This window comes from Pleurodeles waltl, chromosome 7 (assembly GCF_031143425.1).
Source record: "Pleurodeles waltl isolate 20211129_DDA chromosome 7, aPleWal1.hap1.20221129, whole genome shotgun sequence".
Taxonomy (NCBI): domain Eukaryota; kingdom Metazoa; phylum Chordata; class Amphibia; order Caudata; family Salamandridae; genus Pleurodeles; species Pleurodeles waltl.
In genome coordinates this window covers 1,384,636,003-1,384,708,091 of record NC_090446.1, presented here as the reverse complement: position 1 = coordinate 1,384,708,091, position 72,089 = coordinate 1,384,636,003, and the positions used below count along the sequence as shown (strand labels likewise).

General features: G+C 46.7%; 1 protein-coding gene across 1 annotated transcript; it reads left to right on the top strand.

Moving 5' to 3' along the window:
• The first annotated feature begins 32,736 nt into the window (after positions 1 to 32,736).
• On the top strand, positions 32,737 to 70,074 carry LOC138246375 (ferritin heavy chain A-like). The gene is made up of 4 exons (XM_069200942.1): positions 32,737 to 32,967; positions 52,968 to 53,114; positions 67,404 to 67,529; positions 69,835 to 70,074. Exons 1-4 carry the CDS (start codon positions 32,866 to 32,868, stop codon positions 69,979 to 69,981), a joined length of 522 nt encoding a protein of 173 aa, XP_069057043.1. The 5' UTR covers positions 32,737 to 32,865; the 3' UTR covers positions 69,982 to 70,074.
• The last annotated feature ends 2,015 nt before the right edge of the window (positions 70,075 to 72,089 follow it).

The following is a 72,089-nucleotide window of genomic DNA, read 5'->3' as shown; positions in this document are numbered from 1 at the left end:
ATGTACGTGAAAACCCACCTTGCGCTAATGACATGCAAGGTAGGCGTTTCCGTGCAAAAAAGGACTCTAAGGCATTTGCACCTTATTTATCCTCTGGCGTAAAAATGATGCAGAGGAGGAGGCAGGCATTAAAACATGGCGCCAAGCCGGATATGCGCCGTTTTTTAAAGCCTGGGTCAGGGCAGGCGTTAGGGGACCTGTGGGCTCATTTCCATGGTGGGAGACCATGGAAGCAGTCCACAGGTGCCCTTCCCTGCACCCAGGGACACCCACTGACACCCTTGCCCACCCCTAGAGGACACCCATGGATAGGGGGACCCATCTACGGTGAGTACAGGTAAGTGAAGGTAAGTATTTATAAAAAAAAATTAAGTGGCATAGGATGGCCTATCTTGGGCCCCCCTACTTGCCACTGTGCCCAATGACCCTGCCCAAGGGACAGAAGTCCCCTGGGTATGGCCACTGGGCAGGGGGGGCATGACTCCTGTCTTTTGTAAGACAGGAGTCATTTCCATGGGGGTTGTGCGTCAGAAGATGACGCTAGTCAGGTTAGTGTCAAAACTTTTGGCGCTAACCTGACTTGGACCATTCTTTGACGCACAACCCCCATTCTTCCCTACGCCTCCGCTCCCCGGTTAGCATCATTAATTTTGACACTAACCAGGCCGTCAAAAAGTATAAATATGGGCCCAGATTCTAAAACTGCTTGCAGATCTGGCATGGGCTGCAGGCACAAGGGCAACCTGTCCCTTGCCTGACCCACCTCCTATGGTCTGGGTGAGCAAGGAATGCTCCTCTCTGCCTGTCCACAGCCTACCCCACTCCTGACACCCTCCCCTCAGAGGGGGGGAGGAACGAAAAAGGAAATGGTCCAGGAGCGGTAAATAGGATTGTGGAAAAGAAGTCCATAATTCCAAGGTCCGCATATTATTCACTATTTCTTGGACAATACCGCATAAAACAGTGGGGATAGCAGCAGGGAACATTATGCTATAGTTGGATTTAGGCGTGGGGATATATAATCTCCAGAAGTAATCAGGGCAATAGTGTTGCCTGTAAACCACCTTATTCCTACAATGGGTTTTACATGCATGTGGCACTTCCTGGTGTTACTTGGCATCGGGTGCAACACATACATAGTATTTATAAAGTCACTTTGCTTCTAGGCCTTGCCAGTTTACGACCTTATCTAGGTGCTACGTGCCACATGCTGCTGTTATACAAGAACCATGCTATAGAGAGTGATCCACTTGCACCTGGGTGCTCTCATTACACCGTGGCCCTTCAGAGCTGAGTAGCGCTGGTATCTAACACTGCCTGCCTCTGGCTGCTACTTCTATGTAGTAGTAGTAGTTTATCTCCAAGTGATACCCTAATGTAGTCTCTATGCCATCACTGCTGTCAGCAGACCTGATGAGTCAACCCCCGCCTGATCACTTCCAGAGCCCTGCCTGCTGCTCTCACTATAAACCTCCCAGTCTCTCCTTTGCTCCCTGGCAGGGACATCTTAAGGATTTTGGGGCCCTGGGCCAAACATACTTTGGGGCCCCTTGCTCAGAACAACTCCTAATTTTCAGCTCATTCACGATGTCAGGGACATTGGTTGGGTCATTGACCAGACTCTTCCTTGGCCATCCTATATCTTGGCACAACCATGGCGCAGGCTTTTGGGCTGACAATTATGAATAATTTAACCCGTTTGAAATGTGGTGTGCATTCTATCGCTTGACATTTATTATTCATGTGTATCCGTCCCTTGGACAGTTTGCACCCTTCCGAAATTACAGAGGAAGCCATGGGAGTAACACCAGCACTGGAGGTTCACTTGTCACTATGTTTCAACGTGTAGAGAATTCCATCAGGAGTCAGTGTTATCATCTTAATACTTGATGAGTACTGTTGCAACAACTTTACAGCCAGCTTGTATTGTTAACGATGCAGTAATCGTATTTATGAGCATTAGATGCTTTCAAGCAGTACTCCGTTTAGTCATTTATTATTTTTAAACATTATGACAATTTTAAATTATGTTTATGGGGCAGTTTTTAGAGTTATTTGTATTGTTTAATGGTGTTTGTTTCTCTACATGCACCCTAGTTCTTGTGATTGAGTATTTTGTCTATTTTGTTTGCACTGGGTTGTTTCACTGGCACGTGGTACGCATTCATTATCAGGCACAATGTAAGCACAGCTGTTCCACCTGCTTGCATGAATGAAAACGTTCTAACCGATGGATGAGAAGCGGTTTAACTGACCTTTGCATGAATTTTGAGTTTTTTAGTTTGTGAGTACGTTTTTTACTATCGGTAGAGTTTCACACATTTAATGTTATGGTGCCAACACGGTTTTGGTTTCACTATTCGTGGTATTTAGCATGTGTAATCTCGGTGTCTAATGCACTGGGTTGCATGTACACATTCATGTTTTTTGATCATTTTCTCATTTTATTACTCCGTATGATGAAAGGTTTTTTTTTTTATAAACACTGTATAAAGATGAGATATACATTATCGTGGTAGACTGCCTCAAGCCTTGGGATTGCTGGTCCTGATGCCATTTCTTGTATTGTAGTTACCCCTGAGGAAGGGCATTTTGCCTGAAATGCGTTGGGTGTAGACGCGGCCACTGATTCGTGGGGAATGGTGGATCGCCAGTCGCCGGGGAGGAAAGCCTGGATTGGCACCTGTTGAACTTATAGTGGGAAACATGGAACATTGGAAACATGGACATTGGATTAAGATTGTGATCTTATTCACTGACTCTACACATTGGCAGTGCATCCTGGTTGGGGGACCAGGCGCGGCTCCTACGCTCTTACAACCATGGAGCAAGCATTCTCCCCCTGGCTGGCCAGCACCAGAGAAACAGAAACACTAGCAGCCTGAACAAGCTTGCTATATGTGGTACAGTGGACCGGTGTCTCACCTTTCGGGCCTGTGCATACAGAGGGTGTTTTTTTGTTTACTGCACTCCAATCCCTGCTCTAACAGAGCTTAGGTGGCGCTAAGCCGTGAACGCACCGGCCAAGCAGTGTGAAATGATGGTGAGGAGACACTTCTTTGTGGTATATTCTGCTTTAATTTATTCAAGATAAGAAATCCATTAAACACCCCAGCCAACAGATGTCTTCTCTCTCCGAGTCTCTTCCAACTGCCAGATGGCCCTTAGTTACCGTCACCAGGTTACGGTGACATACATTCTGCCTAAAGATTCCATGTACACAGAATGCCACACATCTTCCCCCCTTCATTAACAATATACACAGAATGCCACACATCCTTCCCCCTTCATTAACAAAAGAAGAAATGTAGCCAAGCAACAGTCAAGGGCATCCAATTAAAAACGGTAACAGACAACATGAGAGCACAAAATAAAGAGACATATTACTAAACAAAATCATCTAAAATTTTAGGGCGTTTGATAACTCTTGAAGACTTCCTTGGTAAAAAATGATTGTCAACATTATCATGTTTTACTTCTACACCATCTTCCTCAGAATTATTTTCCCCACAAGCAGTTTCCACTTTGACCACTCTCCCAATATTCCAGACTCTGTGATCTTCAGTTCTTACCGCATTTCCTAGAACTTTCTTAACCTTGAGAGGTATAGAAAATTTTGAATGTTCTCTTGAAAGACCAAAGCGAGGATTCTTCACTCTGACAAAATCACCTACTTGAATCACTACTTTTTTCACTGCTTTCCGCTTATCAAATCTGATCTTTCTTTCTGAAACCTTTTTAAATTCTTTCAACCACTTCTGCTTATCATTACATAAAGTTTCAGATTTTGAACCAACCTTATCATTAACCCATGAAGGACACACCAACGTGTTAGGTTTTCTCCTCCTGAATAACTCAAAAGGTGAAAAACCCGTAACAGAATGAGGAGTCAACCGATAAATCTTGATCTTACGTGACACTTCCTCCTTCCAACATTTGCTACACGCTAGAGACATTTGAATAGTTTCCTTTAATACTCTATTCAGCCTCTCCACCATACCATTGGTCTCAGGATGGTAAAGAGAAGTTTTCTTATGTATAATGCCTCTTTCACTCAAGAAGCGTTCCATGTCCTGTGAAACCAATTGTACACCATTATCTGTGAGAATAGAGGAAGGAAACCCTTCTCTGTCAAAAATATCATTGAGAAAGCCTATTACATCCCGTGTTTCCACGGAAGTAGTGATTTTAAATTCAGGCCACCTTGAATACATATCCAATAACACAATTACATATTTATCAGAACCTGAATATCTAATCGGTCCCAAAATATCCAAAGAAATCTCTTCCCATGGTTCTTTCGGAAGCTCCCTCACCTTCATGGGCTGGACTCTACAAGTTAAAGTCTTGTCAGCTTTCAAACATTGTGCACACTCCCTAACACGTCTTTCAATTAACACGTCCATACCTGGCCACCAATACATGAGTCTCAACCTTTCTTTTGTTTTAGAAATGCCAGGATGGCTCTCATGAGCTATAGAGATTAGCTCATCTCTCAACTTCTCCGGAGGAACAAGCCTAGTTCCTCTCAATATGAGATCACCATGAGTTGACAATTCACTTCTAACTCTCCAGAATCCACACAATTGTTGATCATTCTTTTCAGTACCGTCCCATCCACCTCTGATTTTTTTAAGAACTTTCTGTAAAACTTCATCACCGAGTAACTCCACCATCCATTCACTCTCCTTGATTATACCATCCTTGATCATACATACCTCAAAATCATCGCTACCATACATGGAAATATCCTCATTCTCAAAATTGTCACTTACTAACCTTGAGCAACAATCTGCCAGGTTGTTTTCAACTCCGGGTATGTATTGGACCCCAAATGAGACTTCCTGCAAAGCTACTACCCACTTTCTGATTCTACCAGATACAGCATCCAAACCCTTCTTTTCAAAGATCTCTTTTAACGGTTTATGGTCCGTTTTTATCAAAAATTTGCTTCCCCACACAAACTTTCTTAGTTTATTCACCGCCCAGAACACAGCTAACGCTTCCTTTTCAATAACCGAATAGTTTAATTCTGCCCCCTTCAAGGACCTGGATAAAAAAAGTATTGTTCTTTCAACTCCATTACAAGTTTGTATCAAGACAGCCCCAAGGCCCTTGGCGCTAGCATCCGACATTATTACTGTATCATGCCCAGGTTCAAAACTATTTAAACTAGAAGCAAACTTCAAACTTTTTTTCATTAAATTGAACTCCTTTTCACACTCATCACTCCAGTTAAAAGCAACACCCTTTCTCACTAATTCCTTCATACATATTGTTTTGTCAGCAAAATGATCCACAAATTTACTATAAAACTCTGCCATACCAAGAAATTTTACCACCTCGTCTTTTGAAGAAGGACTGGAAAAATTAATTATAGTATCTACCAACTCTTTCTTGGGTTCAATCCCCTTTGAAGAAATTTTGTGACCAAGATAGTCAATTTCATGAAGATTAAATTTGCATTTTTCTGATTTTAAGGTTAAGCCACTCTCTTCCAGTTTATGAAGAACTCGGCGTACTCTTTCATTGTGTTCTTTTCCATCCCTACCATATACAAGAATGTCATCTTGATAAATCTTGATTCCTTGCAATCCTTCTAGCAGCCTCTCCATGGCACGTTGAAATACAGCTGCAGCTGAAGCCAGGCCAAAGGGCATACGGATAAACTTGTAGATACCAAAAGGAGTGATGAATGCTGTTAAATTTTGAGAGTCTTTATGTAAAGTAATTTGGTGGTAGGCAGACGTTAAATCTATAGAAGAGAAGCAATTTGCATTACCTAATAAACATAGCATTTCATTAATGTTGGGCAAAGGGTAATGATCCACCACTATACATTTATTTAGTTCTCTCAAGTCAATGCAAAGCCTAGGTTCGCCATTGGCCTTTACAGCCATGACTACTGGAGCCAACCATTCAGTGGCTTCCACCTCTTCAATAATGCCATTCTTTTTTAGCTTATCTAATTCTGCTTTCATTTTTTCCTTGACCATTAAAGGTACACCTCTTACTTTACTGACCACAGGTGTGACATCTTTCTTCATCTTAATTTTATGCACATAACCTTTCATACACCCGAGTTTGTTTTGAAAAAGATTTGGAAATTCTTGCTCATATGATGGTCTCAGACTGTTAGTCTTGTCACACTCATCATTTTCCACTGAATCAACACACACATCATTTTTCAATCTTACAGATGGATTTTCATTGGGATCAAGATACACTCTTAAATCTTTTTGGTGGAACCAACTAATGAGGGAATCTCCTCTCAAAGAAACATAGACTTTGCCAGCTGTGTGCCTATTTTTGAATTGAATTGAACCGACAAAGTAACCTAATAACTTTATCTGCAGTGCGGCCGCGAAACTAGATCACCGCTGCCGATGTACACTGCAGTTCTGCTCAAAGACGGACGAAGCAGCCAATCAACCGAAGCAGCCCAGCTCCGGCGCTCCTTGCCTGGACACCAAAACTTCCACTCCAGACTCCGACCGAAGTGTCCTTTTAAATCAGGGCTTGCTGCCAGAGATTCTCCGAGCCGGTCAATGAAAATTCAGAAACCAGGTGAGTCGCAGTTCCACAATCTAGCAATAGTGTTGGGGTGTTTACGCTCCAATTGAAGTAAATCCGGGTGAATTCTCCATCCTCGTCGCCAATGAAATGATGGTGAGGAGACACTTCTTTGTGGTATATTCTGCTTTAATTTATTCAAGATAAGAAATCCATTAAACACCCCAGCCAACAGATGTCTTCTCTCTCCGAGTCTCTTCCAACTGCCAGATGGCCCCTAGTTACCGTCACCAGGTTACGGTGACATACATTCTGCCTAAAGATTCCATGTACACAGAATGCCACACAGTGGCTATCCATGGATGGTGTGGTCATGTAGGGAGCATATAATGCCGTTCTGCACAGCACATTGAAACGTGGCATACATGCTAGAATTACAGAAAGGCTAGTAGTCCGATCAATACTCCTAAATACAATCTACGTTGTTACATTGTAGCTAGTTTGTCAGTACCATTGTTTAATGCACTGCCTGTGCTGCGAGTGACAGGTATTTGGGAGGCAGCAGGCTGTGATCTCAAGAAAGATGATGCAGTCAGAGGAACCACACCATGCCAATTGTAATTGCACAGTAAGTGAACGTGCTGAATAAAGGCAAAGGCTGGGCAGCTGGGCTGGACCTATCTGTATTAAAAGGTTAGAATGCTAGATGAATCTACACAGAATCAAATAGGTGTGTTCTTTAACTTTCTCTGTCTTTGGGCAGCAGCTCAAAATAAAATAAGAAAGTAGATAAAACTGGTTATTTTAACTGGTTATAACTATAGAGACTGTAGAACTGATCCAGAAATGTTAATGAGGGGGCACCTTGAAAGGTGGGGACCGTGTGCCAGAGCCCACTTTGCCCGTGCCTTATAACATATTTGCATCCTCGGTCCTCTCTCCATGTTTCTAGGACAACAAAGACACTGAAATGAGCCCTCATTCACTCCATTAATCTTCCCTCTCCCCAGTCCACCTCTTCTATGTCTCCAGGGCTAGCTCTAGGGCTGTGGAACCGGCGCCATCGCACCGGGTGCTGAGTTAGAGTGGGGACGCTGTGTTTGCAGGTATATTATGGTTTTAAAAGCTCCTGCTGCGGGTTCCTTGCCTCCAGCAATTTTCAGACAACAATAAAAATGTCAAAATAACTCTGGAGATTAATGTTCTTTTTGGAGAGAGATCAGAGTTTTCTCTAGTGGAAGTTTTAAGGTAGTGCAGATGGGTAATATGCCTGCTGCAAAGAACGAGTACCATGCAGATCACAAAATGCATAGAATGCAAATAGGTCAGTGCGTTATTGCTTTTATCAGAGAGTCCTTTTGTTACTTGCAGTTTCTAAGTTATCATAATATAGAACAGTAAGCTACTAATTGTAATCAAAGAACTACATGCATACTACAAGGTACAGATTAGAGTATTATGATTTTCACCCAGTCTTTCATTATCCCAATGTTGAAAAAAGGGTTCACTTAGGTAGAAATCAATTCTTATTAGTAAAGAGACCCCCCCCAATGGTGATACATTTTAAAATCTGAGTTTTTGCTTCTCCAGACCAAGCACTCTTAAACTATACAGCCTACACCAGGGTGGATTACATGTGACTCCTACACCGTGTAGTCCTCTGTCTTATGTAACATTTCTTACACACTGATTTACACACCTACGATTGCTTGTCTCTGTGTAATGTGTGTGCAGTGTAAAGTGCTCTGCCATCCTACACTGGTATGCGTGGCGCTATAAAATGAAATAAGTGCATCTGAGGTAGAGTGCTTATGGAGACTGAAGGGGCACTGTTAAAGGGTGGTAGTGAGGGAATCTGTGGCGGAAGTGGTCATTGGGGGTGCCAACAAACATCATCGCACAGGGCGTCACCCACGCTTAGGCCAGCCCTGCATATCGCCCTAATTTTCTTCCCCCGCATAGCTTTCCAAGCCAATTCCTGCACCTGCTTGCCTCTGCCCCATGCATCCCCCTTCAATTTGACCGTATCCTACTCCCCTATGCCCCTGACCTTCCTGATTACTATTCTGTCTCTCCTCCACCCACTGCGAGACACAATACCTTGGAAAACTGGCACCTGCGCCCAATCTTAGCATATATTATGGTGCCAGCCTCCCACCTGACCTCCTCCTAGCTGTGCCTCCTGCTCGCTGCATGCCTTACTCTCACACAACCGCACGTACACCTAGATCTCACCTGGGAACCCTCACACCATTGTCCTACCAGCCTCACACACATTTCTTGGTGTGCCTACCTGTCAGACCCTGCTGCACCTGAGCGCCCTCCTATCCACACTACTTTACCTGATTGTCTACTCGAACCGGCCACAACAAGGTTGGAGCAGGGCACTTGTCCTCACACACACTCCGATTCAGTACCTTTAGGTCACACTAACCACTAGCCCTTCATCCGTGTATTCATGCCACTGCATGCTTTCCAGACAAGGTAGTGGTGGCTTAAAGCCACGCTGGTGGAGTCAGAGGGCTATATAAATGTCTGTGACAAGGACCTTTCATCAGCGCATTAAACGGAAATATAGAAGTGCAGGTACGCACTATTTAGAGTACCTGTTTGCTCCTGAGAAGTGCAGGTATTCTCTGATTAAATGTATTGCAGCAGTGCTTAGAAGCGCAGGTGCTCTCCTCTCCAAATTAAAGATGTGCAGGCACTCAGTACCGGACCGTACCTGCCCATCTAGAGCATAGCCTTTCATGACTGTCTCCTTGGAGGTAGCCACAGGCTACAATGACGTACACAGCAAACACTTTACACTTTGGTCCCTTAAGGGCTCTGGCTTCTCTAAAGGAAAACAAGGAATTGCTCGGATCTCGCCTTGATTTTTCGGTTTCTTACTTTTGAACCTGAATACGTTTGTATTTTTTTAAGCATTTGAAATCTCAATAGTCTTTTAACGACGCTCCACTTATTTCCTTACTTGTGCTTATCTTCAAAGAGGAGCTTTCACTGACGTCAATTAGGAGTAGCGACGGGTAGTATCCTCTACCCCTACCTGTTCTTTGGTGGCCCTGGCATAGTGCTTGCCACCCCTGGTGTCAGGGGTCAAGAGAGAAGTGCGAGGAGAAGAGCATTAGCAGTACTCTCAGAGCCTGTGTACTTCGTGTAACCTTCACGGAGTCTCCATCACCTCAGACGCGGAGTAGCACCTACAAGGGACACGGCTGATCAGAAACCAAAGCTGGGGCAAGGACTCTGCCCTCAGATGCCACCGGGTGATGGCTCATAGCATGTGTGACGTCATTCTGCTCAGTGCTGGAAACTAGGGGAATCGCCCTGGATCCCGCCCCTGGCAGCTATTTCTAGATGGATCTGGGATCTGGTCGACCAAGGGAAACATGCTAAATTTGTCCTGGTGTCATTTTGTAACACCATAACGCATCTCAGCAGCGCCTGCACGTTGTCTTCATTCCATTTGGTGGGGGAGCCTGCAGGAACTGAGGGGGCTTTGTTATTTACACTTCCAGCTGGGCCCAAAATAATATCTATCAGCCCTCAATTTTGTTTGCTTGTAATACTGGATAGGAGGTATCTGGAGCCTACACCTAGATGCCAAAGCAATAGAAGGAGACAAAGACGCACAGCATGCTATCACTTCACAAATACTTACAAGAAACTATGATGTGGAGGGACGTTTTTAACTTTGTTCTACTCCCTGTGTAAGCAATGTGCAAGATGTATCTGTCTGGATGAGTAATTACAAAAACGTTGATGTAAATGGTACCTACTATTTTTTTTTATTTAATTCCTTTATAGTGCTACTCATCGCAGTGTAGGGTGTCAGAGCGCTATATATCACACACAGACGTGTAAATCAATGCAAGGCAATGTTACATAAGACAAAGGAGTCATAACTTATAAGGTGTAAGAATCACATATAAGCCATACTTTATACGTTAAAAGTGGACAGTCAGGAGAAACACAAAGTCAGGATATAAAACCTGATGCAGTGATTGTAGTACTCAGTGCCTAATTTGAGCTGGTGGTTTCCGGTGGTGGGCACTGGCAATTTTTTTTAGGGCTGGCACCTATTTTTCTGCCTCAGGCGTTTACTGTGAGCAAAAGTCACACCTGGGAAATAGGGAGGAAGAGAAAGACGAAAAAGCATCACATAGGAAGAAGGCAGAAAGCTGCAAGGGTGAGCTGAAGGGGCAGGGAGTGGCTGTAAATAGATGAAAGAGGCATGAGATGGCTTTAGGATTACGCATCTCAGTATTCCGTGCTTGCACATTTGATTGCAGCAACCACGAGTTTCAGATGAGAGCTTTGGGCACCAGCACATTTTTATTTACAAATTAACCACTGCCTGTACTAATAAGACTTTATTTCTTCTCAAAGAAACCCTTCTTCACAGTTTTAGAATAACAACAGGTTGAGAAAGAAAACAACAAGGATCTAAACCCATCAGTTTGCATGCAGCCCCTTATGCCGGTAAATAGATCACTGTGCTATATTAGAAGGAATGCAACTTATGAACTGAAAGTAACAGAATGATCTCAGTGTCCAAAGCAATAGCCTATTTACCTGTCTAAATAAAAAATAAATCAGTGCTCTTCATGTTACACTATGTGCTTTGTAGCAGGTATATTAGCCTTGTATGCTACTTTATGAGTCAAAAACTGTGACTGGACAAAACACAGAACTCTTGCAGAACTGTTGACCACTAGAGTTTTCTTACTGGTAGTATAATTGTGGCTCCAGGTTTTGTGGTATTTATTTTTTGTAATTTCTGTCTGTATTTAATAATATTTGTTTTTTGATCATTTTATCTGTATTTATCCAAATTTATTTTATGTGTAGTGTACAAATGAAGGTACTATATATGTATTTCCAAATTTAGTTAACCTATGAATGTATATTCATATTTGATTGTCCAGTGGGTTTTCACTGTTTACAGTAAAATATATTCTTCTGAAAACATTTGTGTTGTAGGACAGTTTCAGTGGATGTACATCTGCAGTTCCTTGTCTCACTAGGAAATATTTTTTTTCTTTTTTAACTTCCCTACCTGTCAATCAGTATGGCCACTGACATAGCACTTGTGATTGACAGCATTCAAATTCATCCAACAGAAGACCTATTTTCTGTATTGTTCAATAATTAAAAATAAATAGACAGAACAAAGACGTTTTTCTGTCTCTATTTATCTGTAAAAATTTGTAAAAACGAAAAACTTGGAGCCTTAATTGCAATCCCCTTAAAATTGCTGGGCACGCAATGATCTCTGCAGCAGGTGTCTTAGCCCTGTTAGCTGTTTTAAAATGCAGCCTCTTTGTGACCAATTAAGAAATCTAGAACAGATTTGTTTTCACATATGTTGTTGTTGCCAATGTATTAGCAGCAGATTTTTAAAAAAGTGTATAAGTTGAATGTCAGACTTTGCTTTTCATGCTTCGCCCCTCGTGACTCCACCCCTTTCCCCTACCACACTGTGACCCTCAATTTATGGGTTCTCAGAGTAATTTTTTTCCAGTTCCAGTAATACTTCTGTTACTCCCCCATTTCAGTGACTCGTCATCCAAGGAGGGTCTGTCCTCGGCAAACGTACCGTCCAAGGGGCATTGCTCCTCCTTTGCGCTGGACTCACTCAACCTCATTTGATCAGATCTTGGCCTAGAGCATCCTTCCCACTGTATTCCAAGAGAGGGCGTGGCACCACGTGACTAGGCTAAGGCCTGGCCATGATACAGACCACTCCCCAGGCTCAGAACTACCAATATGTGACTGTACTTGGTGATACCAAAGGCCAGTCTGTTCCTTGAGACCCAAGGACAGGTAACTTCCCTATAAATGGTTAGGGTATTAATACCTGTTCACAGGCCCGGCTCTAGGATTTGGGATCTGAGAAGGCCATGAAGAAGCATGGGTGGGCCTCAAAGATGAGTGTGTTTGTCCAAAGTTTTTCAGGCGCCTGAGAGCTGTGTCTGGGCATGCTGGGTGGTCCCGAACGGGTGTGAACTGCAAACCGTACCTACTGTAATTGTGTATTTCTACAGGTTTAAATCTATGGGCTAAACTCTTATGTTCTCTCCACCTCACCCTTCTTTCTCTCTGTCTTCTCCTCTTCTTTAATCATGTCATCCTCCTTTCTCTCCACTTCACCCTGTTGTTCCTCTCACCTCACCCTCTACCTCTTTCCACCCTACTCTCATTACCTCATCCTTACTCTCTCCCCTCCTTATCCACCTGTTCCCTGCTATGCCATTTGTTTTCACCATGTCACCCTTATATTCCTCTCACCTTAACCTCTTCCCACCATATCCTACTTTCTCTCTCTCCTGACCTCACCATCCTCTCACTGTGTCCACTTACTCTCACTCCACTTCATTTTTGTACTTCCACCTCACCCTTCTCTCTCCACCTCACCCTATCTGTCTTTCTTGTCCTTCTCTCTTTTCTGAACCCCTATCTCTGTTCCTTGCCCTCCTCTCACACTTGCTCACCCTCTTGTGTTTCCGACTCACCCTCCTTTCCCCCTCACCATCCTCCTTTCTTATCACTATACTCCTCCTGCCTCAGCCTCCTCCCTGTTACCCGCTGCCTCTTTGCTTCACCTCCCCCTTTCTTCACCTCACCCTTCTCTCTCTATCCAACTCACCCCAGACTCACTACCTCACCCTCCTCGGCCAGCCTCACCTTCATTACTGCTGCCTATGGGGTTATGCATTTGTGTATGGAAGGGATTGAAGGGTTTTGGGAGCATATGTGTTTAAATTTAGGCTTGGCACTTCTCTACCTCTGTTCTTCTCTGGTACCGCTTCACATTCTGGCACTGGATTATATAGTGCATACTCACGAGCACACATAAGATCTACAAAGACCCGAGGTTATGAGTATTTTTACTGAATATGAAAGGTAACAAGTGAAGGAGCAATCAAAGGTGACAACCGGAGCAACAAAACCAAACCAGACATCAAATGTGGGCTGTTTTTACCCCTATACCAACAGTACATCTTTTGAGGTTGATGACTGGACTTGAAATTTGATGGCTAGTTTTTCAACCACTATTTTGTTGTCAGTCTTAAAGGGAACAAAGAGGAAATGTCCAGCTCATGTAAGTGCCTCAAAATTGAACTCTCGCTCCTAAATAGTGACTAGCGTGGTTCCCCTTCTTTCCCAGTCGCCTGTATCCCACGAGTCTCTCTCATTCCAGTCACCCCCACTTCACCCATCACCCTCTCTATCCATCAGTCTCTCCTCTTACTTGTTCTACCACTACCCTCCAGTCTTGTCACACTCCTTGTCTGGTTCCTCCCCTGCCACTTATCATTTGCTCATGACCCTCTGATGTGACCACCTTCCTTTTTCATCATCCCCATCCTTCACAAGCATCATCATCTGCCTTCGCTCTTCTGTATTCCTCTTTCTCTGCTCACTTCTTATTGCCCCCGACTTAGAACATGCTTACCCACTCTTGTACTTCCATTACTCATTTTGATCATCTGTACCATTCTCCATCCACCCTACTTCCTCCTGCTTCTTTTTCATTCTCTTTCTTTCCAACTCTGACACCATCTTCTTCATCTACTACACTTTATGACAGAGATATGAGTTTTAGTTGTAAATAGCACCAAAAAGAACAAAGTGCCAACGGTAGTCAAAAGTTGCAGTAGACTGGGTACTAGGTGCAATTTGAGGCCAACCGTGGTGTCAGATATATCAAGTGGATTGGTCCTGGTCAAAGTCTGGAAGTCGAAAAGTTAAAAAATGTTTTTAAGTACCACTTTGGAAGGATAATTTGACATTTTTGGAAGAAAAATCCTCTCTGTGCACGTTTCACTGAAACAGTAGCAGCTGCCATGAAACCGTATTCTGGATGCCTGAAGCAGGTTGGCCACATTGATCCTTTGAAGCTTTTGAGATTTCTTGCTGAAAATTTTCCAAGTCCCAACTCAGAGTGGGAGTTTGTTGTTTTTTCTGAGGTGCTGAAATCTCTGCAAGGGATAAAGCTGTAATTCAATCCAACAATGTGGAACTCCAGTTGGATACTTACCTCGGCGGGTGAAACTGAAGCTCTGAAGGAAAGTTTTCAAAAGTTTCTAAACTCTTCTGGTGCCCACAAAACACAGGAGTACACTTCTAAGGCCCTTAGGCCCCCAGGGGAAGGAACTTAAAGACATTCTGGGGCATAGTTATACTTTGTTTGCTCCGTATTTATATTTTGACGCTGGACCCGTCTAGCATCAAAATATAGGAGTTAACGTCATTTTTGGGATGTGTGAACCCACCTTGTGTCAATGGGATGCAAGGTTGGTGTTCCCGTCCAAAAAATTACTGTAAGCTAGTAGCGTCATATCCACCCCCAATGCAAAAATAGTGCAAGGGTGGGAGGCGGGCCTAAATAATGGCACTAAGCCTGCCTAGCATCATTATTTAACGCCTGGGTGAGACATGGCGTTAAGGTACCTGTGGATCCATTGCCATGGCCAAGGCCCATGGGCCCACAGGTGCCCACCCCAAGCCCCAGAAACACCCCCACCCACACCAGAGGGACACCACAGGATGGGGGACCCCATCCCAGGTAAGTATAGGTAAGTATTTTAAAAACATTATCTAAGTGCCATTGGGGGCCCTGACATGGGGGCCCCCAATGGCACTTAGTGCAGTTTATGCACCAAAAAGTATAAATATGGGCCTCAGGGTGTCAGGCAGAGACCAACTGCAAAATTCAGACCAGGCCCAGTTGCCACTGGTTAGCCGACACTTCAAGGAAAGGCCTTTCGCAACTTGTTGTGCCCCTGTAGCTACACAGAAGGTCAGCCAACTGACTCTTCTTTGCCCTGCATACTAAAGGCAGCAGCTCCAGTCCTTCAAGGCTCCTATAAGGTCCCAGACCGCAGGTCCGGTCCTCTTTTGATCTACAACTGGTCAAGACAGTGTTCTAAGGAGGGTGCTTTGGGGGTGCCACATTTATGGATGACACTAGCTAGTTAGTGAGAGTAACTCATGGGTGGAGTAAAAGTTGCCAGGCCCGACCTACCTACTTTTTCCGTATGTCCCGTTTGCCTTACTACAAAGAGGCCCAAATGGTGGTAGGGCAATTCCAAGAAGGCCAAAATCTTCGGCCACATTAAATTTGGCCTCTGATAGGTGAGGGTTTATAGGAGAGTGTGCTACGGAAATGACTAGTGTCCTCCCACATCTAACACTAAAATCCACTTTGAAGCAGGCCCTGGTCCCACATCAAAATGAAATAGAAGTCTGGAAAGGCAAAGCAGGATCCCTCAGCAACTAGATAGAGGATACATGGGAATTGTGATCTGATCCTGTTTGATCCCTTTCAAAGGCTCAACATGTTTTCATGTGCTTCATACAGGACTTTCAGGCAGGTTTTGACACTTTGCCTATTCAGGGCGATCTGTTTATTAAAGTGGTCCATTGTGTGGCTCCTTGAAGTTATTTCCCACCTCATGAATAAAGGCTAAGTACCACCTGGGAAGCTGCTGGAGACCTAAAGCAAATTATCCTCCAGGAACCTCAGGCAGGGTAAATGTAACTTTCTGAAAGTTATGTTTTCCATAATACTTATTAAAAACCCAACTTTACAACTAATTCTGATTTTTAATAATTATTAATAAATGTGGTTTAATTAGTTTCCTTTCTGGTCCCAAACCCGTGATAGCAGTGTTAATATTTTAATCTGTACTGTGGTTTTCTGTATAGAATAGCCAGGTTTGGCACAGTGTAAGTAGCTTTTGAGGCCTTGTCACTGTAGGGACATGGTGACGTTAATTTTCTATGCGTCCTGCTTTCAAAATACCATGCACCCTAACTTATAGACTACAAGGCCTGCATAGAACTGACTTTTTCATATTTAAAAGGGAGGTCTTTGTCTATCAATTTTTTTTATTTTAACAGGTTGCTCTGTAGGTTTTACAATACAGTAGTCAGGTTCCAATGACAGGCCTGAAGCCTTGTTTTGAAGGCCCACTCTATGTATACACAATAAGTGCTACAGTCCACAAGTGACATTTAACTTCCAGGCCTTGGGTGCATTTTGTAGACCATATAGTAAGAACTTCTAGGTAAATTAAATGTGTCAGTTACGAATAAGCCAATTTAACCATGTTTAAAAGGGAAGCACAGGCTCTCTACTATTGCTTAGTAGGTTTAAGTTGTAAAAAGTTCAAAAACAGCGAAATAGTTTTCAGAAAAAGGCAACAAAATGTTTGGTGACCATGCAGAAAAGGCAGATTTCCTGCACCGTCTCACTCTTTTTTCCAAAAAGGAAAGCCGAGTAGCAAGATTTGAAATTGTGAAGCCACAGACTGTAAGGCCATCTCCGCAGCAAGTGTATTAGCCCAATATATTGTTTTATCAGTTTAAGATCCGAGGAGTAACAGCCACAATATAAAAGGGCCACTGCAACAGGAAGGACCAAATTGTGCAATAGGGTTGACTAAATTAGGTAGTGTAAAGCGGGTTAGTATTTGTTTAATATTTTGTCATTTTTATACATGTTAACATCTGGAATGTCTAGGAACAAATTTCATCTCATTATTACCACTTTAAAACCCAACTCCAGCATTAAGCAACTTAAAGGTGATCAGTAAATTTTTGCGAAGTAACTTTTGATCCATTTAATATGGCTTTTGCTAAAATGTTCAGATTATGCAGCAGATGTCAGATTTTGTGGCAAATATGACAAATCCATAATTACACAACAAATGCTGCATCTGCAGAATCGCATAACTTCAGTGGCCCTGACTATAATCTATTTGTGTTTATTCATGTGACGAAATGAAAGCATTTGTTGGGAGAGAATAAATGCACAGACACTAGTACCCTAAAGTAAGGTATCTGTTCTTTTAATCCCTTCTAATTCTAATAGCCATGTCCACCTTCGGTGAACATCTCTGCAGACTGACCGGAGGCAGGACAGGGGCAGCACATGCTGTCAGTGCTGCTAGGGAATTGCTGCTAGTACTCTTTGTATAACAGGCACTTACAGCACTTACATTACTCGTTCCCATTCTTTATCTCTGTTGTATTAGTGAAACTTTTATCATTTAAGAAGAGTCAAAACTTTGCATGTATTGGTGTTTTTTGCTTAATATAGTGCCATAAGCAGGGTAACTGGAATTATGAGGTTCTGCAGCATACTTAATTATAGATTTGTCACATAATCCATTATCTGATTATTAATTTGCACATTTTACCTAAACAAAATTTTCTTTTTAGCTCAAATCGTTGTGGAAGGCGCTTTGCAAGTCTAGAGTGGTCACCTTTCAGTTTCCTATTGCTGTATTTCCGTGTTAAAGTGTGTGAGAAGGTAGCCTCTTTCTAGCCTTGTTACCCCCACTTTTGGCCTGTTTGTGAGTGTATGTCAGGGTGTTTGTCACTGTTTTCACTGTCTCACTGGGATCCTGATAGCCAGGCCTCAGTGCTCATAGTGAAAACACTATGGTTTCAGTATGTTTGTTATGTGTCACTGGGATCCTGCTGGTCAGGACCCCAGTGCTCATAGGTTTGTGGCCTATATGTATGTGTCACTGGGACCCTGTCACACAGGGCCCCAGTGCTCATAGGTGTGCATGTATATGTTCCCTGTGTGGTGCCTAACTGTCTCACTGAGGCTCTGCTAACCAGAACCTCAGTGGTTATGCTCTCTCATTACTTTCAAATTGTCACTAACAGGCTAGTGACCATTTTTACCAATTTACATTGGCTTACTGGAACACCCTTATAATTCCCTAGTATATGGTACTAAGGTACCCAGGGTATTGGGGTTCCAGGAGATCCCTATGGGCTGCAGCATCTCTTTTGCCACCCATAGGGAGCTCTGACAATTCTTACACAGGCCTGCCACTGCAGCCTGAGTGAAATAACGTCCACGTTATTTCACAGCCATTTTACACTGCACTTAAGTAACTTATAAGTCACCTATATGTCTAACCTTTACCTGGTAAAGGTTAGGTGCAAAGTTACTTAGTGTGAGGGCACCCTGGCACTAGCCAAGGTGCCCCCACATTGTTCAGAGCCAATTCACTGAACTTTGTGAGTGCGGGGACACCATTACACGCGTGCACTACATATAGGTCACTACCTATATGTAGCTTCACCATGGTAACTCCGAATATGGCCATGTAACATGTCTATGATCATGGAATTGCCCCCTCTATGCCATCCTGGCATTGTTGGTACAATTCCATGATCCCAGTGGTCTGTAGCACAGACCCTGGTACTGCCAGACTGCCCTTCCTGGGGTTTCTCTGCAGCTGCTGCTGCTGCCAACCCCTCAGACAGGCATCTGCCCTCCTGGGGTCCAGCCAGGCCTGGCCCAGGATGGCAGAACAAAGAACTTCCTCTGAGAGAGGGTGTGACACCCTCTCCCTTTGGAAAATGGTGTGAAGGCAGGGGAGGAGTAGCCTCCCCCAGCCTCTGGAAATGCTTTGTTGGGCACAGAGGTGCCCAATTCTGCATAAGCCAGTCTACACCGGTTCAGGGACCCCTTAGCCCCTGCTCTGGCGCGAAACTGGACAAAGGAAAGGGGAGTGACCACTCCCCTGACCTGCACCTCCCCTGGGAGGTGTCCAGAGCTCCTCCAGTGTGCTCCAGACCTCTGCCATCTTGGAAACAGAGGTGCTGCTGGCACACTGGACTGCTCTGAGTGGCCAGTGCCACCAGGTGACGTCAGAGACTCCTTGTGATAGGCTCCTTCAGGTGTTAGTAGCCTTTCCTCTCTCCTAGGTAGCCAAACCCTCTTTTCTGGCTATTTAGGGTCTCTGTCTCTGGGGAAACGTCAGATAACGAATGCATGAGCTCAGCCGAGTTCCTCTGCATCTCCCTCTTCACCTTCTGATAAGGAATCGACCGCTGACCGCGCTGGAAGCCTGCAAACCTGCAACATAGTAGCAAAGACGACTACTGCAACTCTGTAACGCTGATCCTGCCGCCTTCTCGACTGTTTTCCTGCTTGTGCATGCTGTGGGGGTAGTCTGCCTCCTCTCTGCACCAGAAGCTCCGAAGAAATCTCCCGTGGGTCGACGGAATCTTCCCCCTGCAACCGCAGGCACCAAAAAGCTGCATCTCCGGTCCCTTGGGTCTCCTCTCAGCACGACGAGCGAGGTCCCTCGAATCCAGCGACACCGTCCAAGTGACCCCCACAGTCCAGTGACTCTTCAGCCCAAGTTTGGTGGAGGTAAGTCCTTGCCTCACCTCGCTGGGCTGCATTGCTGGGAACCGCGACTTTGCAAGCTTCTCCGGCCCCTGTGCACTTCCGGCGGAAATCCTTCGTGCACAGCCAAGCCTGGGTCCACGGCACTCTAACCTGCATTGCACGACTTTCTAAGTTGGTCTCCGGCGACGTGGGACTCCTTTGTGCAACTTCGGCGAGCACCGTTTCACGCATCCTCGTAGTGCCTGTTTCTGGCACTTCTCCGGGTGCTACCTGCTTCAGTGAGGGCTCCTTGTCTTGCTCGACGTCTCCTCTCTCTGCAGGTCCAATTTGCGACCTCCTGGTCCCTCCTGGGCCCCAGCAGCGTCCAAAAACGCCAAACGCACGATTTGCGTGTAGCAAGGCTTGTTGGCGTCCATCCGGCGGGAAAACACTTCTGCACGACTCTCCAAGGCGTGGGGGATCCATCCTCCAAAGGGGAAGTCTCTAGCCCTTGTCGTTCCTGCAGTATTCACAGTTCTTCAGCCTAGTAAGAGCTTCTTTGCACCAACCGCTGGCATTTCTTGGGCATCTGCCCATCTCCGAGCTGCTTGTGACTTTTGGACTTGGTCCCCTTGTTCCACAGGTACCTTCAGACAGGAATCCATCGTTGTTGCATTGCTGATTTGTGTTTTCCTTGCATTCTCCCTCTAACACGACTATTTTGTCCTTAGGGGAACTTTGGTGCACTTTGCACTCACTTTTCAGGGTCTTGGGGTGGGTTATTTTGCTAACTCTCACTATTTTCTAATAGTCCCAGCGACCCTCTACAAGGTCACATAGGTTTGGGGTCCACTCGTGGTTCGCATTCCACTTCTGGAGTATATGGTTTGTGTTGCCCCTATCCCTATGTTTCCCCATTGCATCCTATTGTAACTATACATTGTTTGCACTGTTTTCTAAGACTATACTGCATATTTTTGCTATTGTGTATATATATCTTGTGTATATTTCCTATCCTCTTACTGAGGGTACACTCTAAGATACTTTGGCATATTGTCATAAAAATAAAGTACCTTTATTTTTAGTATAACTGTGTATTGTGTTTTCTTATGATATTGTGCATATGACACTAAGTGGTACTGTAGTAGCTTCACACGTCTCCTAGTTCAGCCTGAGCTGCTTTGCTAAGCTACCATTATCTATCAGCCTAAGCTGCTAGACACCCTATACACTAATAAGGGATAACTGGGCCTGGTGCAAGGTGCAAGTACCCCTTGGTACTCACTACAAGCCAGTCCAGCCTCCTACATTGGTTGTGCAGCGGTGGGATAAGTGCTTTGAGACTACTTACCACTCTTGTCATTGTACTTTTCATAAGAGAAAAATATACAAAACAAGGTCAGTGTATATACACATAGCCAAAAAGTTTTGCATTTCCTCTTTTCACTCTTTTATAAGTGCTGAAAAGTACTTCTAAACTTTCAAAAAGTTCTTAAAAGTTTAAAAAGTTTTTTTCTGTCTTTCCAAAAAGTTCTGAAAACTTTTTTCTCTTTGTCTATCACTTTAACTCTCTCTAAAAATGTCTGGCACAGGCCAAAAAGTTGAACTGTCCAAACTTGCATATGATCACCTTAGCTGGAAAGGAGCAAGGAGTCTCTGCATAGAGAGAGGTTTGAGTGTAGGGAAGAATCCTTCCTTAGAACTGTTAATTAATATGCTTAGAGTACAGGATAAGGCCATAAGTGCCCAATCTGTAGAAAAAGTAGCTAATGGTTCTCAATCTGATCCAGGGACTCCCCCAGGAAAAGGTTCAGGAAAGAAACTTCTCAGCCTGCCCATTACTAGACAGTCTAGCATAGTTGGTACAGAGGTTGAATCACATCATACTGATGATGTGCTCTCACATTATGCTGGTAGCCAAGCTGTTAGGGTGCCCTTGGTAAGGGACAGGTCTCCTTCTGTTCATTCCCATCATACCTCTGTATCTAGAAATGTCCCTCCCACCCACCCTGATGACAGATTGTTAGAAAGGGAGCTCAATAGATTGAGAGTGGAGCAAACCAGACTGAAGCTCAAGAAGCAACAGCTGGATTTGGATAGACAGTCTTTAGAAATAGAGAGGGAAAGACAGAAGATGGGTTTAGATACCCATGGTGGCAGCAGCAGTATTCCCCATAGTCATCCTGCAAAAGAGCATGATTCCAGGAATCTGCATAAGATAGTTCCCCCTTACAAGGAGGGGGATGACATTAACAAGTGGTTTGCTGCACTTGAGAGGGCCTGTGCTGTACAGGATGTCCCTCAAAAGCAGTGGGCTGCTATCCTATGGCTATCATTTACTGGAAAAGGTAGGGATAGGCTCCTTACTGTAAAAGAAAATGATGCTAACAATTTCCAAGTTCTTAAGAATGCACTCCTGGATGGTTATGGCTTAACCACTGAACAGTACAGGATAAAGTTCAGAGAGACCAAAAAGGAGTCTTCACAAGACTGGGTTGATTTCATTGACCAGGCAGTGAAGGCCTTGGAGGGGTGGTTACATGGCAGTAAAGTTACTGATTATGAAAGCCTGTATAACACAATCCTGAGAGAGCATATACTTAATAATTGTGTGTCTGATTTGTTGCACCAGTACCTGGTAGACTCTGATCTGACCTCTCCCCAAGAATTGGGAAAGAAGGCAGACAAATGGGTCAGAACAAGGGTGAACAGAAAAGTTCATACAGGGGGTGACAAAGATGGCAATAAGAAGAAAGATGGTGAAAAATCTCAAGATAAGCATGGGGATAAGGGTAAAACCAAAGATCCCACTTCAAATCTTAAACACTCTTCAGAGGGTGGGGATAAAACAAATTCTTCCTCTTCTTCCCAACCTGCACACATTAAAAAGCCTTGGTGCTTTGTGTGTAAAAACAGAGGCCATAGGCCAGGGGATAAGTCCTGTCCAGGTAAACCCCCTGAGCCTACCACCACTAATACATCAAGCTCTAGTGCCCCTAGCAGTAGTGGTACTAGTGGTGGGACTGCTGGCAACAGTCAAGCAAAGGGTGTAGTTGGGTTCACTTATGGGTCCATAGTGGAAACTGATGTAATCAGTCCCAAGACAGTTTCTGTCACACCTAGTGGCATTGGCCTTGCCACACTGGCTGCTTGTCCCCTTACAATGGATAAGTACAGGCAGACAGTTTCAATAAATGGTGTTGAGGCCTTGGCCTACAGGGACACAGGTGCCAGTTTCACTTTGGTGACTGAAAACCTAGTGCCTCCTGAACAACACATCATTGGACAACAGTATAAGATTATTGATGTCCATAACTCCACCAAGTTTCTTCCCTTAGCTATAATTCAGTTTAGTTGGGGTGGAGTTACTGGCCCTAAGCAGGTGGTGGTATCACCTAGCTTACCTGTAGACTGTCTCTTAGGTAATGACCTAGAGGCCTCAGGTTGGGCTGATGTAGAGTTTTATGCCCATGCAGCCATGCTGGGCATCCCTGAGGAATTGTTCCCTCTCATTTCAAGTGAAATGAAAAAGCAAAGGAGAGAAGGCCTGAAAACTCAGGATCCCTCTCCATCAACAGGTAAAAAGGGTATCACAGTATCCCCTAACCACCCTACCATTCAGGATACTATTCCTGTGGTGGGAGAAACCTCTCCTGGGGTGGCACCTATTCCAAGGGAATCATCAGCTGGCAAAGCTGAACTCCCTGAGGTGGAAGTACCTCTCTGTGGGATAACTAACATTGGTGAGAAAAAGAGCACCATTTTAGTTAACATGGAGCATCCCTCCAACCCTCCCAGAGAAACTTTAGTGCAGAAACTCTGCACTGCCTCACAACACTTAGGACAGCATCCCTGCCCTAGTGTGGAGCTGATAGGACAGCATCCCTGCCCTGCTCCAACTCAAGAGAAACAGCATCCCTGTTCTCTCTTCCAGCCAGATGGACAAAGTTTTTGCCCAGCTATGGCTTTTCTGAGACAGCATCCCTGTCTGGCATTTCCATCACTACAAATAGGTTCAGTGGACAATTCCCACTGCTCTAAACTAAAACTTACTGATAGAAACTCTGAAAATACATCTTCACATTGTTGCTTAGCTAAAAAACTTCAAACAGGGTGGTTTACATCCCCACAGGGAAGTAACCATATAGTGGATGATAAAGGGAGTAACCAGTCTATTGCAGAGCTACTCTCTACTTATCACCACTTAGACAATAAAGTCTCAACTGGCCAAGGTTAGCCTTATTGTCCTTCGTTTGGGGGGGGGTTGTGTGAGAAGGTAGCCTCTTTCTAGCCTTGTTACCCCCACTTTTGGCCTGTTTGTGAGTGTATGTCAGGGTGTTTGTCACTGTTTTCACTGTCTCACTGGGATCCTGATAGCCAGGCCTCAGTGCTCATAGTGAAAACACTATGGTTTCAGTATGTTTGTTATGTGTCACTGGGATCCTGCTGGTCAGGACCCCAGTGCTCATAGGTTTGTGGCCTATATGTATGTGTCACTGGGACCCTGTCACACAGGGCCCCAGTGCTCATAGGTGTGCATGTATATGTTCCCTGTGTGGTGCCTAACTGTCTCACTGAGGCTCTGCTAACCAGAACCTCAGTGGTTATGCTCTCTCATTACTTTCAAATTGTCACTAACAGGCTAGTGACCATTTTTACCAATTTACATTGGCTTACTGGAACACCCTTATAATTCCCTAGTATATGGTACTAAGGTACCCAGGGTATTGGGGTTCCAGGAGATCCCTATGGGCTGCAGCATCTCTTTTGCCACCCATAGGGAGCTCTGACAATTCTTACACAGGCCTGCCACTGCAGCCTGAGTGAAATAACGTCCACGTTATTTCACAGCCATTTTACACTGCACTTAAGTAACTTATAAGTCACCTATATGTCTAACCTTTACCTGGTAAAGGTTAGGTGCAAAGTTACTTAGTGTGAGGGCACCCTGGCACTAGCCAAGGTGCCCCCACATTGTTCAGAGCCAATTCACTGAACTTTGTGAGTGCGGGGACACCATTACACGCGTGCACTACATATAGGTCACTACCTATATGTAGCTTCACCATGGTAACTCCGAATATGGCCATGTAACATGTCTATGATCATGGAATTGCCCCCTCTATGCCATCCTGGCATTGTTGGTACAATTCCATGATCCCAGTGGTCTGTAGCACAGACCCTGGTACTGCCAGACTGCCCTTCCTGGGGTTTCTCTGCAGCTGCTGCTGCTGCCAACCCCTCAGACAGGCATCTGCCCTCCTGGGGTCCAGCCAGGCCTGGCCCAGGATGGCAGAACAAAGAACTTCCTCTGAGAGAGGGTGTGACACCCTCTCCCTTTGGAAAATGGTGTGAAGGCAGGGGAGGAGTAGCCTCCCCCAGCCTCTGGAAATGCTTTGTTGGGCACAGAGGTGCCCAATTCTGCATAAGCCAGTCTACACCGGTTCAGGGACCCCTTAGCCCCTGCTCTGGCGCGAAACTGGACAAAGGAAAGGGGAGTGACCACTCCCCTGACCTGCACCTCCCCTGGGAGGTGTCCAGAGCTCCTCCAGTGTGCTCCAGACCTCTGCCATCTTGGAAACAGAGGTGCTGCTGGCACACTGGACTGCTCTGAGTGGCCAGTGCCACCAGGTGACGTCAGAGACTCCTTGTGATAGGCTCCTTCAGGTGTTAGTAGCCTTTCCTCTCTCCTAGGTAGCCAAACCCTCTTTTCTGGCTATTTAGGGTCTCTGTCTCTGGGGAAACGTCAGATAACGAATGCATGAGCTCAGCCGAGTTCCTCTGCATCTCCCTCTTCACCTTCTGATAAGGAATCGACCGCTGACCGCGCTGGAAGCCTGCAAACCTGCAACATAGTAGCAAAGACGACTACTGCAACTCTGTAACGCTGATCCTGCCGCCTTCTCGACTGTTTTCCTGCTTGTGCATGCTGTGGGGGTAGTCTGCCTCCTCTCTGCACCAGAAGCTCCGAAGAAATCTCCCGTGGGTCGACGGAATCTTCCCCCTGCAACCGCAGGCACCAAAAAGCTGCATCTCCGGTCCCTTGGGTCTCCTCTCAGCACGACGAGCGAGGTCCCTCGAATCCAGCGACACCGTCCAAGTGACCCCCACAGTCCAGTGACTCTTCAGCCCAAGTTTGGTGGAGGTAAGTCCTTGCCTCACCTCGCTGGGCTGCATTGCTGGGAACCGCGACTTTGCAAGCTTCTCCGGCCCCTGTGCACTTCCGGCGGAAATCCTTCGTGCACAGCCAAGCCTGGGTCCACGGCACTCTAACCTGCATTGCACGACTTTCTAAGTTGGTCTCCGGCGACGTGGGACTCCTTTGTGCAACTTCGGCGAGCACCGTTTCACGCATCCTCGTAGTGCCTGTTTCTGGCACTTCTCCGGGTGCTACCTGCTTCAGTGAGGGCTCCTTGTCTTGCTCGACGTCTCCTCTCTCTGCAGGTCCAATTTGCGACCTCCTGGTCCCTCCTGGGCCCCAGCAGCGTCCAAAAACGCCAAACGCACGATTTGCGTGTAGCAAGGCTTGTTGGCGTCCATCCGGCGGGAAAACACTTCTGCACGACTCTCCAAGGCGTGGGGGATCCATCCTCCAAAGGGGAAGTCTCTAGCCCTTGTCGTTCCTGCAGTATTCACAGTTCTTCAGCCTAGTAAGAGCTTCTTTGCACCAACCGCTGGCATTTCTTGGGCATCTGCCCATCTCCGAGCTGCTTGTGACTTTTGGACTTGGTCCCCTTGTTCCACAGGTACCTTCAGACAGGAATCCATCGTTGTTGCATTGCTGATTTGTGTTTTCCTTGCATTCTCCCTCTAACACGACTATTTTGTCCTTAGGGGAACTTTGGTGCACTTTGCACTCACTTTTCAGGGTCTTGGGGTGGGTTATTTTGCTAACTCTCACTATTTTCTAATAGTCCCAGCGACCCTCTACAAGGTCACATAGGTTTGGGGTCCACTCGTGGTTCGCATTCCACTTCTGGAGTATATGGTTTGTGTTGCCCCTATCCCTATGTTTCCCCATTGCATCCTATTGTAACTATACATTGTTTGCACTGTTTTCTAAGACTATACTGCATATTTTTGCTATTGTGTATATATATCTTGTGTATATTTCCTATCCTCTTACTGAGGGTACACTCTAAGATACTTTGGCATATTGTCATAAAAATAAAGTACCTTTATTTTTAGTATAACTGTGTATTGTGTTTTCTTATGATATTGTGCATATGACACTAAGTGGTACTGTAGTAGCTTCACACGTCTCCTAGTTCAGCCTGAGCTGCTTTGCTAAGCTACCATTATCTATCAGCCTAAGCTGCTAGACACCCTATACACTAATAAGGGATAACTGGGCCTGGTGCAAGGTGCAAGTACCCCTTGGTACTCACTACAAGCCAGTCCAGCCTCCTACAAAGTGGTACTAAAGAGATGTAACCTATCCCAGGACGGGGTTAAGGTGTAACAATATTGCAGTAATACGATCACAAAATGCGCCATATTCCGCTGATATTTTCATTCAGGAAGAGAACAGACGACAGCTTACTGCTTGTAAATGGGCCGTGGGTCGGGGCCATCTTGGGAGGGACTGGCCCGCCCTCTACAGCCGGGCCTGCCTGCTCAGCTGCACCGGTTGTTTTTAATTAAGCTATGAATACTGCGCATGAATTAGGCATGAGGCCTGGACGGGCGCAGCTCCCTTCCAGGGCAGGTGGCGTTTGTGCTCCGCCCATCACTTATTAATGGCGGCAGGTGGGATGCACCTCCGGGACGCTCTTCATGTGAGGGGCGCGGTGGGTGAGTGCAGAGGCGGGGGGGGGGGGGGGGGGGGCTGGGCTCAGCCTGCAGTCGTAGTCAGCAAGCGCCATGTGTCGAACGAGGTCGGAAGAAGGAGCAGCGATATTATTGTACCAATCCCCTCCTCCCTCCTGCAGCAGGGCGTGAACTACAAGGAAATATGGAGCTTGCACTCAGGCCTCCATGGATGGGGAAAGTCACTCCTTAAAGGAGAGCCAGATGAGAGGCGGCCTGGGGCAGGGTCAGTCACGTCGGACTTCACTTTGAAAGGTCGGAAGCACTGACAAGGTGGAGATGTGGGGCTCAGCTGCAACTTAAGGACAACAGAAGGAGGCTCTTCATCACAAGCAGTCTAAGGCGTAGTACCAGATACAGATCCAACCCCCTCCCATATAGTCCCAAACAATTGGTTACAGAGTGGAAGCAAAGATACAGCTGGAGACTAAGTGATAAGATTTGATGGTGCAACCAAATTAGACGACTGATCCCTTACTTATCTGCAAGCTAAAGTGTGACTAGGCAGGGGGAGCTGTGTCTGCAGCAGAAGGGTGCAGGGTAAGTGGGTCTTTGGTCTCAGGTGCAAGAAAATGGGTAGAGTGAGAGGGTCTAGGATTCCTAGCTCAGGGAATCAAAGAAGACCGGATGGAGCTGTGGGAAGATGGAAAGATGGAAAGGCTATCTGGCCTCATCTGATGGGAGATGGCTTTCGAGAAGGGGCAGAGTTTGGCCTATAATCCTCTGGTCTGCACTGGCATGGTCCTTCTAGAACAACCCGAAGTGACCCCTTGACAGATTTTACCTGTAGAATCCACAGGAACATTCCCAGCAAGTCTCAATATATTATATGGACGACAGCACAGTTCAGTAACAAAAATAACCTGGACCTAGCAGACCCAAACAACTACAGACCAAACTCAAATGCAACTTTCCTCAGAAACCTAATAGAAAGCGCAGCTTTTTTCTAGATCTCAAATTTCCTTCGAGAGAACATTCTAGTATCTGGCCAAGTAGAGGTACTGAATCTACTCTGATTTCCATCTACGCTGATTTGGAATCCATTGAAGAGAAACAGAGAGAAGCTGTGCTACCATTCTGCGACCTATAAACAGCCTTCAACACTGTGCATCATTAAAGTACTATATAGACAGGCTAAAAGGAAATTAGATGGGAATAGGCATCCCCAACTAGATCTTGCACTACCTACTTTTGGGACAGATCAAGCATTAGCTCTGTACCTCATCACCATATTGCATCAAGGTAGGTGCACCTCATCCATCAATCTTCAAGCCACTCCTTTTCAGTGTACCTCCTGCACCAGTCGTCTCATCACTCATTTTCAATGTATACATTAATTCACCCTGTGACCTTATCAAAATCCTTTCACATTACATGTTAAAATTATGCACATGATGCCCCAAAAAAATGATGACCTTGAAGCTTCAGTACTAAGTAGTGGCTTTGAGCCATGGAATATTGGTTAACAACAGCCACCTTGAGCTCAAGGCATAAAAAACTAAGATTGGAAAAGATTGGCCTGTAGAACTGAGAGCACTTCCAACATCAAAAGAAACTCAGGAAGTTATCAGGGACTTAACCCTCTCTATGCATCCTCAAGTTAACCAAGGAACACATTCTACAATTCATACTGTGTGGACATTGTAACACGATTTCCTACAGAAGACCCAGGCAACTGCTTCCATCGTCTTAGCACAACTGGAGCCTGCCAATGATTCATTGCATCAAGACTCACTTTCAGTTATGCGCCACTTTCATAGGATTCAGAAAGCAACAGCGAGATATCCTGTACATGTAAACCTACAAGAACACATCTCGCTTTTTGAACGTCCTTCACTGACCCCCAGATGCTAGAAGATTAACTTTCAAGGTAATCTGTATTACTCATAAGGCATTCAATGGAACGGGCCAGTTCTCCTACAGAAGAAGATTAAGAGATACTCCCAGTAAAGGACACTGAACTGCAGACTAGCACCCCAAGTAATACCATCCCACAAGTATCAGTAATCGGCAGCATCTTCTTTTCAACCCAAGCTGATAAACAATGGAATTGATGTCAGGCAAGTATACAAGCCACCGATAAACATCTTGAATTTAGCCCTGGCATTCCAGATTAGTAGCAAACTAATCATACCATCCTACATGAAGAAAATCATTGGTAGCCCCTCCACTTCATCATACTGCTAAATTATGGAACTCCCTTCCGACAAGCATATGAGCCACTGTCAAGCAAATAGAGTGCAGGTGGATGGTTGTTCTGCTCTGCTTCAAACTAAGAAGAAAACAATGCAAAGGAATGCAGCACTCCTAGTTTGAGCAATTAATTTATTAAGGCACTTCGCAGATATCAAATAAAAGTACATGAAAACATGAGCACTTAACTTGAATGCAGTAAAACATGTGTAAATGCCAAAATACTCACAACAGTTAACAATGACAAGCATGAAAAGGTGCAATACATCAACAAGGAATGTATGCATTGGAAAAAAAAATATATATATATATATATATATGTGCACAGTGAAGCTAGATAGTTAAGAATGAAAATGCATCACCATGGGGATCCAATCCAACATCATCTTTGCCAACGTCAAGCTGAGCAACCCTGGACAGCAGAGACAGGAGAAGCTTTTTTTTTGGGAAGTGTGTCCACCCCCAAAATGAGCTCCTTCGGCCTCAGTGTCAAGCTTCCCCACCTTATATACCAAAAATAAACCGAAGGGGAAGGTTTTGGCAACCTTCCCCCTCCCTTCGAGTAAGTTATGAAATTCCAGCGCTGGCTGTATTCAGTCTGCGTCGAAAACATGCAAAGGAACGGGCCCTGCCCCGATGCGCTTTCCAGAGACAGAGGAGCAGGGGCAGTTCGTCCCCTAGGGCAGAGGAGCGTTGCCCCCCCCCCCACCAGAGGCGAGAGCTGCAAAATCTTTAAAAGAAAAGGATAATAAACCTTGTTTATTGTCCTTTTCGTTTTAAGGGGCGGAGCCACAGGGGTGAAGAGCAGCGAGGGGGAGTGCTCAGCACTCCCTCTTAGAGCGCATGTACGTTTGGCTAGCCGTCTCAGGCTGCCCAAATATACATGCGCAGTAGGCTCTCTCAAGCCTGGCAACTGTGAGAGAGCCTGCACAGGCTCCCAGTCTGCCTGGGAATGCCCGGGCTGGGCACTCTCAGCCACTCCTGATGCTGCTTTGAGCAGTGTCAGGATTGGCCGCAGGGCAGGCTGGGAGCCTGTGCTTGATTGCCTGGTCTAGAGCGACGACGGACAGAGGAGCGGCCCGTGACGGAGAAGGTAAGTCTTTTTATTTTTTTATATTTCATTTTTATTTACACCCCCCCGCACGCGCACTGCCCCTTCTTATCGGGAGCTGCGACTGCAGAGGAGCAGTATTTTTCCATAATGAAAACATTGAAAACATTCCTGAGCTGAGATGGTTTTATCTTGTCTACTGTCCATATCCCCCATGTTATGTTCCTGCGCAGTGCAACCCGGTGCTGGTGGGAAGAAGCGCAAACGTTCTATGTGGAAAATAAGCCCAGTGATGTGATGGCAAGCACCTGAAGCTAAGCTAAGCACAAAATGGAGTCAGTGGTCAAGATGGAGTCAGTGGTTAAATACAGATAGCATCACAATGGTGAAAACCTGTCTGTCTCCTACCAGAGTCCCCTTGAAATTGACAGGCACAATCAATACTTTCAGAATAGGACACTGAGTTCCAGAGTAGCCCCAAACTAATCACACTAACCTGCTCTCGGTATGAGTACTTCAACGCCTGTACTCTGAGGATCTGGTGTCTGTATGAGTACTTGACGCCTGTACTCTGAGGATCTGGTGTCTGTATGATGAGGACTTGACGCCTGTACTCTGAGGATCTGGTGTCTGTATGAGTACTTGACGCCTGTACTCTTGAGGATCTGGTGTCTGTATGATGAGTACTTGACGCCTGTGCTCTGAGGATCTGGTGTCTGTATGATGAGGACTTGACGCCTGTGCTCTGAGGATCTGGTGTCTGTATGATGAGGAGTTGACGCCTGTGCTCTGAGGATCTGGTGTCTGTATGATGAGGACTTGACGCCTGTACTCTTGAGGATCTGGTGTCTGTATGATGAGGACTTGACGCCTGTACTCTGAGGATCTGGTGTCTGTATGAGTACTTGACGCCTGTACTCTTGAGGATCTGGTGTGTGTATGATGAGGACTTGACGCCTGTGCTCTGAGGATCTGGTGTCTGTATGAGTACTTGACGCCTGTACTCTTGAGGATCTGGTGTGTGTATGATGAGGACTTGACGCCTGTGCTCTGAGGATCTGGTGTCTGTATGAGTACTTGACGCCTGTACTCTTGAGGATCTGGTGTGTGTATGATGAGGACTTGACGCCTGTGCTCTGAGGATCTGGTGTCTGTATGAGTACTTGACGCCTGTACTCTGAGGATCTGGTGTCTGTATGATGAGGACTTGACGCCTGTGCTCTGAGGATCTGGTGTCTGTACTGCAGATATGGTTCCCGTGTATTGTGTCTGTATAGTTAGGGCGTGAGGTACCTACACGGTGAGGACTCTTACATAGAAGCACAGGCTTCTCGCTAGGTACTGCCATCTGCTCTCCTTTAGCGTATTGGATTATTACAATGTTTGTATAGCGCTTTGCAGCACTTGTGTGGTTTCGCAGCACTATGTTGGTCAGGTTAGGAGAGGCTTCCCAGCTTGCTATGCATGGTCGGTAGACGGTGTGTCTATAGTGTACCCTACGGAGGAAGCACTGGGCGTCGTGTGTGAGCTGGGGGTGCCCCTGTTGTGTTGCCACGGACTGGGTACAGCGCTCGCACCTGCCAGCGATGACAGCACATAAGGAGGGTGGTGCTGATGGACTCGGCCGTTGGGGCATTTGGCGTCAGTTTACAGGGTCAGCCGTGGGACGGGCCCGGTTGGGTCGTAGGGCCAGTGCCTGGAACATCTAGGCATGGCCATACGTACGAGCTGCAGTACCTTAACCGCGGATTCTACCAGCAGCCAACTCAATGGTGCACACGTCATTGCCCTTAGATGATGAACGGCAGAGTCGGCCGTTCTGGGACTCGAACCTGTGACGTTTGCAGTCGGCACTGGACCCGCTCAGCCGTCTGCCGAGGAAGAAGCAAGAACGATGGTCACCTCCATAACGGCCCCGCCCCCCCCGCCCCGGCAGCTGGCGCCCCTGCCCCGGTGCAGGGTTACCTGTGGCGTGACGTCACCCTCCAGCTCACCCGAGGGATGGCAGGTGGCCGGGTGCAGCCCCTCCACCCGCCGGGCCTCGGCTGGCTATAAATGCCCCCGGAGTCCTCCTGCCCCAGAAGCTGCCTGTCGGACCCTCGGCCGCACCGCACCCTCTCACCGCGCAGGACGCCCCCACAGCACCATGGAGCCCCAGGTGCGCCAGAACCTGCACCAGGACTGCGAGGCCGCGCTCAACGGGCTGGCGAGCGTGCAGCTGTACGCCTCCTACACCCTGCTGTCCATGGTGAGTGCCCCGCCCCGGCCCTGCCGGCTCCGGAGCAGCAGCCACGGGCCTCTCGCGGTGCAACATGCTCTTCGGTGGGAGTAGGAGCGGGTCCCTCCCTCTGCCTAGTGCACTTCAATGGGAGGAAGAGCAGGTCCCTCACTGTGCCGGATGCTCTCCACCGGGACTAGGCGCATGTCCCTCACTGTTCAGTAGGAGCAGGTCCCTCACTGTGCCTCGTGCACTTCAGTGGGAGTAGGAGCTGGTCCTTCACTGTACACTGTGCCTAGTGCACTACAGTGGGAGTAAGAGCAGTCCCTCACTGTGCCCAGTGCACTTCAGTGGGAGTAAGAGCAGTCCCTCAGTGTGCCTAGTGCACTTCAGTGGGAGTAAGAGCAGTCCCTCACTGTGCCTAGTGCACTACATTAAGAGTAAGAGCAGTCCCTCACTGTGCCTAGTGCACTACAGTAAGAGTAGGAGCAGGTCCCTCACTGTGCCTAGTGCACTACAGTGGGAGTAAGAGCAGGTCCCTCACTGTGCCTAGTGCACTACAGTGGGAGTAAGAGCAGGTCCCTCGCTGTGCCTAGTGCACTACAGTGGGAGTAAGAGCAGGTCCCTCGCTGTGCCTAGTGCACTTCAGTCGGAGTAAGATCAGGTCCCTCGCTGTGCCTGGTGCACTACAGTGGGAGTAAGAGCAGGTCCCTCGCTGTGCCTAGTGCACTACAGTGGGAGTAAAAGCAGGCCCCTCACTGTGCCTAGTGCACTACAGTAAAAGTGGGAGCAGGCCCCTCGCTGTGCCTAGTGCACTACAGTGGGAGTAAGAGCAGTCCCTCACCGTGCCTAGAGCACTACAGTGGGAGTAAGAGCAGGTCCTTCACTGTTCACTGTGCCTAGTGCACTTCAGTGGGAGTAAGCACAGTCCCTCACCGTGCCTAGTGCACTACAGTGGGAGTAAGAGCAGGTCCCTCGCTGTGCCTAGTGCACTACAGTGGGAGTAAGAGCAGGTCCCTCATTGTGCCTAATGCACTACAGTAAGAGTAGGCGCAGGTTCCTCACTGTTCAGTAGGAGCAGGTCCCTCACTGTGCCTGGTGCACTTCAGTGGGAGTAGGAGCAGGTCCCTCGCTGTGCCTAGTGTACTTCAGTGGGGGTAAGAGCAGTGATGGCTGAAGACCGGTGAAATTCCAGCTTTTCCAGAGTGATGAAACCAGCACAGAAAAGCACTGCCCGCCCTTCTGCTGCCAGCATAAGGATCAGAGGGTTTGGCCATCACCTTGCCATGCAGCCAGAAGCTTCATTTCCCGCAGGTAAAGGGTGGAATAGGGAGCAACGAATGACCCTTTCTCGGAAGTCACTTTATAGATTGCCTCACAAGGAGGCTCTCAGTCAGTTCCAGAGGAGTTTGTCTCTCTGTAAACTGTGCCTTTGACATTGAAGATGTCACAACATGTGTGATGATCTCAAGCTTTACGGTGCGTGTGTGGAAATATCCTGGATCTCTATGACACAAAGTAACTACATGTAGCTATTATGAGACCCCCTATGGCAAGAAATTGCACATCTTTTACGTGCTTCAAAAAAAGCTGATCCCATTGCTATGTTTAAAACTCTCTCTTCCTGATGGATTGTAATGTCATGGTAGGCGTACTTTGTGTCTAGAGTAGACCTTACATCCTTGCAGGGCTTGAAGCACGTTGCTACCGCAGTTTAAGACCCTGTAGTCTGACTGGCGATCCTGCCTGTTGTACTTTGCAAAATGCATATTCTAAATGTAATACTTGTTGATATTGCAGATGTAAATGTCCTAGGTAGACACAAACATGTGCTGTTAGGGTGGAGAGCGGCCATAAAGGAAACAAGCATTGATAAAGCCAACAGGTTTCGCCTGTGCGAAATCTATTGTCTTTGTCAATGCTTGTACGTGTGGCACAGTGGCTTAAAGAAAAATCAGGACTGTGACACGGCCAGCACTGACCACGACATAGTGCTTTTTTACTTTAATGCAGACAGGTCTGCATTAGGTGGCCTTTTCCTTGCTGATGTGTGATCCAAAGACTGAATTACTGGCCTTTGATCTTTTTGTCAGGCCAGTTCTCTGGGATCATGGATACAACTGGGCAGTTCTGATATCAGCCACAAAGCACTTCGAGTGGTCAAATATCTCTTATGTTTAACCCGTGACTTTCAGGGTGGAACAAAGTTGTGATTTTCTCTTGGAGGATGATGTGGGATAGAGCATTAGGTACATGTAGTAGACATACTCCACAATGACTATTGTTAATTGTTTTAAGTAGAAAGAGGAAAGACTTACTTACTTCTGCTTAGTGTGCTATTATTATTCAATCCAGTCCTCCAGGTGCAATGTTACATTTCAGTTCGGTGAAGGAAACAGTGACTACTCCTTGTGTATTCTGAGACAGCAGCAGCTTCAACGAGGTCATATTGTGGCTCAAGCGTTGGCCCAGCTGGTTCTCGACACAGCGAACTGGTGTGACCCCTGGCAGAGCCTGTGCATGGACCCTATAGTTCTCAGCATGCCAGCTGGTCCGCCTCGATTCCTTCAGGTCCCAGCAACAGCAGGAAGGTGCCTGGTTCCTGGAGTATGTTTCTTGCACACTGCTGGTGCCTCAAAGTAAAATGGTGAAATTTCAAACCGGGCACACGGCCAAGGTTTATGCAGAAACAATGACAGCTGTGGATTGACCTACTAACCGCTTCCATTTAAAGTTGTACTCAAGCATTTGTGACATCCAACTAGCACCTTTCCTTTCACACTCCAGAGCAAGCCGGGGATCCAGGTCATGATTGGCTACACCAGATTTATCCGGAAGGACAAGTAGGCTTTCTCCCAGCTATTGGCCAGGGTGGGAATAAAATTAACTCTTTGCAAATCATACTTCAGCTGCTATCAACTGTTAGTCTATCATGAGCCAATGATTCCGGTGGTAATCCCACATGTGCAAAAGGATTACCACTGTGGGTACACCTTTAATGTCAAGGAGAATCAAAACCTCTACTGGTGGAGTAGCAACAAACTTCACGTAGGGCACTTACCGTGGACTAATGTCACAGGTCACGCCTGCATAAACGCCTTCAGTTCTACCACCATGATGAAGTAAGGAGGATGCGCGTTGCTACAGCGCCAGGGACTCACCGCTACGTGTTACAAAGTACGCTGTGAACATGAGGTTTAACAGAACTGAAGGCGCTGTCTACTTTGCTCCGGGAGCACCAATGCATGTCCGATCAGGTCGCGGACGAACATGGATACGTCACCCAAATATAAGCAACTTTTGAGGCACCATATTCCATCCTCACATTCAACTTTCTTGTTTAATTTTCAGATTTTCTGCATTATGGCCAACAAACACCAAAACGCAACGGGTCGTGTGGAGAGAGGCACCAGAAAATCATAGTTATAGAAGTGTCTGACATACGTTCTGTGTCCTAAATAGCGTCAGGAAAAGTACTGTGTTACCGAAGTTATAGAAAATATAAACCTAGTGGGCTGTATTTTTGTATTCTGTATTAAGGGCACAATATTTATATCAAAGTTGCTGAATGAGACATTCTGACTACCAACTGTGTGCGCGTTTAGTCAAGGAGATAGTGCATCATTGCCATTGGATGCAGCAAGCGTTAAGATGTGCATCAGATTGTACACACACCACTACTAAGTTTGTATATTCCTAAGATTATGAGCAGCATTTTACCCCTGCACACCCACAGATCAAGCTTACATCCAATCAAATAAGCACAGGAAAATGTAGAAAGGCCCTGGCTGGTGGACCCCATTCACAATATTACGGGCCTAAAAGGTCTTCTGAGTTTGATGCTACTTACAACCACAGGAAGAAAAGGCATTTGTGTGTCACTACAGCTTATTAGGAAACACTCACAAAGCCCCCTATTGTATTCATAAACAGATGAGAACCACCCTCCCAGGCCCCCTAAGGATTAGAAAATGGACCACTAAATAGAAGGTTACAAGGGAAAAGCAAACAAACAAACATTCATCATCTAGTGATGTGGGCTGACCAGAAAATTGAGTAAATTAAGCCTAGAGAACCCTTCCTTGCTGGGCTCAGGGTACTGCTGTGCAGTCTGCGTGAAACACAGGCAGGAAAGAGAATTGTCGTGGGAAACAATTGGCTGCACACTGTAGTCTAATTCCAACACACAACGGTGTGTGGATGGCCAGTACACCCCCGTGCTAATCCTGATACAAAACCAGACTTGCACACAAACACACCGCCAGCGTTCAATGCAAGCCCGTGACTTGTCAGCTCAACAGCGTTAAGAAGACTTTGAAATCACAGTTGTTTTTCTGACAATTATGGAAACCTGTGAATGGTAAACATAGCCGCTGCTTTATACTAGGAGAATACATTAGATTATATTTTTGCACATAATACTGAAATCCAAATAAAAACCGCTCAGAATCGGGCTTTTGCAATTAGCGCCTGTAGTCAGATGTTTACTTTTCCCAAATACACTCCTTTCACTTGACAGTGAGAATGAAAGTCAGACACAACCCAGGCTGCCGGACTGCATTCCCTCTGCTGTCTGATACTGTAGCTATCATACTCCCGCATCCCACCCAGTCCCCGGAGAAACCGGCCCACCTTCAGATTTACAAGGAAATATTCCACCATTTACTAATTAATACACGGGAGCCCTGCGGCATCAGGGATGTGGCACGCGGCGGGGGCAGTCCCGGCAGCGTCCAATCGTTACCGGGCTAATTGAGGGGCACTAGAAGCAAAGAGCAAATACCTTCGGTTTAGGACCCAAGCTCGTGCTCACTGAAGTGGCCATTGCGGCACTACACGAAAATGCTGCAAGGGGCAAGGACAAGCGCCTAAATGTGAATAACAGCGTGCATAAAAACTGGGTTAAAGAAGGGGCGGAGCGGTTCTTCCGAAAAGTTGAAGAGGTTAAAGAGAAGAGGGGGAGGGGGTTGTGACAAAAATTAACAAGCATTTGCAATGCAACGGGTCTCGCATTTCTCCGAGTTAGAGCTACTAGCAGTTGTAAACTCCCAACAGGACTTTTTTTGCCTCAGTAAATGGAAAAAAAGAGCACGATCGCACTGCTACAGGGTCGATGTCATGCAAAGCGCTCGACTTCTGCCCAGCGAGATCGCGCTGCAAAAAAAGAGAAAAAGTAGTTCACAAACCGGACGGAAAACAGCGAGCCTCATATGTTTTCAGTACTTGGTCGCGGCGCTCGAGGAGGGCTAACCACCGGAAAAGGCATGACGTATGCATGCCTTCCACTAATGAAAGCAAGCAGATTTTAAAAGGCAAGCCCACGAACCAATGAAAGACACTGACATGACATGGATGGGGCTCCGAGCCCTTTTCTAACTACTACAGCGTCTCACAAGCGATACGAATGGGCAAGAGTATGCTAGCGCAGGCTCGACCCTAAAAAGGAGTTCCTGCCAGTGGGTGGTGTAAACCGGAAAGAGTACTCAGGCCAAGTTCTATGGATGAAGACTCAACTCGAAGCCTAGAAAGAAGACGGAGCCCTGGAGGAGCAGCTGACCAATGGGAAGACTGGAATGGAGAGTGACGTGGGGGGCAACCAATGGTAAGCATAGGTAAGTAATGGGCCCCTCTTAAGATTTATTTTTTAATTCACAAACTTTTTTGCGCACAGTATGTATTCACAAAGGATTTCATGCACAGCAGCAGGCAAAACCTAAAAAATGACTGAAGACGGTTGGCCCAGCTGCATTAAACACTTTAGGACTGATCCGCTTTTGACTTCGACAGAACTGGTGTTGGAATATCACCTGGACAGACATGGTAGTAGCAACTTCCCCTCCATCACACAGAGGGATGGGCAATACCCACCGTTCCGTACTAACACATACCAGGGCACCGCATAGCGCTCCGGCCCTGCCGGGGTACCTGTCACCAGGTAAATCCCCTAAAATGTTCCACTCCAGGCATCCTGGGGTAGAGTAGTGCAGAAAGGTCTAGGACAACCTGCAGGTCTGTCCCCACTCCTTCCTGCCCAGTGACCACAGAAATCAAAATCCCTTCCAAGGTGTAAGTTCAGTAAATCAGTCCAAATTTTTATGTAGCATCCTTTTTTTCATACGAGTTTCTCTTTCAATTCCGCCTTCCTCCAGGGTGGTGTGTGATGCAGTATATTGGATACTGGTGCGTGGCGAAGAGAAAAGAGGCTGATCCTTCGCCTCACAATGCCTTAAATGCTGCTGTTCCGGGTCCCCCCTGATGCATCACAGGGTCTCCCTACCATGGCTTCTGCCCATGGAGCAACTAATAGCGCCCTACTGCTGTCTGAAGGGGGTGCCTTGCCATAGTGCGCGCACAGCGTGCAAGTCGCTGCCCCCCCCCACTGAAGCAACTCCCAAGGATATAGTCAATTGCGATTAAGGTGGTACAACCATGGGGTAGCCTTTTATTCACACAGTATCAGTGAGCAACCATAATCATAGTTAGACAGATCAGCAAAACAGATAGATTGCGCAAGCAATACAACAGTTGTCGCCACCTTCCATTACAGCGCAACACTTCAGAGTGCAGGGACTCCCCATCTTGGCTTCCGCCCGCTGCGTGACTAACAGCACCCTACTGCTACTGCAGGGGGCGCCTGGCCAAAACATAAAACGTGCAACATCGATGCACTATTTTGCAAGCTTCTCCAAGAATGCGATGGACAGTATGAAAATAAAGCAGGAAAAGCAATGGAAAATGAAGAATGAGGAAATCCTAAAATGGATGCCGTCATTTGGGAAAAAATAAGAAGCTGTTGGGGGACAAGACTGCCCAGTCGGGTTCACGGTGACTTGCCCACATCAAATTGAGAGGGAGCAAGGGCCATCAGAGACCGGAGGTAAAAAGAAACGGAAAACATTTTTTTAAACTGCGGAAAGGGAGTAGATCAGATCTGACGTGCTACAGCAGAACTAGTTGCAAGATCCAGGACTGCAACAGGAGCGATTCTGACAACCTTGGTTGATGTGCACGGCCAGAGGGTGTGGGCGTTTGTGTAAGTGTGGGCCTCTGAACCAGGGAGGGATTCTAAAAGGTACCTGTGCAAGCCCTTATCTTATCACGTACAAAGTATTGAAGATAAGATGTTGCATTTCCCCATGTCTGTCAATAACCAGCAGCGCAGAGTGAGGTCCCCTCGTGTTTATGTGACTAAAGTTTCCATGGGTTCTTCAGGGAAACATGTAAATAAGTTTCCCTGCCCCATAAGATGTGGGCAGGATATATAGTGATATTCCTGGGTGTACTAGAAAGCAGTGTGCACTGTATACTATTCCTAGAGCTTAGAAGGTACACATGGAGAAGGAATTTCATGGAAGTGCCTGTGTGTACCCAAGGGATAGGTGTGCACCTACCAATCCGCATAAATTGCAGGTGGACTGAGTTATACTGTGAGAGCTCTGTGTGGGTTCCAGTACTGGAATAACAATGGGTGCTGCAGGGTAATGCTCTTGTGCAGTGACAAATCATCATCTTAAGGGCAAGTGCACTGGTAGAGCGCTGTGTGAGTCACAGTGACTGGAGCAGCAGGGGTGATGTAGGTTACACTAGTTAAAGTGCACTGGTAGAGCCCTGTGTGAGTCATGGTGACTAGTGCTGCAGGGGTGATGCAGGTTACACTAAAGTGCACTGGTAGAGCGCTGTGAGAGTCACAGGGACTAGAGCAGCAGAGACGATGCAGGTTACACTAAAGTGCACTGGTAGAGCGCTGTGTGAGTCATGGTGACTACAGCAGCGGGGTGATGCAGGTTACACTAATTAAAGTGCACTGGTAGAACACTGTGAGAGTCACGGTGATTGGAGCAGCGGGGCGATGCAGGTTACACTAAAGTGCACTGGTAGAGCACTGTGAGAGTCACGGTGATTGGAGCTGCAGGGACGATGCAGGTTACACTATAGTGCACTGGTAGAGAGCACTGTGAGAGTCACAGGGACTGGAGCAGCAGGAGCGATGCAGGTTACACTAGAGTGCACTGGGTCATGGTGACTTGAACAGGAGGGGCGATGCAGGTTAAACTAAAGTGCACTTGTAGAGCGCTGTGTGGCTCACAGTGACTGGAGCGGGAGGGGTGATGCAGGTGACACTAAAGTGCCCTGGTAGAGCGCTGCATAAGTCACGGTGACGGGCGCTGCAGGGGTGATGCAGGTTACACTAAAGTGCACTGGTAGAGCGCTGTGAGAGTCACAGTGACTGGAGCAGGAGGTGCAATGCAGATTACACTAAAGTGCACTGGTAGAGCGCTGTGTGGCTCACAGTGACTGGAGCAGGAGGGGCGATGCAGGTTACTCTAATGTGCACTGGTAGAACACTGTGTGAGTCATGGTGACTAGAGAAGGAGGTCTGTGCAGATTACAACTAAAGTGCACTGGTAGAGTGCTGTGTGAGTCACGGTGACTAGAGGAGGAGGGGTGATGCAGATTACACTAAAGTGCATTGGTAGAGTGCTGTGTGAGCCACAGTGACTGGAGCAATAGAAGCGACGCAGATTACACTAGTGAAAGTGCAGTGGTAGAGCGCTGTGGGAGTAATCGTGACTGGAGCAGCAGGGGTGATGCAGGTTACACCAGTGAAAGTGTACTGGTTGAGTGCTGTGTGAGGCAAAGTGACTGGAGCAGTGGGGGTGATGCAGGGTCTACTAGTTAAAGCGCACTGATAGAGCGTTGCATCAGTCACGGTGGCCAGAGCTGCACGGGTGATGCAGGTTACACTAAAGTGCACTGGTAGAGCGCTGTGTGAGTCACGGTGACTGGAGCAGCGGGGCGATGCAGGTTACACTAAAGTGCACTGCTATAGCGCTGTGTGGCTCACAGTGACTGGAGCAGCAGAGGCGATGCAGGTTACACTAAAGTGCATTGGTAGAGCGCTGTGTGAGTCATGGTAACTAGAGCAGCATCGGCGATGCCGATTACACTAGTTAAAATGCACTGGTAGAGCACTGTGTGAGTCTTGGTGACTACAACAGGAGGGTGATGCAGGTTACACTAATTAAAGTGCACTGGTAGAACACTGTGTTAGTCACAGTGACTGGAGCAGCGGGGGTGATGCAGATTACACTAAAGTGCACTGGTAGAGTGCTGGGGCACATTGATTGGGGCAGCGGGGGTGATGTAGGTTACACTATAGTGCACTGCTAGAGCACTGTGAGAGTCACGGTGACTGGAGCAACGGGGCGATCCAGATTACACTAGTTAAAGTGCACTGGTAGAACGCTGTGTGAGTCACAGGGATTGGAGCAGTGGGAGCGATGCAGGTTACACTAGTTAAAGCGCACTGGTAGAGCAGTGTGTGAGTCACAGTGACTAGAGCAGCATCAGTGATGCAGGTTACACTATAGTGCACTGGTAGAGCGCTGTGTGAGTCACAGTGACTAGAGCAGCATCGGCGATGCAGTTTACACTAAAGTGCACTGGTAGAGCGCTGTGTGAGTCACGGTGACTGGAGCTGCAGGGGCGATGCAGATTACAACAAAAGTGCACTGGTAGAGCACTGTGTTAGTCACAGTGACGAGCTGCATGGGCGATGCAGATTACACTAAAGTGCACTGGTAGAGCGCTGTGTGGCTCACAGTGACTGGAGCTGCAGGGGTGATGCAGGTTACACTAAAGTGCACTAGTAGAGCACTGTGTGAGTCATGGTGACTAGAGCAGGAGGTCTGTGCAGATTACAACAAAAGTGCACTGGTAGAGTGCTGTGTGAGTCATGGTGACTAGAGCAGGAGGGGTGTGCAGATTAAAACAAAAGTGAACTGGTAGAGCAGCGTGAGTCACCGTGACGGGAGCAGCGGGGCAATGCAGATTACACTAGAGTGCACTGGGAGAGCACTGGGTCACAGTGACTGGAGCAGTAGGGGCGATGCAGGTTACACTAAAGTGCACTGGTAGAGCACTGTGTGAGTCATGGTGACTAGTGCTGCAGGGGTGATGCAGGTTACACTAAAGTGCACTGGTAGAGTGCCGCATAAGTCACGGTGACGGGAGCAGTAGGGGCGATGCAGGTGACACTAAAGTGCACTGGGAGAGCGCTGTGTGAGTCACGGTGACTGGAGCTGCAGGAGCGATGCAGGTTACACTAAAGTGCACTGGCAGAGCACTGTGTTAGTCACAGTGATGAGCTGCATGGGCGATGCGGATTACTCTAAAGTGCACTGGCAGAGTGCTGTGTGCCTCACAGTGACTGGAGCTGCAGGGGCGATGCAGGTTACACTAAAGTGCACTAGTAGAGCACTGTGTGAGTCATGGTGACGAGCAGGAGGGGTGTGCGGATTACAACAAAAGTGCACTGGTAAAGCGCTGTGTTAGTCACGGTGACTAGAGCAGGAGGGGTGATGCAGGTTACACTAAAGTGCACTGGTGTAGAGCGCTGTGTGAATCATGGAAACTAAGCAGCGGGGGCGACGCAGATTACACTAAAGTGCCCTGGTAGAGCGCTGGGTCACAGTGACTGGAGCAGCATCAGCGATGCAGGTTAGCTATTTAAAGTGCACTGGTAGAGCGGTGTGTGAGTCACAGTGACTAGAGCAGCATCAGTGATGCAGGTTACACTATAGTGCACTGGTAGAGCGCTGTGTGAGTCACAGTGACTAGAGCAGCATCGGCGATGCAGTTTACACTAAAGTGCACTGGTAGAGCGCTGTGTGAGTCACGGTGACTGGAGCTGCAGGGGCGATGCAGATTACAACAAAAGTGCACTGGTAGAGCACTGTGTTAGTCACAGTGACGAGCTGCATGGGCGATGCAGATTACACTAAAGTGCACTGGTAGAGCGCTGTGTGGCTCACAGTGACTGGAGCTGCAGGGGTGATGCAGGTTACACTAAAGTGCACTAGTAGAGCACTGTGTGAGTCATGGTGACTAGAGCAGGAGGTCTGTGCAGATTACAACAAAAGTGCACTGGTAGAGTGCTGTGTGAGTCATGGTGACTAGAGCAGGAGGGGTGTGCAGATTAAAACAAAAGTGAACTGGTAGAGCAGCGTGAGTCACCGTGACGGGAGCAGCGGGGCAATGCAGATTACACTAGAGTGCACTGGGAGAGCACTGGGTCACAGTGACTGGAGCAGTAGGGGCGATGCAGGTTACACTAAAGTGCACTGGTAGAGCACTGTGTGAGTCATGGTGACTAGTGCTGCAGGGGTGATGCAGGTTACACTAAAGTGCACTGGTAGAGTGCCGCATAAGTCACGGTGACGGGAGCAGTAGGGGCGATGCAGGTGACACTAAAGTGCACTGGGAGAGCGCTGTGTGAGTCACGGTGACTGGAGCTGCAGGAGCGATGCAGGTTACACTAAAGTGCACTGGCAGAGCACTGTGTTAGTCACAGTGATGAGCTGCATGGGCGATGCGGATTACTCTAAAGTGCACTGGCAGAGTGCTGTGTGCCTCACAGTGACTGGAGCTGCAGGGGCGATGCAGGTTACACTAAAGTGCACTAGTAGAGCACTGTGTGAGTCATGGTGACGAGCAGGAGGGGTGTGCGGATTACAACAAAAGTGCACTGGTAAAGCGCTGTGTTAGTCACGGTGACTAGAGCAGGAGGGGTGATGCAGGTTACACTAAAGTGCACTGGTGTAGAGCGCTGTGTGAATCATGGAAACTAAGCAGCGGGGGCGACGCAGATTACACTAAAGTGCCCTGGTAGAGCGCTGGGTCACAGTGACTGGAGCAGCATCAGCGATGCAGGTTAGCTATTTAAAGTGCACTGGTAGAGCGGTGTGTGAGTCACAGTGAATAGAGCTGCAGGGGCGATGCAGGTTACTCTAAAGTGCACTGGTAGACGCTGTGTGACTCACAGTGACTAGAGCAGGAGGAGCGATGCAGATTACACTGAAGTGCACTGGTAGAGTGATGGGTCACGGTGACTGGAGCATGATGGGCGATGCAGGTTACACTAAAGTGCACTGGTAGAGCGCTGTGTGATTCATGGTGACTAGAGCAGCAGGTGCGATGCAGGTTACACTAAAGTGCACTGGGAGACGCTGTGTGAGTCACGGTGACGGGAGCAGGAGTGGCGATGCAAGTCAGCTAGTTAAAGTGCACTGGGAGAGGGCTGTGTGACTCACAGTGACTAGAGCAGCAGGTACGATGCAGGTTACACTAAAGTGCACTGGTAGACGCTGTGTGACTCACAGTGTCTAGAGCAGCAGGTGCGATGCAGGTTACACTAAAGTGCACTGGTAGACGCTGTGTGACTCACAGTGACTAGAGCAGCAGGTGCGATGCAGGTTACACTAAAGTGCACTGGTAGACGCTGTGTGAGTCACAGTGTCTAGAGCAGCAGAGGCGATGCAGGTTACACTAAAGTGCACTGGTAGACGCTGTGTGAGTCACAGTGACTAGAGCAGGAGGGGTGATGCAGATTACACTGAAGTGCACTGGTAGAGCGCTGTGTGATTCATGGTGACTAGAGCAGCAGAGGCGATGCAGGTTACACTAAAGTGCACTGGTAGACGCTGTGTGACTCACAGTGACTAGGGCAGCAGGTGCGATGCAGGTTACACTAAAGTGCACTGGTAGACGCTGTGTGACTCACAGTGACTAGGGCAGCAGGTGCGATGCAGGTTACACTAAAGTGCACTGGTAGAGCACTGTGTGACTCACAGTGACTAGGGCAGCAGGTGCGATGCAGGTTACACTAAAGTGCACTGGTAGACGCTGTGTGATTCATGGTGACTAGAGCAGCAGGTGCGATGCAGGTTACACTAAAGTGCACTGGTAGACGCTGTGTGACTCACAGTGACTAGAGCAGCAGAGGCGAGGCAGGGTACACTAAAGTGCACTGGTAGAGCGCTGTGTGATTCATGGTGACTAGAGCAGCAGGTGCGATGCAGGTTACACTAAAGTGCACTGGTAGACGCTGTGTGACTCACAGTGTCTAGAGCAGCAGGGGCAATGCAGGTTACACTAAAGTGCACTGGTAGACGCTGTGTGAGTCACAGTGACTAGAGCAGGAGGGGTGATGCAGATTACACTGAAGTGCACTGGTAGAGTGATGGGTCACAGTGACTATAGCAGGAGGGGTGATGCAGATTACACTAAAGTGCACTGGTAGAGCGCTGTGTGATTCATGGTGACTAGAGCAGCAGAGGCGATGCAGGTTACACTAAAGTGCACTGGTAGAGCGCTGTGTGATTCATGGTGTCTAGAGCAGCAGGTGCGATGCAGGTTACACTAAAGTGCACTGGTAGACGCTGTGTGACTCACAGTGTCTAGAGCAGCAGAGGCGAGGCAGGGTACACTAAAGTGCACTGGTAGACGCTGTGTGACTCACAGTGACTAGAGCAGCAGAGGCGAGGCAGGGTACACTAAAGTGCACTGGTAGACGCTGTGTGACTCACAGTGACTAGGGCAGCAGAGGCGAGGCAGGGTACACTAAAGTGCACTGGTAGACGCTGTGTGACTCACAGTGACTAGGGCAGCAGAGGCGATGCAGGTTACACTAAAGTGCACTGGTAGACGCTGTGTGAGTCACAGTGACTAGGGCAGCAGGTGCGATGCAGGTTACACTAAAGTGCACTGGTAGACGCTGTGTGACTCACAGTGACTAGGGCAGCAGGTGCGATGCAGGTTACACTAAAGTGCACTGGTAGACGCTGTGTGAGTCACAGTGACTAGGGCAGCAGAGGCGATGCAGGTTACACTAAAGTGCACTGGTAGACGCTGTGTGAGTCACAGTGTCTAGAGCAGCATCAGTGATGCAGGTTACACTATAGTGCACTGGTAGAGCGCTGTGTGAGTCACAGTGACTAGAGCAGCATCGGCGATGCAGTTTACATTAAAGTGCACTGGTAGAGCGCTGTGTGAGTCACGGTGACTGGAGCTGCAGGGGCGATGCAGATTACAACAAAAGTGCACTGGTAGAGCACTGTGTTAGTCACAGTGACGAGCTGCATGGGCGATGCAGATTACACTAAAGTGCACTGGTAGAGCGCTGTGTGGCTCACAGTGACTGGAGCTGCAGGGGTGATGCAGGTTACACTAAAGTGCACTAGTAGAGCACTGTGTGAGTCATGGTGACTAGAGCAGGAGGTCTGTGCAGATTACAACAAAAGTGCACTGGTAGAGTGCTGTGTGAGTCATGGTGACTAGAGCAGGAGGGGTGTGCAGATTAAAACAAAAGTGAACTGGTAGAGCAGCGTGAGTCACCGTGACGGGAGCAGCGGGGCAATGCAGATTACACTAGAGTGCACTGGGAGAGCACTGGGTCACAGTGACTGGAGCAGTAGGGGCGATGCAGGTTACACTAAAGTGCACTGGTAGAGCACTGTGTGAGTCATGGTGACTAGTGCTGCAGGGGTGATGCAGGTTACACTAAAGTGCACTGGTAGAGTGCCGCATAAGTCACGGTGACGGGAGCAGTAGGGGCGATGCAGGTGACACTAAAGTGCACTGGGAGAGCGCTGTGTGAGTCACGGTGACTGGAGCTGCAGGGGCGATGCAGGTTACACTAAAGTGCACTGGTAGACGCTGTGTGAGTCACAGTGTCTAGAGCAGCAGAGGCGATGCAGGTTACACTAAAGTGCACTGGTAGACGCTGTGTGACTCACAGTGACTGGAGCATGATGGGCGATGCAGGTTACACTAAAGTGCACTGGTAGACGCTGTGTGAGTCACGGTGACGGGAGCAGGAGTGGCGATGCAAGTCAGCTAGTTAAAGTGCACTGGTAGAGCGCTGTGTGAGTCACAGTGACTAGAGCAGGAGGGGCAATGCAGGTTACACTAAAGTGCACTGGTAGACGCTGTGTGACTCACAGTGACTAGGGCAGCAGGTGCGATGCAGGTTACACTAAAGTGCACTGGTAGACGCTGTGTGATTCATGGTGACTAGAGCAGCAGGTGCGATGCAGGTTACACTAAAGTGCACTGGTAGACTCTGTGTGACTCACAGTGACTAGGGCAGCAGGTGCGATGCAGGTTACACTAAAGTGCACTGGTAGACGCTGTGTGAGTCACAGTGTCTAGAGCAGCAGGTGCGATGCAGGTTACACTAAAGTGCACTGGTAGACGCTGTGTGACTCACAGTGACTAGAGCAGCAGAGGCGAGGCAGGGTACACTAAAGTGCACTGGTAGAGCGCTGTGTGATTCATGGTGACTAGAGCAGCAGGTGCGATGCAGGTTACACTAAAGTGCACTGGTAGAGTGATGGGTCACAGTGACTAGAGCAGGAGGGGCGATGCAGGTTACACTAAAGTGCACTGGTAGACGCTGTGTGACTCACAGTGTCTAGGGCAGCAGGTGCGATGCAGGTTACACTAAAGTGCACTGGTAGACGCTGTGTGACTCACAGTGACTGGAGCATGATGGGCGATGCAGGTTACACTAAAGTGCACTGGTAGACGCTGTGTGAGTCACGGTGACGGGAGCAGGAGTGGCGATGCAAGTCAGCTAGTTAAAGTGCACTGGGAGAGGGCTGTGTGAGTCATGGTGACTAAGCAGCAGGGGTGACAAAGGATAGGACTAGGTGCTCTGTCAGAGTGTGGGCTTTCTAGTACTGTGGAGCAAAGAGTGAGAATCTGCAGGTCATGATCAGAAGTATTGACAGAGCTCTTGTGTTTAGTGCTACTATGGCAAGTGAGCACTGCGAGTCAAGAATGAGCTGCACTGGCAGGGTTGTGAGCCCCAGAGCTGAAATAGCAGTTGTGTTCTACAGAGCTGGAGGAATGTCCTCTGGCAGGTGCACCAGGTGGTACAAGGCCTGACCATTTTGGGGCGCTGTTGGATAGATTTTAGTAAGGTGTTGGCTAGCCGTATTTAGGGCTTATTTATGCAAAGTTTGCGCCACCTTTGCGTCATTTTGTGACACAAAAGCGGTGCAAATTTACAAGATATAATTGTATTTTGTAAGTCAAAAAATGACGCAAAAGGCGGTGCAAACTTTTCATAAATCAGTTCCTTAGTATATCTTGTTGCGACGATGGCTGTGTGGATTCTAATAAAGAGCTTGTTGAGGTACTCTTTTCGGGGTGCTCGTGAGCTGTCAAAAGCTCTTTAGGCAGACTTTGTAGATGTGAATAGATGTCATTGAGATGCTCGTAACGCAGATCACGTTGAGGTCTGCAGTGCTGACTGTAGATCTTGTGTTGGTGCTTGTTTGTCAAAGCAGGTTGAGACCCTCGTATAGGTCCTCTGTGGTGCTCTTTAGGGTGATCACGTTGAGGTGCTTAGTGAGTGGGCCATGCTGATGTTCCCTTTAAATTAATCTTTTTGAGGTGCTTAATGTGCAGACCTGTTAAAGGACAGATATTTGTTGAGGTACTCAGGGCCAGATTTATCAAGATTTTTGACGCAGTGGCAAACGGAGAGGGCAGAAATGTGCCACATTTACCTACATAAGGCGCATTCCTGTCTCTTTCCTCTGGCGCACTTGTGGCTGGCAAGCGACAATGCAGGCACCTTGCGACCTTGGTGCAAGGATGCCTGTGTTACACCCAGGATTGTTTTTGCGTTGGAAGGAACACCTTCCTGCACAAAAACAATTGTGAGTGGCATTTCCTCTTTTTAAGTGTGAGAGAGTGTTAGAAAGGGGAAAACACGAGGAGAAATAAAGCTATTTCTAATCATTGTGCCTCTGTCGGGAAGACGTACAATTTTGAAACATTCCCAGGTTTACTTGTCTTGGTAAATCTGCAAATGCGCCAACATACATGGGTGGATGCGTGGGAACGCCTATTCTCCATCCATGTAATGCAGTAGTTCCCAAACGGTGCACTGTGGCACCCCAGTGCGCCACCAAACCCAGCTAGGGGTGCCGCGGTCACAGTTGCTGTGCAGAGTCCATTAGGAATTGCACCGGCCTCTGGAGTGCATGCTGAGTGCGCTGCGTCTGGCGCTTGCTAGGTGGTGCACTTGCTGCCTCTTAGCGACACACCGGCGAGCAGGAGGGGTTAAAACAGGCAACTTTTCAGTATCTCTGTCCAACATGCGATAGTGGGAGCTACCTCTTTATCACATCTACCAACCACATCCCACGGCATTAGCAGACCAACCACCGGCTGTTCAACCTGCTCGGGTCAGAGTCATAGCGCATTTTAACAACTAGCGCCATAAGCAATTGGGCATGTGTCACCCACTGCTAAGGCAGCTGAAGGTAGGGCTGTCCTACCCCCATACCCAATTAGTACCATTCGTTAAGTCAACGACCTTTATCGGGCAGCCACACGGCCAGCTTGCCTTGCTAGGAAAGTCAAAAGCCATAGAAGGCATGATTCCACAGTTGTTTTATTTTAATAATATAAGATGCCTGTTTCTTTCTTTCTGTTCTTCAGATTTTATTTGATTCATTCCATCTAATCCATGGTTGTCTTTATATTAAGAAAATATTTGAACTAGTTATTGGCTATAGGGATCCTTTTGAAAAATCTGCCTAAAGTGACGTAGAGCGAGAAAGCTAATTAGTGAACTCTATGCACGAATTGCACCCACCAGTTGTAGCCCACACGCCAACTTAAGAAAAACCGACAGCCCAATCCACTAGCAAACCCCTCTGCAATGGAAACCCCCCAAAGGAGCCAAAGTAAGCCAGTGATGAACCTCGTGAAATTATGCTTGTCCCATCTGAGGAGTGCTTGTTGGGTGGGGCACCTTTACGCCAAGTTTCTTTCAGCGTTTTAATGCACCAAAGGGAGTGCTGTTTTTCCTCTGTGTTGATCCCTTTCTGCAGGGCGTGATCGTCAACAGCTTCATCAACACCAGAGTCACCTTCGTAGAAAGGCGGTAAGACCTTCTCAGCTATAGCGGGCTGGTCGCCAGTTCGTACGATATTGCTGCATGTGTTTGTTTGACTTTCGTCAGCTACTTTGGGGGCAAAGAAAAAAAAAACATAGTGGTTAGGTTGGGGGCCATGATCATGGGAATTGGCACTGTAGAATTTGAACTACCCCATTTCATGAGTAGACAGCTCGAGGTGCACTCAGACCGGCGTGTGCCAATCCAAATGGACTTTGCACAGTACAGCAGGCACATCCAGCCTTTCCATCTACAGGTTTCTCTTCATGTTTGGACCACACCACTCTGCACAATTGGAGTGACATGGTTAGATGAAAAAGTGAAGCCCAACTCTCTTCCAGCTTACATAGGTAAGATATGTGGCCTTTGGAGGGGGGAAACATCTTGGATTTGGTAATTGTGATGCTTATTGAATAGAAAGCCAGTGATTGCACCCTAGCTGGCCAATGCTACTAGATTCTTTAATTAAGTGTTTTGTGTGTAATTACATATGTGGTCGAAATAACATAGATTTGTATGATTCGTATATTTGAAGAATTTGATTTTACATGGTCACTTGAATGTAAGATACCATTTGAGACCTTGTTGATTATATTTCTGCGGGTACAACATGGTTCAGACAGCAGTGGCTTTAGCTATGTGAGGTAGTTTATTCAGTGATTTGGTGTTACTCCATAGTATGTTTTATGTACTTTACACCTTTCATTAGGTTAGATGAAACGTAATTTTAAAAATATTGGAACTCCATCTAAAGTCTTCGGTCAGGTAAGAAAAAAATATGGTCTCCTGTGGCATACCGAGGACCAGGTAGGCATTGTAGCCTTCACCATCACCACCAAGGACGGTTGTGGAAAAATGTGCTGCCTCAGTCATAATCAACTGACATTGCCCATCTCCCCGGGGTCACAAAACTTATAAACAAGCCTCAGAAAATTTCACTTCTGTAATCATTGGCTTGCAGTGGTACCCAAACTGTGTGCCGTAGCGCTCAGGGGCCTCTGGCTGGTTTGGGCTGGAAGTGTAGAGCTCCAGGCTGAACGTGCACAAACAGCAAACAGATGCAGTCACTGCATGGCACAAATATTGAGTAAAAAGAGAGTAGACATATCCCTGCATTGCACACACTATTCTCCATACCTTCATCCAAATTATTTCCAGGGATTAAAATGGAAGTTCGACCGAGGTCAGGCTTACACCCCCTACCTCATCTGCCAAAAAAAAGTAATGGGGTGTCGCAGCCAATGGCCAATTGGTCAAGGGAGCCAAGCCTCGGGCTAAAAACGTTTGAGAACCCCTGATGTAACACTTCCTGGTGCAGAGTAACACAGGGCAGCGACTTGCAGTGCCTTGTGTTACTACAGACTTACCAAGCCACGCAGGACCACCAAGGTGGCTGTGTGTGGCTCGGTAAGTCTGACTTAAGTATTGTGTTGCCGTTGCATCACCCTACGTAAGGCCAGGGCAATACAATTCTTTTATAAATCTGGCCCTCAGTGTGTAGATCAGTTAAGGTGATCCTTGTTGGTATGTGCTTTGTGTAGTTTGGTAGACCTACATGTGCTGTTTGGATGTATCCTGACTGGGTACTTGCTCAGTAGATCCTGTTGATGTCATTTGAAGTACAGCTTGTTAGTGTGTTCATTGAGAGCATCTTCTAGGGCACATTTCCTAGATGATGTCAAGGAACTCACTAAGTAAATCTTGTTGAGCTGCTTCATAGCTTCACTTGTTTGTTTTAGATGGTCAATACGCTCTTTGGGCTCAATGAGTACATCCTACTTAAGTGCTTCTTGGGTAAATGCTATGCCAGTTATTGTTAGGTGATTCCTTGAGCTGGCTGTTAGGTCAAACCCTGTTGGGTAAATCCTGTTGATCTACCGTTTTAAAGCAAACACTGCTGCATAGGCTGGCGCAATTACTCCAGAAAAAGGCGCATAGAATTGAGGTACTTAAAAGGAGGGCCTCAGTTGTGTTTCCAGTAAGGAAGTGCGTGTCTGGTTGTAAATAGAGATAAATAAAACTAAAGCGAAGACCGAGGTCACCTGAATCTCCCACATCCTCACAATTTCTTAGCTAAAATGTGACATGTAGAAAGGTGCTCATTAATAATCAGATCAGTTCTGACTATGTTTTGAGAGATTCTGTATCAGATGTTGTGTATGTTTTATTGAAGCTCGTCGGGTCATCTATTTGTTGTTTCTTACTGTGAATTGTTTCCTTGCCAAATGTTTCCCTTCTTTTAACACTCTCCTGTCTTTGCTTCCTATGCTCCCAGTCTTGCCATTTTGATCGGGATGACGTGGCTCTACCCCACATGTCTGACTTTCTCCACGAACAGAGCCAGGAGGAGCACGAACATGCAATAAAGCTCCTAAGATACCTGAACAAGCGCGGGGGGCGAGTGGCCCTGCAGGACATAAGGGTAAGTGTTCTATCGTCTCTGCATCTTCACCACATAGAGCACCATAGATCTAGAACCCAGTGCAAGCTGTCTACCCACCCTGTGCATACCCTTTGAGAGCCGAGCCCCACCATGAAAAGGTTCGTCCCATACTGTGTCTGTACCTCTTCAAGTTCTTCCTTGCAAAGCCCCAAATAACCCACTCTGGGTCCTCACTACTCTAAATCCTCTATGGAAAGCTACATTCCATTCTATACTTTCTCCTTCTCAAGTCCTACTGTGGAATGGCATTGGTGGCCAAATCTGTATTATCTTGCGTCCTACCTTGGAAACGTTTAGCCCATAGCATGGATCACCACTAGATCTTGTATGCACTGGGCAAACCAAGTCTTTATCAACACTCCCTGAAGTCTGGCATGCAAGGGTAAAGCCAGTGCTACATCTGTGCTCCAGGAGGTCTCCCATTCAGGGACTAAACCAAGACTATCTCTATACTGTTTGAGGTCTGCTGCTGTGCAAGGGTTAAACCAACCAAGGGTTTGTCTATACTTCAAAAGTTAAACCAAGTTTATGTGTTTACCCCTTGAGATCTGCCATCCAAAAGACAAACCAACAGTATATCAGTAACCACTGAGGTGTTTGTGCAAAAGATGAACCGTAGGCTGTGCTTAGACACCTTGAGGACTCCCATATAAGGGCCAAACCAAAGCTTTATGTAGTCTCTCTGAGGTCTGCCATGAAAGAGTCAACCTAAGGCTATATCTACACTACTGAGTATTTGTTGTGCTGCTGTAAAAGGACCAAACAAATTCTATGTCAACACGCTTTTGGGTCTCCTGGACTCATTAGTGATCCTCTGTGCATGTGTTGGCCTCTGGCAGCACTCTTTCTCAATGAAGTCATGGACAAACAATCCAAAGTCAACTTCTGAGGCTAATGCAGCAAGCTGGTTCTCCAGAACGTTTAAATGCCATATCCTCACTGGGCCAATGGGTGTCACTGCTGTATCAGTGATTGGCCACTGGGCTCAGCAATTTTCTTCTTCATGTCTTTTGATTGCAGAGTGAAGTGAAGACAGTAAGCCTAGCGGATTTGACTCTGTCATGTAGTAAAAGAGGGAAAAGTATAGGTGCATACCATCAGATGTACCTGTGAGAGATGTGCAGGCAAGGCTGGGTTAATCATTACATAAAATAAGCACATGCTTAGGGCATCAAGGGAAGGGGGGCACCACAGAAATGTTCTATTGCCCGATTTACCATGGACCATATGGTGCAAAACTGCAAAAGGTGCAGCTGAACCAGGTCCCACAAAAAGGGTCTTTCAAAATAAATGAATATATATATATATATATATAGAGAGAGAGAGAGATACAATAATACAAATAAAAATAAAATATTAAGAATAGCGGTTAATAATATACACAAATCTTGGAAATTCAACAAAATTAGAATCTGGTAACTGCCACATGGTGTGATCTTAAAAATATGTATAGATCTGTATGGATCATTAGCTGAACAACTGCACACTTCATGAGATGACTTTGAAAGATATGAAGCAGCTACAAAGGAAATGTTGCAAGGTGTTGACTACAAGGCAGCTCAAACTCTCAAATGCATCAGAAAGAAACCATCCAGTGATGGAGATGCTGCACCAGAAGTATATCTGAATGCCAGAGACACATGTCGTATCACCACCTTTTACACAATTGTTGACAAACTTGAAACTGAGATGAGAGAACAGGAGAGATATACACAGAAATAGCAGAGAGATCTTCTTTTCTAAGAAATGTGCCACATAATACCAATTCATCAACTACTGAAATGGAAAGATATTGTCAAAAGCTGATTGATGCTTCCCCAGAGGACTTCAACACTAATTCCTCAGCTGAGCTTCAGCAGTTTCACTTATGTCTGCAGTATAGGTTCAGTGCAACAAAAAACGTAAAAACAAGATTCAGCCATGCTGAACTTTATAAAATAGTCATAGAAGACAATATTGAGTGTGCCTTTCTAAATGTAGACATTTGCTTTTGTATATTTTTTCCATCAATGCTCACAAATTGCTTAGCTGAGTGTTAATTTTTTCAGTTGAAGTATATTAAAAATCCTAACAGAACAACTATACAACTGGATGCCTTATCTCTACTAAGTATAGAAGTTGATGTGCTACTTAAGAATAGTTTTGAGGATCTGATCAAAGACTTTGCAATTAGAAAAAGTAGGAGAAAACTTTTCAAATATAAATAAAGTGGAAGTATACAAAAATAAACATTATTTTCCATCTTACTGTAAGTTTTGTTTCATTTCGAAAAATAACATCTTATTTTACTGTTCATTGTTGTTTATTTTGAATTAGATATATATGGGGGCATCAAAATCTTTTACAGCTAAAGATATAAAGAGACTTTCGTTATCGGCTTCCTGGGTTTTACCAGAGCTCTCTACCGAATGAAAGCATTGTAAAAAGTTGGAAAGACTCTGGAGGCGAAGGTACCAGGATGATGACGAAAACAGTCTATAAACAGGATCTAAGCAACAACATTAAAGAAGCACATAGGCCTTCATTACGACCCTGGCGGTCGGCGGTAATTTGGATATAGGTACTGCCAACAGGCTGGCGGTACCTTTTACCAAATTATGACATTGGCGGTTTCAAGCCAAACCGCCAATGTACCACTCCGTCCGCCAGTGTGGTAATGGCCGCTGGGCTGGAGACTTCGGTCTCCAGCCAGGCAGCCATCACAATCCCACCCTCAGGATTATGACCCCACGTACCGCCATGGTTTTCGTGGCAATCACACCACCACGAAAACCATTGTGGTAGGCACTACCAGTGCCAGGGAATTCCTTCCCTGACACTGATAGGGGTCTTCCCCACTTCCCCTGCCCCTCCCCATAATCCTCCGCCACCCTCCCCCTCCCTTTCCTGCCCCCCGCACATTTACACACCCACACGCGCACACATTCACAATCATACACACACGCATACCCACATCCACCCACGCATGCACACATACATACATACACACACCGCAACACACACTACATACATTGTCGCACACACACGCATTCACAACACACAACATACACGTACGCTCGCATTCAGTCATTCATGCACGCATTCAAAGCGACTCACACCTGCATGCACGCATACAAAAACAGACACCCCACACACACACAACACCCCCACACACGCACACACCACCACCCCTCCTGTCAGAGAACCCGACTTACCTGCTCGTAGGGGGCCATCTGGCAGGAGACGGGACCAGTGCTGCTGCCAGCAGCAGCATCCGCCAGCATGACACCGCCAGGCCGTATCATGGCTCGTGATACGGTCGGCAGTGTTTTGCTGGTGTGGCGCTGCTGCTGGCAGCAGCGGCGCCATCCGCTGCCATGACCGTTGACGGTATTTCGCCAGCCTTGTGGTGGAATTCCATCTACGGTCATAATGCTGGTGGGTGGCTGGTAGCCACATCAACGGTATGTTGACGGCCGTCGCTGTGGTGGTAGGCGGCAGTTACTGCCAAAGTTGTAATGAGGGCCATAGTATCTTCTATACTCAGATGATAAGTGTGGCAAATAGCAGTCCAAAGGAGATTTTTCAAATTGTTGCAGATCTTATGGACCCTAATGGTCATGCACCAATTCTTGACGCTAACCCCAACCTATGCCACACACTCAGTGAGTTTTTTTAATGAAAAAACTATTAAAACACAGCTTAATTTATCATCCCCTACTGTGACGGCTCCTGGGGATCTATACCCTCCAGTGGTGTAACGGAACTTAAGAGGGTCCCCCAGCAAAATCCCTGTAGGGGGCCCCTTCCGACCTGGACCCAAGCAGGGCCCACCAGCCGTTCACTGTGTACTGTGTTGAGGGGCCTGTGGAGCTCAGGGGCCCCCAACCTGCAGGGGCTGCTGGGACCTTTGTTGCACCACTGATGTTCTCTGGCTGTGCTTCCACTGCTTCCCCCCTCACCCTCACAAAAATAAGCTTTTACAATTTAGGCACCCGGATAAAGAGCAACTGTTGACTCATTTTATGAGCTGCAAGCAGGACTGCCAGTGTGAAAGTAATGGGTACATTGCAGAAATCCAGAAATCCATAGCTACGGTATAAGGAAAACAAGGGGGAAATACTTCAGGGACAAAAATGTCAAGCAAGAAAGCAATCATCTCGCTGGCAAAAAGAAACCGGAAGCATTGCAATTCACTGTTCCAGGAAAACTGTAAGCATATACATTAAAATAGGACAAAACCAGACTCATGGTAACCAGGAAGGAATTCTGCCATAATGAACTGGCTAAATAATAATTATGCACAAGATATGAGCCATCTAGTACAGGGCTGAATAACAATGTTCCGCCTGCAACATGGCGTAACTGGGAAGCAGGAATTCTCCAGAAGATGTCTAATCCAACTGCTAATATCCCAAATCCTTCATTAAAAGGGCTGAGGCGAAGTCCCAGTAGTTGTCACCCTCAGCTATATTCTCCCACTGGGTGTCGGCAGCTTCCTGTTGCTACGTTGATTCATGACGGCTACAACTTGCGTCAGGCATGACCCAGGGTGCCATGAAAGTACTTGTAACCAGATGTATGAAGCTCTTTTATCAGGCCGTTTGCAACTGGTAAAATACTTTTTGCCATGCACCATCCCTATTTTGCGAGTCAGTAACCTAAAACCGACTAGCAAAATAGGGTTTGCGGATCGCTATTACTAAGGGGCGTGCCAAGGGTGTCCCTTCCTAATAGCAAGTTGCAGGGGAATGTAAGACTTTTTTGCGGTCGCAAAACATTCACAGTTACCACCAACTTAAAGTTGGTGGTAAGCCATTCGCAAAAAAGAAGGGGTCTATTTTTTTAATAGCATGCAGTGGTTTCCTTTAAGGAAAACGGGCTGCATTACAAAAAAAAGAAAAAGATTGCTTTATTTAAAAGCAAACACAGACATGGTGGTCTGCTGACCCCAGCAGGCCACCATCCATGTGATTGCAGCCGTTCACAATGGGTCGAAAATTGCGACCTACCTCATTTGATGAGGCAGGTAGGTCTGTTTGCAAACACACTGTCATACATCTCAGTTTGCGATTTCCTAATAGTGAATCGCTAAGATTACTATTAGGAAATCTCAAACATTAAACTACATACATCTGGCACTTGGAGAGAGACCCGTGGTCCTTGTGCACCCTAGTTCTAAAAACTCGGTGCGGACCACTGTAGTGTGGACCGTGGGACTCTTAAGAAGGGAGCAGTTCAAGGCCAATGCTCCATAGTAGGTGAGTAGGTCAAGGATTTATACTAGAAATAGTATAACACAATTATCACCAAAGTTAATGGTTTTTACTGTGTATTTTGTTTACTATTTAAAACAAATATCGACTTTTTTAAGCCGCAACATAATGGTCAATGATCCTGGCCAGGAATGGTAGCAGGGAGATTGGTTTGTAGTTGGCGAGCATTGACACAAAAAAGAAAACTTTAAGACACTAGCAGTAACTCTTCTTTTGTTGTGAGACCTAAGAAGTAGACTGAACTGGAGACTATGGTGCATATTTACTAGAAAGTGGTGCATCATGGATGAGGCACCACGTTTCTTGCACTCTCATATGACATCTATTTATGATATGGCACACCATGGCAGTCTTGAGGCCAATAGCGTCAACATTTTTGACACTAGTGCAGTAAAGTGCAAGGAGGCCCGTAGGTTAGTATGGGTGTGTCATTTTAACACCTGCTTTGAGCAGGTGTTAAAAATTACGCCAAAAATGGCGCAGTGAAATCTTGTAAATTTAACTGAGCCATTTTTGCAGGCCTCCAAGCCCTGGAACACCCCCCTCCCCCCTTGCATACATTATCCCTGCTGCAGGCATACTGTAGCACAGGGGGTTACAAAGTGGCGCAATGCATGCATTATGCCACTTTGTAAATATGGCACAGCAAAAATGCCTCCTGATGGCCAGTGATCGTAGCCAGGAATGGTAGTGGGGAGATTGGTTTGTAGTTGGCGAGCATTGAAGAGTCCATAGAGGGTTTATTCAGCAAAGGGAGGATAGTTGCATGCTTCCAAGCCAAGCAGTGGAGGCATTCAGAAGGGGTGTGAATATGGCACCTATGGCTTGAACCCCTCTGAAAAACGTGTGGTGAGGGCAGGGGGCCGATAGCACCCCTGAGTGGATGGACTTCATGGTGCCCGTAGTTTCTTCTGGGGTAATGACAGGCCATGTGGTTAGCTTTGGTTCATTGGATAAGATCGGGAGATGATTTGTGAGGTCTGATTGTGGGATGTTGTTGCTGTAAATGGTGGTAATTTTGTTGCTGAAGAATTGAGAAAGATTGTTATAGAAGTCTTGCTATGAGGTGATTGAGTTGCAGATGGCCACTAGTGAGGTGAAATCTTTCACAACGACAAAGATTTCTTTGCTTTTCTTAATGTTGGCATTGTTGCAGTCCATCAGAGTGGGACATTTGGTCATCCAGATCATAAGGTCGTAGCCTCTTAGGTCGGATTTGATCATACTCCTGTCTTTATTGTCCTGGCTCATTCTCCTTATTTGCCCTCCAGTTGTTTGCAGGGTTGTTTCATCAGTCTGAGTTCCTCCGTTAAAACTGTGTCAAGACTGGGCAAGTGGTGACTTCTAACGTGCATGCTACCTACATCTCCCTTCTCATTTTAGAGAGTATAGCAGCTTTTTTGTGTTCTAGTCCCTAGAGGTACTATGTCTGGGAATTAGCTCTTCTCGCAGTTAACCCCAACAGCCATGCTTCACCAGAATGGGGAATGCAACTGGCCCAGTTCTACAACAGATTCTCCTGGCCGAAGGGTAATATGATCAGTGTGGAAAGCAGACATGGGGTGTAGTAGACTAAGGAGGGGCGAGAGATAGGTGTCAAAAGCCATATTTTCTCATTAGCAACACATAGAAAAAGCAGGTTGGGCTATTTCTGCTGGCCACGGCTCTTATGGTATTCCAGCTTGGAACATAGAGGTTCTAGGATAAGGTTTCACAAACCACCAACATGGAGAATGGTTTCCTTATGTACAGTTTGGTTACTTTATATTTATCTAGGCCACTGTACTTTGGCTCCCCATCACCAGCCAATGAATGAAAAGTTCATTCTGGGTGGGTCCCATGGTAGTGAGGGTTTTGCTGTCTTACAGATATCCTGTACTTGTTGCATTCGGAGTGCTCATGGCAACCTTGCTGAACTCCTGACATGGCCAATGACATGCTCTGGTAAAACAGCCGGCAGGAAACGAGGATTTGGTCCAAAAGAGTCACTCGTTTGGAGTGGTCTGTGTAACTTCAAGCTCAGCTTTTTGACTCTAGAACTGATTGGGTAGGATCTGACTCCAGTCTTGTCCATCTCTAAATTCACGTAGGGCCAAATGTACGAAGCATTTTTCCAGTCTGGGCCGTTTGCGACCAGAAAAATGCTTTTGTCTATGTACCAAAGCAAAATGTGACTCAGAACTAGTTTACCAAATCGCATTTTGCTTTTGCGATTCGGTATTAGGAAGGGGCGTGTTTAGGGCAGGGTAGCCGAATTGTACTGGCATGTAGGAATGTTTTGAAACCTTGAATGCGTTCACAAAACATTTGCAATAACCACCAACTTCAATTTGGTGGTAACCCATTTGCAAACTTGAAGGGGTCCCCACGGACCCCATCCTCTTTGTGAATGGAAGGGTAAACATTTTTTTCAGAGCAGGTAGTGGTCCCACAGACAAAAGAAAACTTTTATTTTGTTTTGTTTCAAATGCATCCAATTTTCCTTTAAGGAAAACGGGCTGCATTTAAAAAAATTGCTTTCACAGACATAGTGGTCTGCTGCCCCCAGGCTTGTGAGGGTGGCCATTCCCAATGGGGTCGCAAGCTGTGACCTACCTCATGAATATTGATGAGGTGGAACTTTGCGACCCTATTGGGAATCGCTAAGTGTGTCGGAGACACATTTTTTTTTCATTTAATTTTGTGAGTCTCTAATTGCGACTCATAAAAAGTCGCAATTAGAGACTCGCAAAATGAAATAGGCATACATCGGGCCCTTAATCAACCATTTTTCAAGGGGTAACAGCAATTTTATTTATTTATTTTAGGTATTTGCTGAGGCGCAAAGCAGGCTTCAAGGATCAGCAGGCGCTTTATTGAGACCATAGTTATTGCAGCTGACTCATCTGGACCAAACGGTGCTCGGTACAGACGAGTATGTGTAGGGGCGTGGTGGTGTTCAGCTGGAACCATACTACAAACACAAGGATCTTAAGGGGGTTTCCAATGTGTTTGGGTCACTGGGTTACGCATATTTACACAATATATAAATGTACATTGTGCTACACTTTTAGGCACAATCACATAAAGTGATTATTTGCACATGACATCATTTTGGTCTAGTACCAGAGCTGGAATAGAACCCAAGTTTCTGCTGTGGAAGTTGAGCTGCTAGTTCACTAGCCCAACAGAAAGACCCTCCAGTGTTACCTGCTACATTCAATAATCCACCTGCATTCCAAGTGATAGATGATCCTGTGACTGGAGCAGTCCCTGAATTTTAAAATTTTAAATGAGGCTATTCATAGGCATCACCCATGGGCATAGCACTCAACATTTCTACTGTATAATTTACACAAGTCTCCCACCCGCCCAGTAACTTCGATGCAAACAGGTAGAAAAGAAAATCCCAGAAAAGACTTTGAGTATACAGCTGTCCAGCAGAGGCATAGGTCCTCTCTGGCACGTGGCTAGAATTTCCATCATGTCCAATTTCTGGGAGATCAGAGCCTGCATAGGAAAAGTGTAAACAGTATGAATTTGGTGAGGCAGGCATCACAAACACTTGTCCCAGACTGGACAAAGACTTCAGCCTATTCTCTATGAGGTGAGACTATGTCCTCTGATCAGTTGAAGTTTTGTGGAAGTACATTTTCATTTCCATGTGATATCTCTAATGTGTGCTCTACCGTGAAGTGGCGGTCTTGGAATGAAGGAGCCTGGTGCACTCCCTTTGGAAATTCACTTTTCGGGCCATGAATCACTCTGTTTCTGACTCATGCCTCGAGTAGTACCTTCTATGTTCTACTCATTTAACTGGACGAGGATAATCCTTACGCCTGGAGGATATGAGCATAGAAAGAGCAGTTCCTTCCAACCGGGATCAGTGTTCACAATGTAAATATTTCTTTGCAACCTTTTCATGGACAGCTTGAACCTGTTAGATGACCAAGCACCCATCTCCTAGATGGAGGTGAAAGGTTATGTTTGTGATATCTGCAGCAAATCGAAACGCAGGAAGGTCTCGTTGAGGTTACCGAGGGGAGGGTCAAGGGGAATCAGGGCTGGGCAACCACTCCAGCTAAATATATATGTCCTGTTAGCAGGGCCACTGGAATTGTGCATTTATGCGGTTGCGGCTATTTTCACCTAATTATAGATAAGCCGCATTTGCCACAACATCCATCATCTGCTGCAGATCTTAACAAAAAAACATTTTTGCTTCTAGCTCATATGGTTCAAAAGTTACTAAAAATGCAGCGGCGTGTGTTGCTGCGCAGTGCAAGGCCGTTTGAAAAGGTTCACTGGTTGCTTATTGTTATACTGGGTGTTAAAATGAGGTGCAACCAATGCCCAGGCAGTGTTAGCAAGTAGACGAATGACAAAATAATGACGTACTACTATCACAAACTGTGCCGCATTACGTCACATAATTTCCCTTACTCCGAATGCTTCAGATGTTGATGATTATAGATGAAACGTATATTTAGGATGCATGAGAGTGCATCAGTAGGACATGTAAGGATGAACATGGATGAGGTGTCCTCTTGTTTCTGTGGGAGGTGCAAGGGTGTTTTCATGGGAAGTGTAAGGGTGTATCTGTAGGAGATTTCAAAGTTTAAGTGTGGGCTTGTGAGGATGATGTGGGAAGCACAATGGTGTATCTGTAGGAGGTGTTGGGTTGTATCTGTGGGAGATGTAAGGGTATTCCGGTTGGAGGTGTATGGTCTTTCTGTGGGAGAAGTAAGGATGTATCTGTGACAAGTATAAGGGTTTCTGTAGGAGGTGTAAACTGTATCTGTAGGAGGTGTGAGGTTGTTTCTGTTGAAGGTGAAAAGATGAATCAGTAAGAAGTGTCAGGTTGTGTCTGTAGGAGATGAAGGATGTACCTGGAGGAGGAGTTGAATCTAGGAGGTGTAATGGTGTATCTATCTGTAGGAAGTATAAGAGTGTATCTGTAAGAGGTGTAAGGTTGTATCTGTTGGAGATGGATGGGTGAATCAGCAGGAAGTGTCGGGTTGTATCTGTGGGAGGTGGAAAGATGTACCCGGAGGAGGTATTGTATCTATAGAAAGTGCAAGGGTGTATCCTTGAGAGATGTTGGGGGTATCTGGAGGAGAGTGGTAGGAAGAGTTATCTGCTTGAGATGTCAGGCTGTATCTATGGGAGAGGTAGGTGTGCATCTGTGGGAGGTGTTAGGGTGTATCTGTAGGAGGTGTCAGGGTGTATCTGTAGAAGGTGTCAGGGTGTATCTTTGGGAGGTGTCAGGGTGTATCTTTGGGAGGTGTCAGAGTGTATCTGTAGGAGGTGTCAGGGAGTATCTGTGGGAGGTGTCAGGGAGTATCTGTGGGAGGTGTCAGGGTGTATCTGTAGGAGGCGTCAGGGTGTGTCAGGGCATATCTGTAGGAGGTATCAGGGTGTATCTGTAGGAGGTGTCAGGATGTATTGTGGGAGGTATCAGGGTGTATCTGTAGGAGGTGTCAGGATGTATTGTGGGAGGTATCAGGGTGTATCTGTAGGAGGTGTCAGGGTGTATCTGTAGGAGGTGTCACGATGTATTGTGGGAGGTATCAGGGTGTATTGTGGAAGGTGTCAGGGTGTAGCTGTATGAGATAACAGGTTGTACCAGTAAGAGTTGTAAGGGTGTCTCTGTACCAAGTGCCATGGTCCATATGCTTATGAATATAGGAGGGGCCCTATTAATATGTGTATAGAGGATAAGTTAGAGTGTATCTGTCGGAGGAGTCACAGTACATCTGTGAGAGGTGTCAGGGTGCATCTGTAGGAGGTGTCAGGATGTATTGTGGGAGGTGTCAGGGAGTATCTGTGGGAGGTGTCAGTGTATTGTGGGAGGTGTCAGGGTGTATCTGTAGGAGGTGTCAGTGTATTGTGGGAGGTGTCAGGGTGTATCTGTAGGAGGTGTCAGGATGTATTGTGGGAGGTGTCAGGGTGTATCTGTAGGAGGTGCCACGATGTATTGTGGGAGGTATCAGGGTGTATTGTGGTAGGTGTCAGGGTGTATTTGTATGAGGTATCAGGGTGTATCTGTGGGAGGTGTCAGTATGTATTGTGGGAGGTATCAGGGTGTATCTGTAGGAGGTGTCAGGATGTATTGTGGTAGGTGTCAGGGTGTATTGTGGTAGGTGTCAGGGTGTATCTGTATGAGATAACAGGTTGTACCAGTAAGAGTTGTAAGGGTGTCTCTGTACCAAGTGCCATGGTCCATATGCTTATGACTATAGGAGGGGCCTTATTAATATGTGTATAGAGGATAAGTTAGAGTGTATCTGTCGGAGGAGTCACAGTACATCTGTGAGAGGTGTCAGGGTGCATCTGTAGGAGGTGTCAGGATGTATTGTGGGAGGTGTCAGGGAGTATCTGTGGGAGGTGTCAGTGTATTGTGGGAGGTGTCAGGGTGTATCTGTAGGAGGTGTCAGGATGTATTGTGGGAGGTGTCAGGGTGTATCTGTAGGAGGTGCCACGATGTATTGTGGGAGGTATCAGGGTGTATTGTGGTAGGTGTCAGGGTGTATTTGTATGAGGTATCAGGGTGTATCTGTGGGAGGTGTCAGTATGTATTGTGGGAGGTATCAGGGTGTATCTGTAGGAGGTGTCAGGATGTATTGTGGGAGGTATCAGGGTGTATTGTGGTAGGTGTCAGGGTGTATTTGTATGAGGTATCAGGGTGTATCTGTGGGAGGTGTCAGTATGTATTGTGGGAAGTATCAGGGTGTATCTGTAGGAGGTGTCAGGATGTATTGTGGTAGGTGTCAGGGTGTAGCTGTATGAGATAACAGGTTGTACCAGTAAGAGTTGTAAGGGTGTCTCTGTACCAAGTGCCATGGTCCATATGCTTATGACTATAGGAGGGGCCCTATTAATATGTGTATAGAGGATAAGTTAGAGTGTATCTGTAGGAGGTGTCAGGATGTATTGTGGGAGGTGTCAGGGTGTATCTGTGGGAGGTGTCAGTGTATTGTGGGAGGTGTCAGGGTGTATCTGTAGGAGGTGTCAGGATGTATTGTGGGAGGTGTCAGGGTGTATCTGTAGGAGGTGTCAGGATGTATTGTGGGAGGTGTCAGGGTGTATCTGTGGGAGGTGTCAGGGTGTATCTGTAGGAGGTGTCACAGTACATCTGTGAGAGGTGTCAGGGTGCATCTGTAGGAGGTGTCAGGGTGTATCTGTAGGAGGTGTCAAGGAGTATCTGTGGGAGGTGTCAGTGTATTGTGGGAGGTGTCAGGGTGTATCTGTAGGAGGTGTCAGGGTGTATTGTGGTAGGTGTCAGGGTGCATCTGTAGGAGGTGTCAGGGTGTATCTGTAGGAGGTGTCAGTGTATTGTGGGAGGTGTCAGGGTGTATCTGTAGGAGGTGTCAGGATGTATTGTGGGAGGTGTCAGGGTGTATCTGTAGGAGGTGCCACGATGTATTGTGGGAGGTATCAGGGTGTATTGTGGTAGGTGTCAGGGTGTATTTGTATGAGGTATCAGGGTGTATCTGTGGGAGGTGTCAGTATGTATTGTGGGAGGTATCAGGGTGTATCTGTAGGAGGTGTCAGGATGTATTGTGGTAGGTGTCAGGGTGTATTGTGGTAGGTGTCAGGGTGTATCTGTATGAGATAACAGGTTGTACCAGTAAGAGTTGTAAGGGTGTCTCTGTACCAAGTGCCATGGTCCATATGCTTATGACTATAGGAGGGGCCGTATTAATATGTGTATAGAGGATAAGTTAGAGTGTATCTGTCGGAGGAGTCACAGTACATCTGTGAGAGGTGTCAGGGTGTATCTGTAGGAGGTGTCAGGATGTATTGTGGGAGGTGTCAGGGTGTATCTGGGAGGTGTCAGGGTGTATCTGTCGGAGGAGTCACAGTACATCTGTGAGAGGTGTCAGGTGCATCTGTAGGACGTGTCAGGATGTATTGTGGGAGGTGTCAGGGAGTATCTGTGGGAGGTGTCAGTGTATTGTGGTAGGTGTCAGGGTGTATTTGTATGAGGTATCAGGGTGTATCTGTAGGAGGTGTCAGGATGTATTGTGGGAGGTGTCAGGGTGTATCTGTGGGAGGTGTCAGGGTGTATCTGTAGGAGGTGTCACAGTACATCTGTGAGAGGTGTCAGGTGCATCTGTAGGAGTTGTCAGTATGTATTGTGGGAGGTATCAGGGTGTATCTGTAGGAGGTGTCAGGATGTATTGTGGTAGGTGTCAGGGTGTATCTGTAGGAGGTGTCAGGGTGTATCTGTAGGAGGTGTCAGGGTGTATCTGTAGGAGGAGTCACAGTACATCTGTGGGAGGTGTCAGTGTATTGTGGGAGGTGTCAGGGTGTATCTGTAGGAGGTGTCAGGATGTATTGTGGTAGGTGTCAGGGTGTATCTGTAGGAGGTGTCAGGGTGTATCTGTAGGAGGAGTCACAGTACATCTGTGGGAGGTGTCAGTGTATTGTGGGAGGTGTCAGGGTGTATCTGTAGGAGGTGTCAGGGTGTATTGTGGTAGGTGTCAGGGTGCATCTGTGGGAGGTGTCAGGGTGTATCTGTAGGAGGTGTCAGGATGTATTGTGGGAGGTGTCAGGGTGCATCTGTAGGAGGTGTCAGGGTGTATTGTGGTAGGTGTCAGGGTGCATCTGTAGGAGGTGTCAGGGTGTATTGTGGGAGGTGTCAGGGTGTATTGTGGGAGGTGTCAGGGTGTATCTGTGGGAGGTGTCAGGGTGTATCTGTAGGAGGTGTCAGGATGTATTGTGGTAGGTGTCAGGGTGCATCTGTGAGAGGTGTCAGGTGCATCTGTAGGAGGTGTCAGGGTGTATTGTGGGAGGTGTCAGGGTGTATCTGTGGGAGGTGTCAGGGTGTATCTGTCGGAGGAGTCACAGTACATCTGTGAGAGGTGTCAGGTGCATCTGTAGGAGGTGTAAAGGTAGGTCTGCTTGTGTTCTCGCGGTGTCTCTGTGCTAGAGTTACAGGATGTGTGGGGAGGTCTACGGTAGAATATGACTGCGTGAGAAGGCTTCTTACGACGCAGGTTACATCTCACTTTCCCCTGATCTCCTGCAGAGGCCCGAGAGGGAGGCCTGGGGTAACTCCTTGGAGGCCCTACAGGCTGCTCTCCACCTGCACAAGACGCTGAACCAGGCCCTGCTCGACTTGCACAAGTTGGCGACAGAGAAAAGCGACCCCCACGTGAGTATGCCTGACCGTGCACGTGCTCAGCGCCCTGTGGGGATCCCAGACCCCAAGAGGGAACTGCAGATTGAAGGCCCAGGCAGAACCACCGAAGACGGCGAGGATTCACACTAGTGGCGTAACAAAGACCCCCGCAGCCCCCACTGTGTGGGGGGTGGGGCTCAGCACAGTACACTGGGTCAAGGGGGTCCCTCTCCAGGTTCTTTGCCGCGGGGGGTGGGGGGGCTTCTCAAGTTTCTTTACGCCACTGATTCACACGTATTTTAGGATTGCCAATTATTGAGGGCGCTCATCCGTTTGAAACAGCAGTGCTGACTACAAAGGGTTGCTCTGTTCGTAGCGCTGGGTTGCTTTGTAGCTAGGGTCACACTATCTAGGACACACACAAAAATAAAGCTTGAAATATTTGGTAGCTCCTCTCTGGGTGGTTGGAGCAGGGCTCCGACAGGAGATTGAGATGCCAAAGAGAGGCAACAGAGCTATTAATATGTCCCACTGGGCGCTCCACAGCTCCAGGCCGGGTGGCTGACAGCCAGGGCTCACATAATCTTTGCATGAAGGCCCTGCTGCTGGTCATGGGACTGGAATCCACAATGAATACACAGTGTGTACCCCTCCCGCTCTGCTCAGGTGAGTCAGAGTACAGAAAGCAGGAATCACTTTGTCACAAAAAATCTTCATCGATTAATCATACATTTGTCCCAGTCTTTTATAAAAGTATGAGTGGGAGAAAACGTACACATAAAACATATTATTTTTGTTGGATATCTTCCGTGTTCACATCATAACTTTTTAGTTATATTAAAAAAATCTTCAATCTACTGAGGTTCAAAGCAAAGAAAAATGTAAAAGATCTTCACCAGTGAAAACGAGACGGTGCCAAAGTGAAAGTTGTTTTTAAAGTATTTATAAGTGGTATGACAAATATCCTTGTTTAAATTTTAAAATTAGAACGATTTTTAATGGAACACAAGTCCTAAGAATCTTTTGAAATCGGGGTCAATGTGTCAAGCTCAGAACTTGGTTAGCAGTTCCTTAGTCCTTTCTATCAGGTTCCAGGGGTGGGGAGGGCGACTGCTTTGGCCACCGCTCCTTGCATGATGTGTTTACAAAAGTTCTGATTCCTGGAAGACTCTTGTCGACTTATTTTCATCACCATGATGTTGGGTCGCCTCAGGACAGGGACATGGTGTGGTCAATGTGAAGGGAAAATAGAAAGATTGTTCAGGGTGGGGCACTCAATTCTATAATGAAATCCCAACCCTATCATGCACGAGTTGTTTAATTTACAAAGGTGGGGGGCTCTCCATTGGCTTCTCCTTAGACCTGCTGAAATAGAAACGTGGAGACAGGCAACAAATACATATAACACTAAAACAAGTTCAGATTCCTTGTAGTGGGGAATGTGTCCAGGTGCTGATTGCTACCACTGGAGCAGGGTCTGGAAATAGATTCTCAGGGACAGCTGGCTAGTGGCATGGAGAGAGAACTCTGGTAGCATTAAAGTAATCGCACAAAAATGTGTCAAGGAATACGTACCTGGCTCTTTTTACATGTTAATTGGAGTTGGCAGATGCTTCAAACCACTTTGCCGCTTCTCTGATGAAAGAAATGCTCATCGAATCCTTCTATAGGCAGAAACACCAAGGAGTGGAGGCAGTTCTAGGTGTGCGGGAAGGCCAGTTAGGATTTATTCAGAAACTCGTCTCTTGTGCCGTATGCAGACTTTACTTCATAGGGGGGGCGAGCAGGAATCCAATGATGATGGTGCACCCAAGGCTTTCAGTGCTTGATGGATATCATTGGCCTTTTTCTTTTTATGAGATAACATAACAATTTTGGAACCTTCACTCAAAACATATTCCAACACTAAGTATATGGACACCTCAAAACACAACCTTTCCCAGATAACTAAACTACAAGGTTTCACCCCATTCACACCCCTAACCCTGTGACCCAGAGGGGTAGTTAGAGAAGTATTTGTTAGTAAACGTGAAGAGGAAATTCAGGCCCTCACGTTGAGACCCACCAGCAGTAACAAGGAAGAGAGCAAAGCATGTCTATGCAGGTCACCAAAGAGAAAGGGTACATAAAACAGCACCAGCTTCAACATATACTGCAAGCTGCAATGGCTGCTGCTGAAGAGTATTTTATACTGAATAGTGTATGCATCCCATTTGTCTACTTCCACAGTAGTTGTCTAACCTCACGTGCTACTAAAGATACCTTGTTTGCTGCTGCATTTGGCCATAAGTGCTGTACAGATCGCCAACTCCTGAACTATGCCTCTCTCTCTGTGCAGCTCTGCGACTTCCTAGAGACGGTTTACCTGCAGGAACAGGTGAAGACCCTCAAGAAGCTTGGCGACCACGTGACCAACCTGAAGCGCCTGGAGGTGCCACAGATGGGCCTGGGAGAGTACCTGTTTGACAAGCACACACTTGGATAGCACCAAAGGCTTGTGGTGCTCATGATCAAGTGGTAAACCTAAGGACTGATGCAAGCTGCTGTCCTCACCAATAAAATTATTTATACAGCTATAGCCCCAGGGTCTGACCTTTCTTTTTCGTCCTCAGTAATGTTATGGGGCTTCTTTTCACCAATGAACACAGAGGTGGGTAAAGAGTGACAATAAGCAGAAGTATTATTGAGACTGTGCCCTCTAATCACTTTAACATCTGTAAGAATATGTCTCGCCCTCTCACATAGCTTGACCACAGGCCTGACCACCACCACAGTGGTCAGAAAGGTGGGCTAATGCAAATGTTGTGCTCCGCTGGTAGAGATGTGGGTGTGGGGAAGGTACCACTTTTCCTTAACCTTTAATTACTCTATTCTTCTTACCTGCTGTGCTCTAACCATATGTACTTCTGCTCTACACACCTTGTTTACCACCTCCAGCACGTTCACCCTGGCACCATCTGTCCGCAGGTTATCCGGAATAACCTTGTGCTTCCGAAGATAGCACCTGCAGTCAGTACCCACAGGTACTTCTATACCCATGACGCTTCCACTTTGATGATGTAGGAGGTGTCAGGCTCCTCCTCGGCATCTCTCCTTGCAGTTGTGATCTTCAGAAGATAGTGTTGGCCAGGAGTAGCTTTCCTCTATTTTACATCCCTTGACTGCTACTGAAAGGAGGCATGGCTCTCAATACCTAATTACTCCACAATTCCATATTCAGGCCGCTCCATGAAGCTGTCCTCTAAAAGGAGCCTTAGATCGGCTTCAGTGGGTCGCTACAGCGATTGTTGCTGGCCTGCTCTTTCCTTCTGCGTCTTCTGTGATACCATTGATTCTCTTGTATAACAGATACACGCATGCTCTTACATCTTTAGACTTGTTGCACAGTTGTTTTCTTGTTACTTGCCAGTTTTTTTTTTTTTATCAAAGGAAACGATTTCAGCTTTGTTTTGCTGTGCATTTTCTGTACTCCTGTGATCTTCAAGATGGCTGCTTAAATAAGTAGGTATCCTTATTAGGGCTGGGAAAAATACGTTTTTCATACCACAATAAACAGAAGCAAATCTGGTTGAGAATCTGTATATTCTAAAGGTTTGCCTCCAGCTCCTGTAGATGGCAAAAAGCGGTAGGTAGTATGTTGCAGTGCACCACAAACCACTGTAAGATTATCAACCTCCCTTCATCGAATAATCATTGATGGGACCGGTGGCGAGTGATGACAATTTGTGGATGGGCTGCAATGACCCAACCAAAAGGGTCTAACCGCAGATACTCATACTGGTGGCAGGTGGGAGTCAAACAGCCTCAAATAAGTCATTTTACCAATTCTGTACAACGTTAGCACACATGCATTTAGCATGCATCCCTTTACCACGCATGTAATGCAACGTGCTGAACTTTACAAGGAGTTGCATTTCATCAAGACTCTTTACAACTCATTTTCGTGGTTATTACTGTGATATATATATATATCCCATTACACTCCTTTACTGCTACTCTTCCCTGAACCCTGAAAACTCCCTACCTCCCTTTACATCTATGTGTCCCTGAACCCTAAGACCCCCTTAACAACATTTACTTCTACCTTCCCTTGAACCCTACCTATTTATATATGTGTGTGTGCATATATAAATATATATATATATATGTAAATGTATATACAGTGAAAAAAATCAAAATTTAAAGGGGTGCTTTTTTAAACAAGCAAAACCAGTGAAATTCATCAGTTATGGTTATCTTAAGTAATTGTGACTCGTGCTCTAAAGTAACTATATCTCATCCACCCATGCACAGTCTTGTCATCAATGATGTAAGTCCAGTTGTTGCAATAATGTTGTGAATGATGTCATAGGACATGTCATCAGTGGTGTACTATGTGAGGTAATTTAGCAGTGCATGACGAGGGTGCAAATTATATTTACTAAATATAACTGGTGAATTTCAGTGGCTTTGTTAGTTTAAAACAGTATGCTTTAACAGTCATTTTCACCTAGCTATAAAGTCCCTTTAACCATTATTTTTTTTCAGTTTATTTCTATGGCTCTTTTTAATGTAAAGTAAGATGTTGATCACCGTGTGCTGTGTGGGGTTGGG

Excerpts from the sequence above, each read along its gene's own strand:
- LOC138246375 (XM_069200942.1), top strand. The coding sequence starts at position 32,866 with ATGGAGCCCCAGGTGCGCCAGAACCTGCACCAGGACTGCGAGGCCGCG. Across the intron at positions 32,968-52,967 it reads CCTACACCCTGCTGTCCATG|TCTTGCCATTTTGATCGGGA; the intron begins GTGAGTGCCCCG and ends CTATGCTCCCAG. Across the intron at positions 67,530-69,834 it reads CAGAGAAAAGCGACCCCCAC|CTCTGCGACTTCCTAGAGAC; the intron begins GTGAGTATGCCT and ends CTCTCTGTGCAG.